General features: G+C 43.8%; 2 protein-coding genes across 16 annotated transcripts; one reads left to right on the top strand and one right to left on the bottom strand.

Moving 5' to 3' along the window:
- Positions 1-4,981: 4,981 nt before the first annotated feature.
- Positions 4,982-40,423, top strand: ap180 (Clathrin coat assembly protein AP180). Of its 15 annotated transcripts, none has more exons than XM_014144296.2 (28): positions 4,985-5,799; positions 5,894-6,168; positions 13,327-13,469; positions 13,900-13,975; positions 22,314-22,416; positions 22,617-22,710; positions 22,990-23,101; positions 23,325-23,431; positions 23,599-23,640; positions 24,198-24,259; positions 26,315-26,320; positions 26,480-26,492; positions 26,588-26,682; positions 26,852-26,928; positions 27,054-27,068; positions 27,447-27,617; positions 28,618-28,716; positions 29,458-29,631; positions 29,965-30,039; positions 30,281-30,361; positions 30,910-30,975; positions 35,965-36,084; positions 36,993-37,017; positions 37,203-37,275; positions 38,164-38,217; positions 38,346-38,426; positions 38,507-38,620; positions 38,731-40,423. In XM_014144296.2, the coding sequence occupies exons 2-27, from the start codon at positions 6,039-6,041 to the stop codon at positions 38,594-38,596; spliced, it is 2,184 nt and encodes a 727-aa protein (XP_013999771.1). In that variant the 5' UTR covers positions 4,985-5,799; positions 5,894-6,038; the 3' UTR covers positions 38,597-38,620; positions 38,731-40,423.
- A 78-nt stretch (positions 40,424-40,501) lies between these two features.
- Positions 40,502-43,693, bottom strand: LOC106571490 (serine protease 23). The gene is made up of 2 exons (XM_014144652.2): positions 43,238-43,693; positions 40,502-42,559 (listed from the first exon to the last, which is right to left on the bottom strand). The coding sequence occupies exon 2, from the start codon at positions 42,538-42,540 to the stop codon at positions 41,086-41,088; it is 1,455 nt and encodes a 484-aa protein (XP_014000127.1). The 5' UTR covers positions 42,541-42,559; positions 43,238-43,693; the 3' UTR covers positions 40,502-41,085.
- Positions 43,694-72,089: the final 28,396 nt, after the last annotated feature.

The following is a 72,089-nucleotide window of genomic DNA, read 5'->3' on the forward strand; positions in this document are numbered from 1 at the left end:
TAATTTGTCACATACACATGGTTAGCAGATGTTAATGCGAGTGTAGCGAAATGCTTGTGCTTCTAGTTCCAACCATACAGTAATATCTAACAAGTAATCTAACAATTTCACAACAACTACCTTATACACAGAAGTGTAAAGGAATGAATAAGAATATGTACATAAAAATATATGGATGAGTGATGGCCGAACGGCATAGGCAAGATGCAGTAGATGGTATAGACTACAGTATATACATATGAGATGAGTAATGTAAGGTATGTAAACATTATATAAAGTGACATTGTTTAAAGTGGCTAGTGATACATTTATTAGATTCCAATTTGTAATTATTAAAGTGGCTAGAGATTTGAGTCAGTATGTTGGCAGCAGCCACTCAATGTTAGTGATTGCTGTTTAACAGTCTGATGGCCTTGAGATAGAAGCTGCTTTTCAGTCTCTCGGTCCCAGCTTTGATGCACCTGTACTGACCTCGCCTTCTGGATGATAACGGGGTGAACAGGCAGTGGCTTGGGTGGTTGTTGTCCTTGATTATCTTTTTGGCCTTCCTGTGACATCGGGTGGTGTAGGTGTCCTGGAGGGCAGGTAGTTTGCCCCCTCTGGAGAGCCTTACGGTTGTAGGCGGAGCAGTTGCCGTACCAGGCGGTGATACAGCCCGACAGGATGCTCTCGATTGTGCACCTGTAGAAGTTTGAGTGTTTTTGGTGACAAGCCGAATTTCTTCAGCATCCTGAGGTTGAAGAGGCGCTGCTGCGCATTCTTCACCATGCTGTCTGTGTGGGTGGACCATTTCAGTTTGTCTGTGATGTGTACGCCGAGGAACATAAAACTTTCCACCTTCTCCACTACTGTCCCGTCGATGTGGATTGGGGGCTGCTCCCTCTGCTGTTTCCTGAAGTCCACGATCATCTCCATTGTTTTGTTGACATTAAGTGTGAGGTTATTTTCCTGACACCACACTCCGAGGGCCCTCACCTCCCTGTAGGCCGTCTCGTCGTTATTGGTAATCAAGCCTACCACTGTAGTGTCGTCTGCAAACTTGATGATTGAGTTGGAGGCATGCATGGCCACACAGTCATGGGTGAACAGGGAGTACAGGAGAGGGCTGAGAACTCACCCTTGTGGGGCCCCAGTGTTGAGGATCAGCGGGGTGGAGATTTGGTTTCCTACCCACACCACCTGGGGACGGCCCGTCAGGAAGTCCAGGACCCAGTTGCACAGGGCGGGGTCGAGACCCAGAGTCTCGAGCTTAATGACGAGTTTGCAGCTGTTCTGCGCATGCTCTGAGGACGTGGCTAGGGATGCCGTCTGGGCCGGCAGCCTTGCGAGTGTTAACCCGTTTAAATGTTTTACTCACGTTGGCTGCAGTGAAGGAGAGCCCGCCGGTTTTGGTAGCGGGCCGTGTCGGTGGCACTGTATTGTCCTCAAAGCGAGCAAAGAAATTGTTTAGTTTGTCTGGGAGCAAGACATCGAGGTCTGCGATGGGGCTGGTTTTCTTTTTGTAGTCTGTGATTGACTTAGACCCTGCCACATACCTCTCGTGTCTGAGCCGTGGAATTGTGATTCTACTTTGTCTCTATACTGACGCTTAGCTTGTTTGATTGCCTTGCGGAGGGAATAGCTACACTGTTTGTATTCGGTCATGTTTCCGATCGCCTTGCCCTGACTAAAAGCAGTGGTTCACGCTTTCAGCTTTGCGCGAAAGCTGCCATCAATCCACGGTTTCTGGTTCGGGAAGGTTTTAATAGTCGCTGTGGGTACAACATCACCGATGCACTTGCTAATAAACTTGCTCACCGAATCAACGTATTCATCAATGTTATTGTCCGACGCTATGCGGAACATATCCCAGTCCACGTGATCGAAGCAATCTTGAATCGTGGAATCCGATTAGTCGGACCAGCGTTGAACAGACCTGAGCACGGGTGTTTCCTGTTTTAGTTTCTGTCTATAGGCTGGGAGCAACAAAATGGAGTCATGGTCAGATTTTCTGAAAGAAGGGAGGGGCAGGGCTTTGTATGCGTCGCGGAAGTTAGAGTAACAATGATCCAGGGTTTTACCAGCCCGGGTCGCGCATTCGATATGCTGATTAAAATTTAGGGAGCCTTGTTTTCAGATTAGCCTTGTTAAAATCCCCAGCTACAATAAATGCAGCCTCAGGATATGTGGTTTCCAGTATACATAGAGTCCAATGAAGTTCTTTCAGGGCCGTCGATGTGTCTGCTTGGAGGGGATATACACGACTTTGATTATAATCGAAGAGAATTATCTTGGTAGATAATGCGGACGGCATTTGATTGTAAGGAATTCTAGGTCAGGTGAACAAAAGGACTTGAGTTCCTTATGTTAAGATCACACCACGCTTAGTGGTGTTGCAGACTCTGGGGCCTTTAAGAACGTGTGTGTGATTTTATATATATACTGCGATCATGTGACACTTAGATTGCACACAGGTGGACTTTATTTAACTAATTATGTGAATTCTGAAGGTAATTGGTTGCACCAGATCTTATTTAGGGGCTTCATAGCATAGGGGTGAATACATATGCATGCACCACTTTTCCACTTTTTAAAAAAATATTTTTTTAAACAAGTCATTTAATTCACTTCAACAATTTGGACTATTTTGTGTGTCCATTACATGAAATCCAAATAAAAATCAATTTAAATTGCAGGTTGTAATGCAACAAAATAGGAAAAATGCCAAGGGGGATCAATAATTTTGCAAGGCACTGTATAGACAGGTGTGTGCCTTTCCAAATCATGTCCAATCAATTGAATTTACCATAGGTGGACTCCAACCAGGTTGAAGAAACATCTCAAGGATGATCAACTGAAACAGGATGCACCTGATCTCAATTTTGAGTCTAATAGCGAAGGGTCTGAATACTTATGTAAATAAGGTATTTATGTTTTTTATATTTAATACATCTGCAAACATTTCTAAAAACCTGTTTTCAACTTTGTCATTATGGAGTATTGTGTGTAGATTGCTGAGGATTTTTAAATAAAGTTTTATCCAATTTAGAATAAGGCTGTAACGCAACAAAATGTGAAAAAAGTCAAGTGGTCTGAATACTTTCCAAAGGCACTGTAAAAACAGGTGTGTGCCTTTCCAAATCATGTCCAATGAATTGAATTTATCACTGATGGCATCCAATCAAGTTTTAGAAACCTCTCAAGGATGATCAATGGAAACAAGATGCACCCGAGCTCAATTTTGAGTCTCATAGCAAAGGGTCTGAATACTAAATAAGGTAATTCTGTTATTGTTAATACATTTGGGAAAAAGTCTGAAAACAGGTCTTCACTTTGTCATTATGGGATATTGTGTGTAGATTGAGGGCAAAAAAAATGTAATCCATTTTCAAATAAGGCTGTAATGTAACAAAATGTGTAAAAAGTAAAGGGGTCTGAATACTTTCTGAATGCACTGTATGTATTACATCTCCAGTGCCCCCCAGTTGCAAGAAATGACATCCCAAAAAACTAAAACAAAACAATAAAACACAAATGGCTCCTAGACTCTCACGCATGCTTTCTGTCCTCAACACTAAAACGAAATACTATAATAATACCTCAGGGGTGCGTGCTCAGTCCCCTCCTGTATTCCCTATTCACTCATGACTGCACGGCCAGGCAAGGCGCGACTCCAACACCATCATTAAGTTTGCAGATGACACAACAGTGGTAGGCCTGATCACCGGCAACGATGAGACAGCCTATAGGGAGGAGGTCAGAGATCTGACAGTGTTGTGCAAGGACAACAACCTATCCCTCAACTTGATCAAGACATAGGAGATGATTGTGGACTACAGGAAAAGGAGGACCAAGCACGCCCCCATTCTCATAGACGGGGCTGTAGTGGAGCAGGTTGAGAGCTTCAAGTTCCTTGGTGTCCACATCAACAACAAACTAACAAGGTCCAAGCACACCAAGACAGTCGCGAAGAGGGCACCACAAAACCTATTCCCCCCTCAGGAGACTGAAAAGATTTTGCATGGGTCCACAAATCCTCATAAGGTTTTACAGCTGCACCATCGATAGCAATCCTGACGGGTTGCATCACTGCCTGATATGGCAACTGCTCAGCCTTCAACTGCAAGGCACAACAGAGGGTAGTGCGTATGTCCCAGCACATCATTGGGGTCAAGCTTCCTGCTATCCAGGACCTCTATACCAGGCGGTGTCAGAGGAAGGCCCTAAAAATTGTCAAAGACTCCAGCCACCCTAGTCAGACTGTTCTCTCTGCTACCACACGGCAAGCGGTACCGGAGTGCCAAGCCTAGGTCCAAGAGGCTTCTACCCCCAAGCCATAAGACTCCTGAACATCTAATCAAATGGCTACCCAGACTATTTGCATTGCCCCCCTCCCCCCTTCTATGCTGCTTCTACTCTCTGTTATTATCTATGTCACTGTAATAACTCTACCTACGTGTACATATTACCTCGACACATTGACTTTGTACCTGGTACCCCCCTATTGTTATTTTACTGCTGCTCTTTAAATATTTGTTATTCTTATCTCTTACTTGTTTTAGGTATTTTCTTAAGTGCAATGTTGGTTAAGGGCTTGTAAGTAAGCATTTCACTAAGTTCTACACCTGTTGTATTTGGTGCATGTGACAAATACAGTTTGATTTGAAAATATAAATATTTGTATATAACTAAACTAAATAAAAACTAGCAAATCAGGTCTGAAAACGAACTGAAAATAAACTTACTTCCAAATAATACAAAAACGAATAGAAATAAAAACTAATATAAAAACACAAAACTATAATAACTTTGCTCTAGGCAATACAGTTATGCTAATTATAGGGCATAATAAAGCCTATACGTGTGTGGCAAAGTGTCAATGACCAGAGTAAACAACCGCAGGGAAGGATACTAACAGAGGTAACGGGAGAGCGAGTAGCAGCATGAGGGCACGTGCCATTTGGAAAATATACTTCCTGTGCGCAGTGGGTTCAAATCTGGCTCTTTAATATTTTGCACCATTGCAGTAGAGCTCACTCGTAAACCCTTTGACATATTAATGATATGATTGCTAGGCTATACAGTAGGCCTAGGAATATTCCCCTTTAAGAACGCGCCACGGTGAGCGTGGGATGGACGTGTGTCGGTTTGTTAATGAAGTGTCACCTGACCCTGTCCTAACACTGCACGGGGGGAGAGGATATATAGTCTAAATAAACATACATTCGAGTGAGTGGAAGACACAATTATTTCCAACATCTCCATACAGTGTAGCCTATTCAGCCTCCTTGGATTGGTGCGCCGGTCAGTGTTGGCTCTTGCCACAGGGGTTAGAGGCACATCTACTGTCGACAGGCTCGTTGCCCTTCTCTCTCTATCAGACATTCTTGATCAGAAAACGTCCGGAGCGAAGATTTTAATCAACGAGCCCACTGTGCGTCACTACAAAATCGTTATTTTGAAAGCCCCCCGGTGCATTTTACTCCTTCGGTTTGCCTTTTTTGCGTGCGTCGTGGAGAAGGTAACACTGACAGTGTATCCGATGCTCCTGCAAAACGGATAACGGAATATTCTATGTATGTTTGATGAAGGTTGGACATTTGGCCAAACCCATTCATTGTAAGGATAACAAACGCTGCGCGGTCGCAACGTTTTCAATCTCCGGATTGCTTCTTTATTATTGCTTTATTGCTGTGGGCTGAGGAAATACATTGTATTTCCAGCGTAGTGTTACGTAAGAGTGACTTTATCCAAGGTGCTGAATTGAACGGTATAGCGGGACACAGAAGGAAGAAGGCAATATTGTTCAAGTCTACCCAGGTCAGAGCACACATCAACGTGACCCAATTTTAATTTCAAATGAAATATTGATTTATTTATTTGAGCTAATATTGAAAATTGTTCGCCCATCCAGAAGGTCACAGGCCTGTACGTGGGGGATTTGGAGAGGACCGCACAGCACCGGCGTCGTTGATACCCGTATTCCTGTAGCAAGACCGCCTTTTATTTCTCTCTTTGGTTAAATCAATTCTTAAGGTGGTCGACTACACGAGGAGAAAATGTCGGGGCAGACGCTCACGGATCGTATTGCCGCTGCGCAGTACCAGTTGACGGGATCAGAGGTGTCTCGCGCCGTCTGCAAAGCCACCACTCACGAGGTGATGGCGCCCAAGAAAAAGCACCTGGAATGTAAGTGCATTCTCATCCCCACCCTTTCTCTCTCTCTCTCTCTCTCTCTCACTCACTCACTCACTCACTCACTCACACACACACTATGAAGTGAAGAATACTGCATCATGAACTGATTAGATATCTATGGAAAAAAAATGGTTGACATCCATTGTAAAAATATGCCTCTGGTGCCAAACGTTGCATGTTCGAATCCAGCAATGGAACATTGTTGAGATTTTTGTTTTAAGACTATCCCAAATCTCAACCCTTACCTTAACCATTCAGAATTAATACATAACCTTAACTACGAAATCTTAACGCCTAAACTTAACTCAAACCTTAAAAAAATCTGATTTAATGCCTAAACTTAACCTTAAACCCTTAGAAAGTTGACGTTTGGAACAACTTAGAAATGTTGTCTAATTCTGTGAGACTGTGAGAGCTTGTTGAATCATCAACCAATGCATTACATTTCTATGCTCCTGCCCTGCATGACCTGAGGCCTACCATGTATTGATGTTACCATGGAGATGACCCCAATGGTGACCCCTAGTCATCCTACATGTGTAGCTCACAGTGACTGGAGAGAAAGGTGGTCATAACTCAAAACAGACTGACTCACACAGAGGTCACAATACATTACATTTTCCCTTGTTCACTTGTCCTTGCACACTACACCTCCCAAGCTTCCCCTAAGTAATACATATGGCAGGAGTGCATGTCTTCAACGGCTGCAGTGTCTGCTACTGTAGTTGTCTTTGTTATTGATAAGCTAAAGAGCTTCCTCACTTGGTTTCACAGGTGTAGCCTATACACTATATCAAGTGTGAATTAAATGGGCAACAAATAGAAACCAGATAGATGTAGGCCTACTGTAGATAGACCTTAACGTCCGATTCTGCTTATTCACCAGTATCCAAGTTTCCCTGCATCAGCGCTGCTTCCATAAAGACTCAGGGTCCGCCTCATGACAAGACAATATGAATCGCTGGCATAGGGCCTAGCAGCCCGAGTCGGACTACAGCAGTCGTGGATGAATGGTGTTCCACCTGCCTGTGTGTGTGGTCAGGTGGCCGGCCCAGTCTCAGGCTAGCTCTAGCAAGACTCAGAACTTATATCGTGTGATACGCTCCCCACTGAATAATGCATTAATCAGCCAATGACTGGCCTCTATTATTTACACAGCCAAAGGTGACCATGCTAATGCTAAAGTAGGCAGGAGACTGCTGGGGATTAGCATAGCATTGCACAGAGAGGCAGAGAACTCAGAGTATGGCTGTCCAGAGAAGGGAGATTCTTACCCAACAAAATACACATATGTCCTGCTCTTTCCATGGCACAGACTGACCAGGTGAATGCTATGATCCCTTATTGATGTCACTTGTTAAGGGAGGAGACAGGTTAAAGAAGGATCTTTAAGCCTGGGGACAATTGAGACATGGATTGTGTATGTGTGCAAGACAAAAGATTTAAGTGCCTTTGAACAGGGTATGGTAGAAGATGCCAGTCATACCGGTTTGTGTCAAGAACTGCAACGCTGCTGGGTTTTTCCCACTCAACAGTTTCCTGTGTGTATCAAGAATGGTCCACCACCCAAAGGACATCCAGCCAACTTGACACAACTGTGGGAAGCATTGGCGTCAGAATTGACCAGCATCTCTGTGGAATGCTTTTGACACCTTTTTAGAGTCCACGCCCTGATGAATTGCGTCTCTTTTGAGGGCAAAATGGGGGAGGGGGTGCAACTCTATTAGGAAGGTGTTCCTAATGTTTGGTATACTCAGTGTATGTTTACTATAGTTTAGTTAATTTTTTACACATGTTAACCAAATACGATAAGCGTGATTAAACAAGCACAATGCAAATGGATCCTGTCTTTATCCAGGTGGAAGGATATTGTCTGTGTCTTGTCTGTGTTGTGACATTGATAGTTGAGTACCTCTAACTATGTCTCTTGCCTTGCAGTTAATCCTAGTGCATGTACAGTGTGTCAATATCATGGCCCTTCAAAACTAAATAAATATAGGGCACAATGTCTCCCTTATATTATTTTCTTGTCGCATAGTTAATGCCCTCAAGGCAACATTCAAGGCTTCAAACACCAAAACATTAAATTAGGCCAACATTTTTAGGCAAGGGCTCAGTCTAACCTAAATATATTATTGGAAACTCTAGTAGGACATATTATTTGTCATCTCCTCAGGGATAATCCAGTTCCAAACTTGCCTTGAGGCCACAGGTATGTGATGCCGTAGTCAGACGCGCTTCAAAAGCAACCACAGAACAGAGAATTCAAAGTTCTACATTTTCCAAACTAAAGGTCATTTCATAGGCTATATTCCCTAGATAATCAAAGGCAAAGCGGTCAGATTTAAACTGTAAACAAAAGGTATAGACTAGTAGTAGCTTAGTGGCGTAGCGGTCAAAAAACTGTAAGGTCCCGCCATACGTGAGGCTTAGTAGACCCATTCTGCCAAAAACCAAAATGGGTAAAGGGAAGGGGAACACATAATGGTTTTAAATACCCACCAAAAACCACGAGTTCATCAACCATGCTCTATAATTAATCATTCCATATTTATACTGATATTCAATAATAATACTTTTCTAAATGGAACAAAAACAATACATAAAGCACAAATAAAGAAGGTATGTCTTTTACCAAATAGGGCTTTCTGTATACCACCCCTACCTTGTCACAACACAACTGATTGGCTCAAACAAATTAGGAAGGAAAGAAATTCCACAAATTAACTTTTAACATGGCACACCTGTTAATTGAAATGCATTTCATGTGACTACCTCATGAAGCTGGTTGAGAGTGTGCAAAGCTGTCGTTAAGGAAAAGGGTGTCTACTTTGAAGAATCTAAAATATATTTGGTTTTGTGTAACTTTTTTGGTTACTACATGATTCCATATGTGTCATTTCATAGATTTGATGTCTTCACTATTATTCTACAATATAGGAAATCGTACCAATAAAGAAAAACCCTGGAATGAGTAGGTGTGTCAACTTTTGACTGGTACTGTATATTACATATCTCTTGGCCTTAAGTTAGATGGCATAACGCACAGATTCCACAGATAATGCCCTAGGCCTAGACATGGACATGGAATAAGAGTATTGTATATGTCAATGACCCTATACACTTTGACGCAGACATTGATGTGCCAGTGTGATGATGCATCAAACATTACCCCTCTAGTCTTTGTGTGAAGCCATTGTAAAGGAGAAGGTAGTTGTTGTTGTCCTTCATCATTGTGTCATGATTGCTGACCCTTGAGAGGCAGTCCGGTTGCCATGGAAACAGATTGTAGAGCGGGTCAAAGACTCAGGCTGACACAAAGAGGGGTTCTGGGAAGGCACAGTGGAGGGCAAACGACTCCAGAGTGCTTCAACCGACAGTCATTTTGGGCAGTAGCATGTCCTTAGAATGATATTTTCTGACTTGTTTTGGTGTTTCAGAGTGAGAAATGGGTTTCAATGTTTTTTTATTGGTTCTTACTCTGAAGGAGCGAGATGCCTGAAATATATTTCATTTTGATAGGACTCTTCTTGTTTCCTCTTGTGGTGAAACACAGTTCGTTAAATTTGACAAACCTGTTCCCTCTGAGCAATGTGATAAAAATACATTGAAGATCAGTGATGCGACAGGAATCACTGGTTTAGTGGTCAGTGTAGCCTATACCCGCATGCATGTTTTTATGCATGGACACAGCTTGTGCGCGTGTGTAGGCGTTTTCAGTCATCTGGTAAGTGAATCATTGAGCTGATACCTCTGGACAAGCTTAACAAGTGTGTGTGTGTGGTCTCAGGAGTGTCGTTAGGGTAATGGGTTGGGGCCTATACGCTGGCTTCCAGCTGATTTAATCTGGCCTATTCCTGTCACTCTAACCTCGGAGCAGTCTGGTGTGTGAGTACAACAATACACACACCCAGGCAGGCCGCAAACATATGCACGCATGCCAGGGGCGGAAATCCCGGGGGGGACGGGGGGGACACGACCCCCCCCATCCTGGGAAAAATATGATTTGTCCCCCCCAATATATCACTGAAACATAACTATGTAATTTAAATAATATTAATAATACGCAATGAAAGCAATTGTGCTGATTGTAGACACTTAATAGCGCGTTTTTAAGTTTCAAAAGATTGCGACCCCCCCCCACCCTTTTCCTCACAATGGTTTGATCCACTGGCAAGGTAACAGAGGGGTTGTAGCCACTGTCTGAAAGGCACTCAATGAACGTAACTGAAGTGAGGTTAATCCAGTCAATCGCGCACTCACACTAGCTGAATATGCAGAGCTAGCGTGCAAATATTAACTATTAAGCTAGCTAGTACCTATTCCATTTATGTGGCCTCGTCAAAGATGGAATCTTTGCTATCGTCAATTTATTCCGAGATCAGCATGCAGATGATGTAAGTTAGTGCTTCAAAGTCCCTGTGATAAGGTTAGCGATAAACTGAAGTCCAAACTGAACAGAACTACACTCTCTTCTACCATTGTCTTAAATATATTTTATGGTCTCGCTGCAAAAGCAAAATTGTCGCAAGGGAACTTTTATTTATTTAACCCGGGTAGCAAAGATTATAGCAAACACCACTGAAACTGAATTGGTGCTCGCTAGCTTTGCAAATTCAGCTATTGTTGGAAGCCAGCCAATATGAAACAAACTATTAAAATTACAAAAGGTTGCAGCATATGTTGTGTAAATGGTGAACTCATACAGCTGTCAACTCTTGTCATTTTAATCCGTTTCACATTTGCTAGCTACCTTTTAGATCGAAGCCCAAATAGAATGATAAAAGATAAGATGATAGAAGCCCATCTCCTACTGTAAATAACCTACACACTGTGTGTGTAGCCAGCCAGCCAGCCAGGTAGAAAAATGGCAGAAAAATAAAAGACGGACATCAGAGTATTTTTCAGTACACCAAAACGCAAAGTAAGAACCCTAGTAGCCTAATATCTCAAAGACTAGTTGATAAAATGTTCATAAGAAAGAAATGAAATTCTAATGGAAATGTTTCACAGTGATGTCATTAGGCAGAGCAGGCAACAGATGGCACACAGACAGCAGAGTTGGGGACAGATATGCAGGGACAGACTGGCAGAAACAGGGAGTCTCAGGTAAGTTTGTTGAGTCTTTGTTTGGCAACATTATGAAAGGTTCTCCATTTTTTTTACTTGTAAAATAGGAACATAATTGGAAAATGCCATGGATACCCCCACTCTCAACTTAAACTGGTGACTGAACTAAGATTTGTTAAAGGCAATGGTATTGCTGTTGTGATTAGTTGTGTAGTTTTGGGTACCGGTAGTTAGGAGTACGGCAAACACCTTATTTCTTTGGTTCCTCAATATACATTTACCATATTACAATGTAGGCTATGTGTTACAGCACTACTTTTGGTGTCCCCCTCAGGAATTGCTCTTGAGAAAATTTCATGTAATTGTCCCCCCCCAAAGTTGATATCAGATTTTCGCCCCTGACGCACGCACACGCACATGCACAGTCCTGTGTGCCTTGTTATAGACTCCCCTACCAGTTAATTTTTACAGCTCTCCTGTCTGCTGTGGATTACTGAGTCTTTATTTAGATCAGTCAATCATCATTAGACTTACACACACACACTGCTCTGTGGTTGTGTGTGTGTGTGTATGGACACACATGTGTTTGTGTGGCAAACAAAATAGTGGGCCACAAATATTCCACACATAAAATCCACACCACAGGGTTGCCTGTTGAGATGGAACATATGGTTGAGCTGTGGTGTAGGAAACAGAGCTGAGCAAAGCGGGGACAGACAGGAATATTAGGGCTGTCATCACCAACTGTTTTACTGAGAGGCAGATACATTTAGGAGAGAGAGAGAGAACATAAAAGGGTTCTTCGGCTATCCCTCTGTGGAAAGGGTTCTTCATGGAACCCAGAGGGGTTCTACCTGAAACCAAAAAGTGTTCTTCAAAGGTTCCTCCGGTGGGGACTGCCGAAAACCCTTTCAGGCTCTAGATAGCACCTGTTTTTTTATAAGAATGTACAGTCAGTACATCAGTCAACATTAGGCAAAAACTGGACACAAAAGCTTCTAACTGGAGACGTGTGTGTGTGTGTGTGTGTGTGTGTGTGTGTGTGTGTGTTGGGAGAGGGGTCACCACACCAGACTCCATACTGATTTATATTAATCTGTGGACAAAGCCCCTGCCCTTTGACCATGAAATGACCAACAAGGCTTCTTCAACATGCAGCCCCTCTCTCTTTTTAGTCTGGTCAGTGTTGGTCAACCATTGATAATATTGCAGCCTTCCATCCCTTGGCAGGACAAGCTTCCGCCTTTTGGAAGTACAGAAACATGGTTTGGCTATGATTTATAGCAACCTTCCCGATCCTAGGAGGGATGGTTGGTTAACATTAGTGTGATAAAATAATATACCAATAAAGGCCAGGTGACATCTCATATCCCCCTCTCTCTTCCGAGCCGCTAATCTGTCATGTACTGTATCCCAAAGAGCTGAGTTGAGGTGATTGCTCTCTGAGTCAGACCTGTCGGTCACTCTGTCTAAATGGCAGTCTGTATGTCTCTTTGTCTGTGTGTGTGTGTGTGTGTGCACTACTTCTATCTGTGTTGGATCCTTTCCAGCAGTGTTGGTGGCTGTGAGGCTTGGTATGTGTGTCCTGACTCCCAAATGGATGTCTGACTCGGCAATGCCTAGCTCCACTAGGTACACAGTGAAGTGAACAACCCCCAGAGGCTGTTTTATGGCTTACACACACACACACACACACACACACACACACACACACACACACACACACACACACACACACACAGCCCAGCACTTCTACTCCAAAAATCACAGAGCACATGAATGGAGCAAGGGAGACTGAGTCTCATTTGACCTGGGGTGAGGCTTCACTATCAGCTATGGCAGCACATTACATATTTTCTTGGCAGTCAGCATGTCTTAACACTTTGAAATTGTACTTACTCATCATGATTTTACAACTCTTTCAATACCTTGATATATCCTAACAAATCCTGCTATATTCCACTGTCTCAAAATGTCTGACCGTTTCACGGATCGACAATCAACAAGAGAACGGTTTCACTGAGCTGCACGAACAGCCTCTCCCCACAGTACTAACAAACCTATCTGTATGTGTTTCAGATCTGATATCGGCCACCAATGCGACCAACGTGAACATCCCTCAGATGGCCGACACTCTGTTTGAGAGGGCCACCAACGCCAGCTGGATTGTCGTCTTCAAGGCCCTAGTCACCACACACCACATGTGTGTCCATGGAAACGAGGTCAGAGGGTAGCATTTTAGTGCACAACCACAATAAAACCAATTAGGACTGTTTGAGCACCATGGACAGCTACACGGCTGTCTTGATTCATCCCAGGGGAGCTGTGAGTGTGGCTGTCCATGGTGCTGGAACAGTGCTATTAGTATTGCTGCAGACTAGAGCTCGTTCTGAAACATGGTTATCAATCACCGTTGTGTTTGTCTGGAGCTATATTTGCATATTGAGTTGCTGTATTGCAAAAGACATGCTTTCACACACTGTAAAGTCTCAATTTTGGACTAACATACTAGCACTCAATTTGTAGTTGACATTTTCAGTAAATATAGCTTAATTGTCTTTTTTTTCTTGGATTGTGATTTTGTTTAATCAGCCTATTTCATTGTAAGGTGTTTCAGAGTGTCAGTGCCTTATTGTCATTCTGCTTCCTCAGAGGTTCATCCAGTACCTGGCCTCCAGGACCGCTCTGTTCAACCTCAGCAACTTTATCGACAAAACAGGCTCCCACGGTAAGTGCACTTCCTGTATGTTTGTGGAGGGAAGCAGGTGGATTCCCTCCCAGTTGAGACCATAAACGGCTACAGTAGATGAGATGTGAGACTACCTGGAGGTGCAGAAGGAGAGGAAGAGGCGGAGAGAGGCGGAAAGAGGAAGAGGCGGAGAGAGGAAGAGACGGGAGGTGAGGCGGAGAGAGGAAGAGACGTGAGGTGGAGAGAGGAAGAGACGGGAGGTGAGGCGGAGAGAGGAAGAGACGTGAGGTGGAGAGAGGAAGAGACTGGAGGAGAGGCAGAGAACAGGCGGAAAGAGAGAGGCGGAAAGAGAGAGGCGGAAAGAGAGGCGGAAAGAGGAAGAGACGTGAGGTGGAGAGAGGAAGAGACTGGAGGAGAGGCAGAGAACAGGCGGAAAGAGAGAGGCGGAAAGGGAGAGGCGGAAAGAGGAAGAGACGTGAGGTGGAGAGAGGAAGAGACTGGAGGAGAGGCAGAGAACAGGCGGAAAGAGAGAGGCGGAAAGAGAGGCGGAAAGAGGAAGAGACGTGAGGTGGAGAGAGGAAGAGACTGGAGGAGAGGCAGAGAACAGGCGGAAAGGGAGAGGCGGAAAGAGAGGCGGAAAGGGAGAGGCGGAAAGAGGAAGAGACGTGAGGTGGAGAGAGGAAGAGACTGGAGGAGAGGCAGAGAACAGGCGGAAAGAGAGAGGCGGAAAGAGAGGCGGAAAGGGAGAGGCGGAAAGAGGAAGAGACGTGAGGTGAGAGAGAGGAAGAGACTGGAGGAGAGGCAGAGAACAGGCGGAAAGAGAGAGGCGGAAAGAGAGGCGGAAAGGGAGAGGCGGAAAGAGGAAGAGACGTGAGGTGGAGAGAGGAAGAGACTGGAGGAGAGGCAGAGAACAGGCGGAAAGAGAGAGGCGGAAAGAGAGGCGGAAAGGGAGAGGCGGAAAGAGGAAGAGACGTGAGGTGGAGAGAGGAAGAGACTGGAGGAGAGGCAGAGAACAGGCGGAAAGAGAGAGGCGGAAAGAGAGGCGGAAAGGGAGAGGCGGAAAGAGGAAGAGACGTGAGGTGGAGAGAGGAAGAGACTGGAGGAGAGGCAGAGAACAGGCGGAAAGAGAGAGGCGGAAAGAGAGGCGGAAAGGGAGAGGCGGAAAGAGGAAGAGACGTGAGGTGGAGAGAGGCAGAGCTGGGAGGAGAGGATGCGCTGGGAGGAGAGGATGAGCTGGGAGGAAAGGCAGAGCTGGGTGGAGAGCGGTGGAGAAAGGCGGCGAACAGGAGGAGAAGAGGCGGAGAGGGGTGGGGAGGAGAAGAGGCGGAGAGGGGTGGGGAGGAGAAGAGGCGGATAGGGGTGGGGAGGAGAAGAGGCGGATAGGGGTGGGGAGGAAAAGAGGCGGAGAGGCGGGGTGGGGAGGAGAAGAGGCGGAGAGGGGTGGGGAGGCGGAGAGGCGGGGTGGGGAGGAGAAGAGGCGGAGCGGGGTGGGAGGAGAAGAGGCGGAGCGGGGTGGGGGGAGAAGAGGCGGAGAGGGGTGGGGAGGAGAAGAGGCGGAGCGGGGTGGAAAGAGGAGAAGAGGCGGAGCGGGGTGGAAAGAGGAGAAGAGGCGGAGGCGGAAAGAGGATGAGACTGGAGGCGGGGGTGGAAAGAGGATGAGACGGGAGGCGGGGGTGGAAAGAGGATGAGACGGGAGGAGAGGCAGAGACGGGAGCAGAGCGGTGGAGAAAGGCGGAGACCAGGAGGAGAAGAGGCGGAGAGCGGAAGAGACTGGTGAGGCGGAGAAGAGGCAGAGATGCGGAAAGAGGAAGGGGCAGAGAGAGGCGGAAAGAGGAAGAGACGGGAGGTGAGACGGGTAGAGAGAGGCGGAGAGAGGCGGAAAGAGGAAGAGACGGGAGGAGAGGCGGAGAGAGGAAGAGACGTGAGGCGGAGACGGGAGGAGAGGCAGAGAGGTGGAAAGAGGAAGGAGCAGAGAGAGGTGGAGAGAGGAAGAGACGGGAGGTGAGGTGGAGAGAGGAAGAGACGTGAGGCGGAGACGGGAGGAGAGGCAGAGATGGGAGGAGAGGCAGCGACGGGAGGAGAGGCAGAGAGAGGCAGCGACGGGAGGAGAGGCGGAGACAGGCGGAGGTGGGGAGGAGGAGAGGGAGATTGGAAGAGAGCTAGGAGGGGAGGCGGAGACAGGAGGAGAGGCGGAGATAGGAGGCGGAGACAGGAGAGGCGGAGAAAGGCGGAGACAGGAGGAGAGGCGGAGAAAGGTGAGGATGAGAGGGTGAGGGAGATCGGCGGAGAGCCAGGAGGAGAGGCGGAGACAGGAGGAGAAGCAGAGAGAGGCGGAGAGAGAGGAGGGGGAGACAGGAGAGGAGGGGGAGACAGGAGGCGAGGGGGAGACAGGAGGCGAGGGGGAGACAGGAGGCGAGGCAGAATGATGCGGAGACAGGAAAAGAGGCAGAATGATGCGGAGACAGGAGGAGAGACAGGAGGAGAGGCAGAGACAGGAGGAGAGGCAGAGACAGGAGGAGAGGCAGAGAGAGGCGGAGACAGGAGGAGAGGCAGAGAGAGGAGGAGAGAGGTGAGGAGGAGAGGGAGATCGGAGGAGAAGCGGAGACAGGAGGAGAGGCCGAGGTGGGGAGGAGGAGAGGGAGCTTGGAAGAGAGCTAGTAGGGGAGGCGGAGACAGGAGGAGAGGCGGAGACAGGAGGAGAGGCGGAGATTGGCGGAGAGGCGGAGATAGGAGACAGGAGGAGAGGCGGAGATAAGAGGCGGAGACAGGAGAGGCGGAGAAAGGTGGAGACAGGAGGAGAGGCGGAGAAAGGTGAGGATGAGAGGGTGAGGGAGATCGGCGGAGAGCCAGGAGGAGAGGCGGAGCCAGGAGGAGAGGCGGAGCCAGGAGGAGAGGCAGAGAGAGGCGGAGACAGGAGGAGAGGCAGAGAGAGGAGGAGAGAGGTGAGGAGGAGAGGGAGATCGGAGGAGAAGCGGAGACAGGAGGAGAGGCCGAGGTGGGGAGGAGGAGAGGGAGCTTGGAAGAGAGCTAGTAGGGGAGGCGGAGACAGGAGGCAGAGACAGGAGGAGTGGTGGAGATTGGCGGAGACAGGAGGAGAGGCGGAGACAGGAGGAGAGGCGGAGATTGGCGGAGAGGCGGAGATAGGAGACAGGAGGAGAGGCGGAGATAGGAGGCGGAGACAGGAGAGGCGGAGAAAGGTGGAGACAGGAGGAGAGGCGGAGAAAGGTGAGGATGAGAGGGTGAGGGAGATCGGCGGAGAGCCAGGAGGAGAGGCTGAGCCAGGAGGAGAGGCGGAGCCAGGAGGAGAGGCGGAGACAGGAGGAGAAGCAGAGAGAGGCGGAGAGAGAGGAGGGGGAGACAGGAAGCGAGGGGGAGACAGGAGGCGAGGCAGAATGATGCGGAGACAGGAAAAGAGGCAGAATGATGCGGAGACAGGAGGAGAGACAGGAGGGGAGGCGGAGACAGGAGGAGAGGCAGGGAGAGGCAGAGAGAGGAGGAGAGAGGTGAGGAGGAGAGGGAGATCGGAGGAGAAGCGGAGACAGGAGGAGAGGCCGAGGTGGGGAGGAGGAGAGGGAGATTGGAAGAGAGCTAGGAGGGGAGGCGGAGACAGGAGGCGGAGACAGGAGGAGAGGTGGAGATTGGCGGAGACAGGAGAGGCCGAGAGAGACTGAGACAGGAGGAGAGGCCGAGAGAGGCGGAGACAGGAGGAGAGGCGGAGACAGGAGGAGAGGCGGAGATTGGCGGAGACAGGAGAGGCCGAGAGAGGCGGAGACAGGAGGAGAGGCTGAGAGGGTGAGGGAGATCGGCGGAGAGCCAGGAGGAGAGGCGGAGACAGGAGGAGAGGCAGAGACAGGAGGCGAGGCAGAATGATGCGGAGACAGGAGGAGAGGCAGAGACAGGAGGCGGAGATAGGAGGAGAGGCAGAGACAGGAGGAGAGGCCGAGGTGGGGAGGAGGAGAGGGAGATTGGAAGAGAGCTAGGAGGGGAGGCGGAGACAGGAGGAGAAGCGGATACAGGAGGAGAGGAAGAGAGAGGCGGAGACAGGAGGAGAGGTGGAGAGGCAGAGAGAAAGGAGGCGGAGACAGGAGGCGAGGCGGAGACAGGAGGACAGGCAGAGAGAGGCAGAGAGAGGCGGAGAAAGGCGGAGAGGCAGAGAGGGAGGAGACAGGAGGCGAGGCGGAGACAGGAGGAGAGGCGGAGAGAGGCTGAGACAGGAGGACAGGCAGAGAGAGGCGGAGACGGGAAGAGAGGCAGAATAATGGAGAGACAGGAGCAGAGGCGGAGACAGGAGGCGGAGACAGGAGGCGGAGACAGGAGGCGAGACAGAGAGAGGCGGAGACAGAGGGAGAGGCAGAGGGAGGAGGAGAGGGAGATCGGAGGAGAGGTGGAGACAGGAGGAGAAGCGGAGACAGGTGGAGAGGCGGGAGATGAGGCGGAGAGAGGAGGGATTTGAAGGAGACAGGAGGAGACGGGCCATCTGGAAAGAGAGGAAGTTGCTGGCCTTTTAATTGCATAATGAACAGTAGCAAGCATGCAATGTGCACACGCGAAACATAGTACTGTACGTGTACAGATGTGGGATCTTAATCAATCATTCAATCAAATGTATTTCTAAATCCCTTCTTACATCAGCTGATGTCACAAAGTGCTGTACAGAAACCCAGCCTAAAATCCCAAACAGCAAGCAATACAGATGTAGAAGCACGGTGGCTAGGAAAAACTCCCTTGAAAGGCCGGAACCTAGGCAGAAACCTAGAGAAGAACCAGGCTATGAGGGGTGGCCAGTCCTCTTCTGGCTTTGCCGGGTGGAGATTATAACGGAACATGGCCAAGATGTTCTAATGTTCATAAATAACCAGCTTGGTCTAATAATAATAATAATAACAATCACTATGGTTGTAGAGGGTGCAACAGGTCAGCACTTCAGGAGTAAATGTCAGTTGGCTCAGATCAGTATCTCTATCGCACCTGCTGTCTCTAGAGAGTTGAAAACAGCAGGTCTGGGATAAGGTAGCACGTCCGGTGAACAGGTCAGGGTTCCATAGCCGCAGGCAGAACAGTTGAAACTGGAGCAGCAGCACGACCAGGTGGACTGGGGACAGGAGATATACTTCAGATATAACAGACTGACCCTAGCCCCCCGACACAAACTATTGCAGCATAAATACTGGAGGCTGAGACAGGAGGGGTCGGGAGACACTGTGGCCCTGTCCGACGATACCCCCAGACAGGGCCAAACAGACAGGATATAACCCCACCCACTTTGCCAAAGCACAGCCCCCACACCACTAGAGGGATATCTTCAACCACCAACGTACTATCCCCACGGCACGAACCCAGACAGGAAGATAACATCAGTGACTCAACCCACTCAAGTGACGCACCCCTTCTAGGGACGGCATGGAAGAGCACCAGTAAGCCAGTGACTCAGCCCCTGTAATAGGGTTTGAGGCAGAGAATCCCAGTGGAGAGAGGGGAACCGGCCATGCAAAGACAGCAATGGCGGTTCGTATCTCCAGTGCCTTTCCGTTCACCTTCACACTCCTGGGCCAGACAACACTCAATCATAGGACCTACTGAAGAGATGAGTCTTCAGTAAAGACTTAAAGGTCGAGACCGAGTCTGCATCTCTCACGTGGATAGGCAGACCATTCCATGAAAATGGAGCTCTATAGGAGAAAGCCCTGCCTCCAGCTGTTTGCTTAGAAATTCTAGGGACAATAAGGAGGCCTGCATCTTGTGACCGTAGTGTACGTGTAGGTATGTACGGCAAGACCAAATCGGAAAGATAGGAGCAAGCCGTGTAATGCTTTGTAGATTAGCAGTAACACCTTGAAATCAGCCCTTGCCTTAACAGGAAGCCAGTGTAGAGAGGCTAGCACTGGAGTAATATGATAAAAATGTTTGGTTCTAGTTAAGATTCTAGCAGCCATGTTTAGCACTAACTGAAGTTTATTTTAGTGCTTTATCCGGGTAGCCGGAAAGTAGAGCATTGCAGTAGTCTAACCTAGAAGTGACAAAAGCATGGATACATTTTTCAGCATAATTTTTGGACGAAAAGTTTCTGATTTTTGCAATGTTACGTAGATGGAAAAAGGCTGTCCTTGAAACAGTCTTGATATGTTCGTCAAAAGAGAGATTAGGGTCCAGAGTAACGCCGAGGTCCTTCACTTTTATTGAGACGACTGCACAACCATCAAGATTAATTGTCAGATTCAACAGAAGATCTCTTTGTTTCTTGGGACCTAGAACTAGCATCTCTGTTTTGTCCGAGTTTAAAAGTAGAACATTTTCCGCCATCCACTTCCTTATGTCTGAAACACAGGCTTCCAGGGAGGGCAATTTTGGGACTTCACCATGTTTCATCAAAATGTACAGCTGTGTGTCGTCCACATAGCAGTGAAAGTTAACATTTCGTTTCCGAATGACATTACCAAGAGGAAAAATATATAGTGAAAAGAATAGTGGTCCTAAAACGGAGCCTTGAGGAACACTGACATTTTGTGTTGATTTGTCAGAGGACAAACCATCTACAGAGACAAACTGATATCAGATAAGATCTAAGCCAGTCCAGAACATGTCCGTGTAGACCTAATTGGGTTTCCAATCTCTCCAAAAGAATGTGGTGGTCGATGGTATCAAAGGCAGCACTAAGGTCTAGGAGCATTAGGACAGATACAGAGCCTCGGTCTGACGCCATTAAAAGGTCATTTACCACCTTCACAAGTGCAGTCTCATTGCTATGATGGGGTCTAAAACCAGACTGAAGCATTTGTATACATTGTTAGTCTTCAGGAAGGCAGTGAGTTGCTGCGCAACAGATGTTTCAACATTTTTTGAGAGGAATGGGAGTTTCGGTACAGGCCGATTCTTTGTTTTTTATATTTTCTGGGTCGAGGTTTGGCTTTTTCAAGAGAGGCTTTATTACTGACACTTTTAGTGAGTTTGGTACACATCTGGTGGATAGAGAGACGTTTATTATGTGCAATATAGGAGCGTCAAGCACAGGAAGCAGCTCTTTCAGTAGTTTAGTTGGAATAGGATCCAGTATGCAGCTTGAAGGGTTAGAGGCCATGATTATTTTCACCAATGTGTCAAGAGATATAGTATTAAAAAACTTGAGTGTCTCCCTTGATCCTAGGTCCAGGAAGTGTTGTGCAGATTCAGGACAACTGAGCTATGGAGGAATACGCAGATTTAAAGAGGAGTCCGTAATTTGCTTTCTAATGATCATGATCTTTTCCTCAAGGAAGTTCATGAATTTATCACTGCTGAAGTGAAAGCCGTTGTCTCTTGGGGAATGCTGCTTTTTAGTTAGCTTTGGGACAGTATCAAAAATACATTTTGGATTGTTCTTATTCTCCTCAATTAAGTTGGAAAAATAGGATGATCGAGCAGCAGTGAGGGCTCTTTGATACTGCACGGTACTGTCTATCCAAGCTAGTCGGAAGACTTCCAGTTTGGTGTAGCACCATTTCCATTCCAATTTTCTGGAAGCTTGCTTCAGAGCTCGGGTATTTTCTTTATACCAAGGAGATAGTTTCTTATGACAAAGGTTTTTTGTTTTTAGGGGTGCGACTGCATCCAGGGTATTATGCAAGGTTATATTAAGTTCCTCAGTTAGCTGGTTAACTGATATTTGTACTCTGACGTCCTTGGGTAGGTGGAGGGAGTCTGGAAGGGCATCTAGGAATCTTTCGGTTGTCCGAGAATTTATAGCACGGCTTTTGATGATCCTTGGTTGGGGTCTGAACAGATTATTTGTTGCGATTGCAAACGTAATAAAATGGTGGTCTGATAGTCCAGTATTATGTGGAAAAACATTAAGAACCACAACAAGATCACCCTGTTGCAGGAGAACTTTCCTGCAATGCTAGACATTTCAAACTTGTAGTGTATTTGAGGTTTAAAAAGGCTTCTGAAGTTTTTAATTTCCACTTTGAAATTTCATACTTCATTTTCCCTTACGAAAATGTATCAACCCCTACCAAAATGTCCATTAATTATATTCTACATAATAATTCACATTTCCTGTTGCTGCAGCATTATTTTCCTGCAGTAGCAAACTGGCTCAAATTGAGATCCTACATCTGTACACGCATCCATGCACTCTTGCACGCACATTCACACGCACACTAAACTGCTTCCTGCCTCTGATTGCTATTTCCTGCGCTTGTCACCAGTGTCTTGCCCTGGTCTCATTATAGATCCCCTGTGTCATCGTACTGTCTCTCATCCTACCGTAAACAAGAAAAAGAGCTACTGCAACCCTCTCCTACAATCAGATACACGACTTGCAAAACTGAAGGGCCTTTACATTTCATCAGGAGCTTTACCTTTGGTGTGACATGAATGTGGTGCTCTCTTCTTTCTCTAGGCTATGACATGTCTACGTTCATCAGACGTTACGGCCGCTACCTCAATGAGAGGGCCTTCGCCTATCGCCAGATGGCTTTCGACTTCACCAAAGTCAAGAAGGGGTCAGTCACTTCCCTGTCTCTCCTCGTCACTGAGGCCCACCTGTCGTTCGCCTCGTCACTGAGGCCCACCTCGTACTGTCGTTCGCCTCGTCACGGAGGCCCACCTCATACTGTCATTCACCTCATCACTGAGGACATTTTGTAATTTACCTCATCCATGAGGCCCTCGTTATGCTTTCCCCTGTGTGTTTCCTCCACAGTGCTGAAGGGGTGATGAGGACAATGGCTCCAGACAAGCTGTTAAAAGGCATGCCCGTCCTGCAGACCCAGATCGACACACTGCTGGAGTTTGATGTGAGTTGGACATGCTGTTTATCATTGATCTGTTTATAACTGTCTGTCTGTCTGTCTGTCTGTCTGTCTGTCTGTCTGTCTGTCTGTCTGTCTGTCTGTCTGTCTGTCTGTCTGTCTGTCTGTCTGTCTGTCTGTTGTATTGACCCTGATATTTCTGTGGGGGTGTACAATGTTTTAGTACAGCAGAATATTGCTGGAGTTTAATTCCTCTTCTGTTGAACTACATAAATAAAACGCTTTTGAAAGGTCTCTCTCTCTCTCTCTCTCTCTCTCCCCCAGGTCCACCCCAAGGAGCTGAATAACCCTATCATCAACGCAGCGTTCCTGCTGCTCTTCAAGGATCTGGTCAAGCTGTTTGCCTCCTACAACGATGGGGTCATTAATCTATTAGGTGAGCTAGACATGTCATTGTGTGCATCCCAGATGGCACCGTATTTCCTTTATAGTGCACTACTTTTGACCAGAGACCTATGGGCCCTGGTCAAAAGTAGTTTACTATTAAGGGAATAGGGTGACATTTGGGAAGCAGACCAATTAAAAGATAAGTTACTTCCTTTCACCGTGTAGCGATTTAGAAGATGCTCTTATTCATAACAACTGTTAAATGTCTGTAGAGAAATACTTTAAGATGAAGAAGAGCGACTGCAAGGAGGCCTTGGAGATCTATAAGAGGTTCCTGACCAGGGTCACCAAGATCGGAGAGTTCATGAAGCTCGCTGAGGTAAAGGAAACTTCCTAACGGGTTAGGCTGTATTCTAACTAACTTATATCCAAGTGAAACTCACACCGTGCTTGCTCACATACAGTGTCTGTCTATATTTTGAATGTAAGGTTATGATGCACGGATATGATTGTGAAGTTGTCTCTTGTGTGTGTTGTGTTCCACAGACAGTCGGTGTCGAAAAAAATGACATTCCAGACATCAACTATGTAAGTCACTGGTCTTTGTGCTTTCTCTATGGAAGGATGTTGGCATAGTTGTAACACACACACACATCCATCCTAATCTCCCCCCTGCGATCCCAGTGTCTGCACCCTCGAGTGGTGACGAACCTCATAGACTCAGACGATGAGGACTGTCCCTTTAAGCCTATCGAGGACCCGGTAACCATAGAGACATGGAGTGGCTTGGCAGAGTGCCTGTTTGGGAGGATGGGGTTTTGGCATGGGATAATTCTACAGACTGACACTTCTGACTGCAGTGCATGTCTGTGTGTATGTTTGCATGTGTGTGTGCTTCCGTGCACAAACGACTGAAGAGTTTAAGTAAAATGTTCCTTAACACTTCATTCTACAGGCCGTTGAGTTTATAGAAAAGTGGGGTAGTGGGATGAGTTAAAAATGAAGGGTCTGGAGTGGTGCTGCCATAGAAATAGAATAGGGTGCTGTGTTATTTGAGGTGTTGGCATGCAGATGAGTAAGAAAGTCAGTCACATAAACCTGTTGTTTCTGTGTCTCTGATTGGTTCTCTGTCCTCTGACCCTCAGGCTCCCAGTAGCATCCTGGAGTCTCTGGAGACACACATGAACAGCTTGGAGGGGAAGAAGGGGTAAGAGGACCCTCTCTAACCACACCATTTCAAAAAGAGCTAAAATGCGGAAATGGCTCTCTTGGTGTCTGTACACAGAGAAAATCTGAATTGAGAAATGAGAGGGTGAGAAACTAGATAGACTCATAACTTGGGCTCTATTCACCTTATTTAGCCCTGCCCACTTGACCCAGTTCCTGATCGAATGCAGCCTGGTCTCATAGACTAGATGTAACATAGTAAATGTAAATCCGGGACACTCAAATTAGTATGATTTATTACGTTTGGTATGTTTACAGTAGACAAATGGTTACTTAAGGAAAAAACGAAAGTAGGGTTGGTTGGTCAGGGTGGATGGGTGAGCGTATAATGCGAATGTTTAACAGCCCACAGTCTACAAGTTCGACTCTCATGATGGACAACTTTAGCATTTTAGCTAATGTCACGAGAATTTTCAATCCCAATGATTATAACTAACAATTATTTAAGCTTTGACCAATCCCCGAGGTTTGTAAGACCCTGGGTTGAATAATAATTAGGCAAAGACTCAGCTTCTGCAAAAGGTCCGTAAGGTTTATTCAGAGAACGTTCTAAAGTCCAAAATGCAAAGACATGTCATTTTATAACTTCCATCCCCCCACCTACTTACACAGACACACAACGAGTAGGTGGGATGTATCTTTCCCCACAGTCCACATTCCTCGTTTATCACTACCAAGCTGGCAGTTCCATACCGTTCCCTTCCTCCCGAGATTAGAAGGACCTTGACAGTGTCTCTTTCCTGTCGTAGGTTTTTCAAAGTTCCAACCAGGTCAGGTCATGTATAGTTTAATTGTCCTCTGTGTTTTCTTAGTCACACAGACATTTCTCTCCCTTACTTGTCTCAACCAAACCTTATTGGACTTAAGTTTATCACTCTAATTCATTTTACTTTACATAGTCTAATAATTACGTTAGTCTAATTATTCATTATACATGTTACATAATCTAATAATTACGTTTCAGGGTGGAATTCTTTAGTCATTACCATAAACATATAAATTCCATTATCAGCTAATTAGCAACTTTACAACTACTTACAACTTTTAAGCTGCTTTGAAATTACTTAGCATGTTAACCCTTCCCCAACCCTAACCCTTTTAGCTAACTCCTAAACTTAACCTTAACCCCTAGCCTAGCTAATGTTAGCCAGCTAGCTAACATTAGCCACCTAGCTAGAATTTGTAACATATCATACGTTTTGCAAATTCAGAACATATAAAACTAATTGTAATTGGTAACATATCTTACGTAATGAGTGATAGACATCCACAAATTAATACATACAATATGAAACTTAACTTATCATACTAAATGGGGTGTCTCGGATTTACTTACAGAAATATACGAAATGCTCTGAGACCAGGCTGGTTTTCCTCCTTCCAGCCCATTCATAAATAAGCAAAACTATCGTTAAATATGAATTACATTTGTTAAAACTATGAAATAACGAGCACAGAATTTGAAATATATGTTCATTATATGCTGAGGAATATTATTGAAAAAAATTATGCTTGTTTTCACGTAGTAAGAACACATATTAGACTGTATATAATGCTCATTATCCATACAGGCTATCCCTTTTCAATCAAAGATCAATTATTGAACTGGCAGTATTGTTAGGCACAGAATATCAATGACAAAATACAGAAACGGTGCCAAAATGTTTTATGTAGATAACATTAGGATATTTGCGATCTGAGAATGCTAATTTGGTCATTTCAGCGTTCGAGTGCTATTACTAGTCTACGTGATAACAAACATTTAAATTTTTCAATAATTTCAGTCAACATAGAATTAACATAACTTTCAAATTATGTGCACATTATTTATGTGTTTTGGGAAATGTAATTCCTATTTAACGATGGTTCGCTTGTTTGTTAATGGGTGGATAACAATCACCACAAATTGGATGAGCCCTTGTTGCCAGGCTGAATCCTATCCCAACGCCACAGTTCTGAAGACAGTTTTGTGTTATCTTTTCCTTTAATCCTTCTCCTCTCTTTGTTCCTTTCTGTTCATCATTGGGGATCAAAGTGAAGGGTGAGCATGAACGATTTCTTTAGGGTTTGACAGATGAGTTTATTGTAAAGTCATGAAAATAAGTTTAAAAGGTAATTTAAATGTAGATGACTTCAGCTCTGAAAGGTGATATCTAGCACTGATGAAATTTAAATATGAACTATTCCATCTCTCTTTCAGGTCTCCAACAAAGGTGAGTTGAAGATTACAAATTATTTTATCTTCCTTTCTATTTCTGGTTATATCTCGACACATAGATAGTAATAAGGCTCTCCCTCTCTATTCCAGGGGTCCCCCACCAATAACGTGTCCCCGACCTCCACCCCCGCCAAATCTGCAGCCGCCGTGCCCACCCTAGTGCCGCCACCCGAAGAAGCCACTGAGTGAGTGACTACTTCCTCTGCCTACCACAGTTTACCTCGTCACCTCAGGGATTTCCTCAGTTCTGGCATTCAAGCATTCTATCTGTTCCATTTATTTGGTAAAACTGTGAATAAGAGTCCATTCTTCCTTCCCCTTCCATTCTGTCTCCATCCCTCTATCTCTCTCTAGTTCTCTGTTGGATCTGGACCCTCTGTCCTCCTCTGGTCCGTCAGCAGGAGCCTCAGCAGCCCCTATGTCCTGGGGAGGTAATGTCCCACATCAAAACTTGATAGTTTAATTCTTAATTCAAACTTACTGGTAGTTCCATTATCTAATCAACATTAATATAATTGCATTTTTCTCCCATGCTGTTCTGGGGATGCTGCCACAGACCTCCTTGGATCAGGTGAGTGTTATCCCACAGTGCCCCTGGCTTTAACCTCTCTAGTGTATTAACATTAACAGAGCGTGTCATCTCTAGATCTCCCAATGTGTTTCATAGTGTTGCTCTAGTCTCAATAGTCTATTTCTCTCTTTGTTTCTCTCTGCTCTCTATCCCTCCCCCACATCCCCTGGTTTGGTTCATTCGGGGGCTTTAATTCTGGGGATGATTTTGTTTTTCGGTTGTTTCTTTGAAATTGGGTTGATTTGATACCTTCATTTGGTTCTAACGGGGCCTTTCTGGTTGCTTTGGTTCCTATGGGGTATTTTGGGGGATGATTTCTGGGGGTTGTTTTGGTACCTTGTTTTGGGTTTGGTTGGCACACCACGTGGGTACCTGCAGAAATGGGCGAGTCCATGCTTCCTGACCCCACCCTCGCTGTAGACACCGCTCCCTCTCCCGCGGGGGTAACGCCCACCCCTGTAGCCGCAGAGCCAGGAGTCACTCTGGCTCCTCCCCCTAGTGCGGCCGCCACCACCTCCCCCGGTGCGACGAATATGGATCTGCTGGGAGGTCAGTGGGCTTCTGGAGGATTCCCTACCACAGAATCTCTGCTGGACAGCTCAACCCTCCACATGCACACACAGGAGATACAGTGTTTTGTTCTCTACATGAATGTACACACACTAATGCATATGTTTAGTCTCTGCATGTACATGCACACAGTGACCCAGATACCCCAAAACAAACACATCCATTTTGGAAGAACATGTCAATCAACAAACATACTGGTATGCATTTTGTACATCTTATGCTCATTGACACAGATCTACACACAGAGACAAGCATGCTCACATTTGTAGACCCACTCAGACATGCTACCCATACATTTTCACATGCTTCTTTTTGTTTGATAGTCCAACAGCTTTTCCTTAACTTCAGAGAAAAGCCAATCTATCAAACAGAGTCATGTTCTTTATTGCCGCCTAAAAGACTCATTGCTTTGCTTCCGGTTTCATTCTGTGGCCTGCTTGTCCAGTTATGTAGCGCAACAGACCTAGTTACCGCTTTCTAGTTTAGTTGTAGCTAAAGCCCGCCTTCCATAGGCCTTGCTGTGCCTCCTGTCTGTATTCTCATTTACCCTTCACCAGTCAATCATTCATGCCACGAAGTAATGCCACAGAGTAAATGTTTTGTAACTAATCTAAACTGAATTTATTACAGTAATCAAAAGATGGCTCAGTTAAATAGTTTCTCTCTGCAATATATCTCTCTGCAATAAAATACCTCTGATTAATAAGTATATTACATATCTTATGCCTGACATTACAAGTATTTAATATAGGTACAGTATATTAAGTAAATTAAATTCCTAACAAAGTAATAGTAGTATTTCTAAACTTTGCTTAGAGGCACAGACCATCTTTTAGGTGGCTTCTTGACCTTCCTTTTCTGAAGTTACTTTTCTGACTTACTCTCTTTCTTGTCTGGCTTGTTTCTTTTCTCTGTTCTTTCTCTCCGTATCTCTCGCTGTACCTCTCTCTCTCTATCATCCGTGTGTGTTGGGTATCAGATGCGTTTTCGACCCCTGCTCCCGCCTCTGATGCCTCTGCTGCTGCCGAGGGCGGGGCTCCGGCCTCCACGCCAACCCCAGCTGCCGACGCTGCAGCCGGTGGGTTACAGGATGTGTGTCTGTGTAAATGGCTGTGTGTATATTTTTGTGGCTGTGTTTGTGTGTTTGGCTGTATTCGAGTGCTCGGTGCATCCATGCTTATGTGCTTTTGTGTATGGAGAGTGTGTTTTAACAGTTGATCCCATTGCTGTGAGTGGGTGTAGCTAGTTTCCCTAGAAAGGTGCTGCTGTTGGTTGTTTCTGGGCATGGCTGTTGCTGTTACTATGGAGATTGTTGCTGAGGTTGATTTGAGGACAGTGGTTGGCCACCATGCTAGATACCACCTGGGGTTTCCTTTCACTCTATAAATCCCAAAATGTGTCTGCAAGCTCTGTGGTTACACTCTGTAAATCTGGTCTAGTATGGGTATTTCAGAGAGTATAAAGAGAGCGTGTGAATACTACTAATACTGCTTTCTCCAATATGTTTCCCTCTTTTCACAAATCGTGTTCTTTTCTTATCATTTTTCATCAGACATGCTTATTTTCCAGATTATCTCTTGATCATACAATACTTCATAGTGTTTTACATGTACTGTATGTTTATGAAGAATATGGAGCTGTGAATTCCCTAACTAAGTTTGTATCCTCAGAATTTCAGCCGAATGCACCTATTCCTCTTCCCTATTTCACAGAATATAGCTCTTGCCATACCTCTAGGTTCATTTCACACTGCGTTATAGTGGTTGTGTAATATCTCCATCCCCCTTGTCATCCCCTCCCTGGTTCTTTCCTCCCAAAGACCCCTTTGCCCCCACTGGTAGCAGCTCAAATGCAGTAGGCCCAGGGCTGGACCTGTTTGCCATGATGCCAATGGAGAACAACTGCTTTAACTCAGTGGCGCCCCCTCCTGCCCCCTCATCCACCATCGCAGCACCCATCCCCCCTACCACCCTATCGACAGACCTCTTCAGTGGTAAATGTTTACACGTGTGTGTGTGTGTGTGTGGTACTTTTTTAAACCTTTTTCTTTTCTTCTCTTTTGTCCTTGTCCTCTACTCTGCATCGGTGTCCTATCCTCTCCTGCATTTTACCCGTCAACTGCATGGTTCCTTGATGTCCCTTTCTCTTTGTGAGGCTAACTTGCACATATCACGCTTCCTCTGCTTCCTTTCAGCTTGGATGCATTCTCCCCAGCTGCCTCTCTGCTCCTGCATTGGCTTTCAATCACAATTGTTAATCTAATGAGTCATTGTTTGTAGTCTGCTGTTCTCATTTAAATTGTGTGTGTTGTGTACTTGTCCTGTAGCTATGTTTGATTCAATGCCAGATCCAAGCTTCACCAAAGCAGACCCTGCCCCCAGTGTTGACATGTTTGGAGCAGGTACCCAAACTCACACCATCTGCCTTCTTTCTCAGCATGTGTTTGGAGTGCTGTTTTTTATATGTACATTTGTGCATTATTGTAATTCAAGGATACTTATTGTATTTTTGTTGTTTGTGTGAGTTTGTTTAGTTGGTATGGGTTTGTTTGGTTGTGTGACGTGAGTGTGAATTATACGGTGACATTTGCACATAATTCACACACTGTGTGTTCTAACCCTTCTCTACACCTCCCCTTACAGCAGATGCATTCTCCTCCCCTGCCCCCTTCCTCTCCTCAGACCCCCCAACGGACAAGGGGGCGATCATGGACATGTTTGGGGGTGGGTAAATGTACACCCTCCCCCCACCTCTCACTATCCCCCTTGCAGCTGGTCGACGGTCTTCAAATGAGTGGCCTTTTGTAAAAATGTTTCGAAGCAGGAAAACCCTAATTTTAACTGATTATTTGATAGATTATTTTTATCATGTCATTCACCTTCATCAGCATTTCTCGTTCTGTTTCTCTGTATGTTTTTGGTGACCCATAAAGTTGTTGCTGTAGTTAACTTGTTAGCTGTGGTATTCAGGATGGACTCTGACTTTTCAACGTCCTCTACAGAATTTTGAGTTTGTATTGCTTAGTAGATGTAGACTTGTCACAGCATATTGGGATCAAAGGAGTTTCTATTGGTGTGTTTGAGACTATTGGTGTATTGGTGACTACTTGTGTATGTCTACTGTCCTATCTGACAATGATAATGCTTTTCTATCTGTTTGGCGATCCTAGTGTGGAGCCGATGGCTGACTTCTTAACTCTTCTCTGCCCTCATGCTGCACTGTTAATGGCTTGGCCCACCTTGGCCTGGTATGGTTTGGTTTGACCCATTAGACTCCACCGGTGGAGAAGCCCAACCTGCTGCACCTGCAGCTGCCTCTGGTGCTGAGCTGATGGCAGGTAATGTACCTACCGATGCACGACACACCCACTAGGCATGACACAAACAACAGGCATGACCCATTCACATTGTATGCAAGACACATAACAGTAAATACACCACATATAGGGTTACAAAGGTAGGGTGTATTACTGGAAACTTTCTAAATTTACCAGTAAACGACCAGAATCTTTGGTTACTTTCAAGGTTTATTTGGATTTCTATCAGATGACATCTAGTGGCCTTTTTGGGTACTTCAGATATATAATATAATTTTATTCATATGTATATTAGATAGAGATTAGGTTATTTGATTATTAATAATTGTGAATAACAATTACAACAAATATAGTAATTCTATATGCATACATACATACATACATACATACATACATACATACCCTTCTTATATTTACATTTTAGTCATTTAGCAGACGCTCTTATCCAGAGCGACTTACAGTAGTGAATGCATACATTTCATACATTTTTTTCTCCGTACTGGTCCCCCGTGGGAATCGAACCCACAACCCTGGCATTGCAAACACCATGCTCTACCAACTGAGCTACACGGGACCCACATGGAATCATATACACATATGGAATCATGTAGTAACCAAAAAAGTGTTCAACAAATCAAAATATATTTTAGATTCTTCAAAGTAGCCACCCTTTGCCTTGATGACAGCTTTGCACACTCTTCGCATTCTCTCAACCAGCTTCATGAAGTAGTCACCAGGAATGCATTTCAATTGACAGGTGTGCCTTGTTAAAAGTTAATTTGTGGAATTTCTTTCCTTCTTAATGCATTTGAGGCAATCAGTTGTGTTGTGATAAGGTAGGGGTGGTATACAGAAGATAGCCCTATTTGGTAACAGACCAAGTCCATATTATGGCATGAACAGCTGAAATAAGCAAAGAGAAATAACAGTCCTTCATTACATTTACATTTTACATTTAAGTCATTTAGCAGACGCTCTTATCCAGAGCGACTTACAAATTGGTGCATTCACCTTATGATATCCAGTGGAACAACCACTTTACAATAGTGCATCTAAATCTTTTAAGGGGGGGGGGTTAGAAGGATTACTTTATCCTATCCTAGGTATTCCTTAAAGAGGTGGGGTTTCAGGTGTCTCCGGAAGGTGGTGATTGACTCCGCTGTCCTGGCGTCGTGAGGGAGCTTGTTCCACCATTGGGGTGCCAGAGCAGTGAACAGTTTTCACTGGGCTGAGCGGGAACTGTGCTTCCTCAGAGGTAGGGGGGCCAGCAGGCCAGAGGTGGATGAACGCAGTGCCCTTGTTTGGGTGTAGGGCCTGATCAGAGCCTGAAGGTATGGAGGTGCCGTTCCCTTCACAGCTCCGTAGGCAATCACCATGGTCTTGTAGCGGATGCGAGCTTCAACTGGAAGCCAGTGGAGAGAGCGGAGGAGCGGGGTGACGTGAGAGAACTTGGGAAGGTTGAACACCAGACGGGCTGCGGCGTTCTGGATGAGTTGTAGGGGTTTAATGGCACAGGCAGGGAGCCTAGCCAACAGCGAGTTGCAGTAATCCAGACGGGAGATGACAAGTGCCTGGATTAGGACCTGCGCCGCTTCCTGTGTGAGGCAGGGTCGTACTCTGCGAATGTTGTAGAGCATGAACCTACAGGATCGGGTCACCGCCTTGATGTTAGTGGAGAACGACAGGGTGTTGTCCAGGATCACGCCAAGGTTCTTAGCACTCTGGGAGGAGGACACAAGGGAGTTGTCAACCGTGATGGCGAGATCATGGAACGGGCAGTCCTTCATTACTTTAAGACATGAAGGTCAGTCAATACGGAAAATGTCAAGAACTTTGAAAGTTTCTTCAAGTGCAGCCGCAAAAACAATTAAGCGCTATGATGAAACTGGCTCTCATGAGGACCGCCACAGGAATGGAAGACCCAGAGTTACTTCTGCTGTGGAGGATAAGTTCATTAGAGTTATCAGCCTCAGAAATTGCAGCCCAAATAAATGCACAGATCTCAACATCAACTGTTCAGAGGAGACTCCGTGAATCAGGCCTTCATGGTCGAGTTGCTGCAAAGAAACCACTAATAAAGGACACCAATAAGAAGAAAATATTTGCTTGGGTCACGAGCAACAGACATTAGACCGGTGGAAATCTGTCCTTTGGTCTATTGAGTCCATATTTGAGATTTTTTGTTCCAACCGCCTGTCTTTGTGAGACGCAGAGTAGGTGAAAGGATGATCTCCACGTGTGTGGTTCCCACCGTGAAGCATAGAGGAGGAGGTGTGATGGTGTGGGGGTGCTTTGCTGGTGACACTGTCAATGATATATTTAAAATTCAAGGCACACTTAACCAGCATGGCTACCACAGCATTCTGCAGCAATATGCCATCCCATGTGGTTTGCGCGTAGTGGGACGATCACTTGTCTTTCAACAGGACAATAACCCAAAACACACCTCCAGGCTGTGTTCTTTGTACAGATGAACGTGGTACCTTCAGGCGTTTGGAAATTGCTCCCAAGGATGAACCAGACTTGTGGAGGTCTACAAAAAAATGTCTGAGCAAAAGAGGCACTGAGTATGAAGGTAGGCCTTGAAATACATCCACAGGTACACCTCCAATTGACTTAAATGATGTCAATTAGCCTCTCAGAAGCTTCTAAAGCCATGACATAATTTCTGGAATATTCCAAGCTGTTTAAAGGCACAGTCAACTTAGTGTATGTAAACTTCTCACCCACTGGAATTGTGATACAGTGAATTATAAGTGAAATAATCTGTCTGTAAACAATTGTTGGAAAAATTACTTGTGTCATGCACAAAGTAGATGTCCTAACCGACATGCCAAAACTATAGTTTCTTAACAAGAATTTTGTGGAGTGGTTGAAAAACAAGTTATAATGACTCCAACTTAAGTGTATGTAAACTTCTGACTTCAACTGTACATATGAGATAGGTAATGCCAGATACGTAAACATTCTTAGAGTGGCATTAATAAAGTGACTAGTGTTCCATTTATTGAAGTGGCCAATGATATCAAGTCTGTAGGTAGGCATCCGCCTCTCTGTGCTAGTGACGGCTGTTTAACAATCTGATGGCCTTGAGATTGAAAAACAGCTTCTATCTCTCTGTCCCAGCTTTGATGCACCTGTACTGACCTCGCCTTCTGGATGGAAGCGGGGTGAACAGGCAGTGGCTCAGGTGGTTGATGTCCTTGATTATATTTTTTGCCCTCCTGTGACATCGGGTGTTGTAGGTGTCCTGGAGGGCAGGTAAGGGCTATTTTGACCAAGATGGGAGAGTGATGGAGTGCTTCATCAGATGACCTGGCCTCCACAATCACCCAACCTCAACCCAATTGAGTTGGACCACAGAGTGAAGGAAAAGCAGCCAAGAAGTGCTCAGCATATGTGGGAACTCCTTCAAGACCGTTGAACATGCATTCCTCATGAAGCTGGTTGAGAGACTTCCAAGAGTGTGCAAAGCTGTCATCAAGGCAAAGTGTGGCTACTTTGACGAATTTCAAGTATAACATATATTTTGATTTGTTTAACACTTTTTTTTGGTTACTACATGATTCCATGTGTTATTTCAAAGTTTTGATGTCTTCACTATTATTCTACAATGTATAAAATAGTAAACATAAAGAAACTCTTGAATGAGTAGGTGTGTCCAAACTTTTGACTGGTACTATATATGAACATGTGTCTGTCTGAATGAATACACCCTGAGTGTATGTAACTTGTGAACATACCTTGGTTTTATGGCCATTCCACATGTACATGCTGTTGTGTATGGTAATTCTCATTCTAGATTCTTCCTTAGTTGTCTCTCTCTCTGTTGGTGTGTGCATTGGTTGACTTTTTCACATTTTACCGTGGCAACATTCCCTGTGCTTACCAGGTTTATGATCAAGGCTGTCACTGCCCTGCATGTTATGTAAATGACGACCTGCAAGTACTACTGCTTAAGCCTTAACTCTCTCTCTCTCTCTCTCTCTCTCTCTCTCTCTCTCTCTCCTTCATCTCTCTTTCTCTTGCAACATTTGTCATCTCTAACTCACTCCATTATTTTCCCTCCACTACTGTCCTTCTGTCCCTTTCTTCTTACCCTTACATCCTCTCCCTCTCTTTCCCTCCCTCCTTCTGTTCTCTCTCTTTCCCTCTGCACTTTATCTCACTCACTCGTGCGCTCTCTCTCACACTCTTTGTCCTCTCTCACTTTCTATTACTCTCTCTTTCTCTCTCGTCCCTCTATCGCTCCTCTCTCTCTCCATCTGGCTCTGGGGCTGGCTCATTGCTTGCTTCCTGCTCTCTGATTGGGTGAGTGTTCTGGCTCATTGATGCGCTGTTTCCCACAGTGCATTGCTGCATTGCAGTAAGAGAGAAACTGCTGCTGTTATTTTCCCTCTGCTCTGACAGATGCCTAATAAATATGGTGTGTGAGATGCTCACATCACAATGCCCATTTAGCTTGGTACTGCTTTCTCCCTGTAGAGTAGTGGCTGCATCCTTACTGTCACCAATATACAAAGGATGATGCCCCATCTCAAACAAGCTAGCTAATAGGATAGTAATACTATTTAGTAGAGTTGAGTAGACAGCATATTTATGCTGTTGATTTATATTACATGGAGAGTATCACTTAAACTGTGTGTGTGTGTGTGTGTGTGTGTGTGTGTGTGTGTGTGTGTGTGTGTGTGTGTGTGTGTGTGTGTGTGTGTGTGTGTGTGTGTGTGTGTGTGTGTGTGTGTGTTGAGGCACAGTATAAGCCCTCAGTCATACTGAGTATCAGTATGAGGGCTTGCCTCTTGTTAACATTCCAATGTTGTGCTCCTCTCTGATCACTGTTGTCATGGAGACCCTCTCGATGGGTTGTCATGGTAATCCCACTCGTAAGGAGGACCCCTCTGTTATGATCAGAGAGGATTATTGTGGCTGTTTCTCACCTCTCTCTCTCTCTCTCCCTTTCCCCCCTCCACTCCATTCCTATCTCTCCCCCCTCCTACGTGTCTCCTGTAGCGTTTGATGGTCTAGGGGATGTGTTGATGCCTGCTATGACGCCCCAGACTGGGGCCGCCTCGTCTCCAGTTAAACATATGGGAGGGGACCTCGACGCCACCATGGCTAGCATGGCTAGCAGTAAGTCTCTGAACAGAGTCTCTGAGCAGACACAGGACAGGGCTTCTCAATTTGGCCGGAATAATTTCAGCATCATGGTGCTGTCCATCTATGCATAGACATGTTCCTATAACCAATCTCACCTTATTGTAACGTTACTTACACTCAGTGTGCAGTTTATTAGGTATACCCATCTAGTACTGTGTCAGACCCCCCTTTGCCTCTAGAACAGCCTGAATTATTTGGGGCACCGTTGACACCAGGCAGGATGGGGCCATGGACTCGTGCTGCTTATGCCAAATCCTGACTCTGCCATCAGCATGGCGCAACACGAACCGGGATTCGTCGGACCAGGCAGTGGTCCACTCCTCAATTGTCCAGTGTTGGTCATCATGTACCCACTGGAGCCGCTTTGTTTTTAGCTGATCGGAGTGGAACCCTGTGTGGCCGTCTGCAGCAATAGCTCATCTGTGACGAGGACTGACGGGTTGTGCGTTCTGAGATGTCGTTCTGCACACCACAGTTGTACTGCGCCGTTATTTGCCTGTTTGTAGCCCACCTGTTAGCTTGCACCGACGATCATAGCAAGCTCAAAGTCGCTTAGGTCACTTGTTTTGCCCAATCTAACACTCAGTCGAACAGTAACTGAATGCTTCGATGCCTGTCTGCCTACTTTATATGGCAAGCCATGGCCACGTGACTCACTGTCTGTAGGAGCGAACCTTTTCCATGAACGGCTACTGAGTGTACATGGTAGTTACATAGCCAGATACAGTGTAATTACAGTAGAGGTACAACATGTTACATAGCCAGATACAGTGTAATTACAGTAGAGGTACAACATGTTACATAGTACTTGCAACTGTTATAAGATATTTAATGTACATTATTCTGTCTGACTGGGAAATGTCTTATTTTCTCTCTTTCAGATCTGGGAATGGGGAGCCAAAAAACGTACGTTTTTCCTGTTTTGAGTATGTGTCACTTTGTGTTTCGACATGTCATTTAATGTCATGGATTACAATCACGTAGCATTTTCCAAGCGCTCAATGAGCTTTACATTTTAAGAGGTTGGGGGCCTCTGTCTTTTCTTGCTCTCTTTCTATTTGCTTACGGACTGATTGACATCTCTTCCGCAGGGGGGAGAACACGATGGGAAGTGGAGGCTGGTCAACTCCTCAGGTAGCTCCTCCCAGTTGGGGCGCTCCCATGGTAAATCTGGTCTTTGTCATATAGCATGGAGTGCAGCCACGTGGCAGTGAAAGGCATGGCATGGAGCCAATCACACGCACATCTCCTCTCTGACTCTCCAGGGTGGTCCAATCACATTTGGAATATGAACATTTGGAATTTGGTGTTTGGTTTAAAGGGGTGAATATTTTGTGGGAAAACTAAAGGGTTGGACTGGGAATACTGGAGAGCTCTGAGCGGGCTGAGGTTTATCCCAAACCAAGGAGCTGCTGGGAAACCCACTTCCCTCCTTTTCTTCCCTTATAGTTCTGACCTCGAACAAGCCACCTGACCCTTAGCTGACCCCAACATGCGCCATTCATCTGCATATTTCCTTATTTCAACCCCCATTTTTTTGAGCAACAGCTCCTCTTCCCAGTGTACAAACGAAACACAATACAAATTTTGATCGCTTTATCTTCATAATTTAATTGCTGCACTAACCATTATCCAAAAAAGGTTTTGCTATAGGGTCTGTAGTTACTGTATTAAACCATGGCTTCAGCTGTTCATTTAGCCAAAGCCTCACCACTGACATGAATATCAGATAATCAGTTGCTGATTTAAACTGGCTTGCCTGATCATGTATTCTTATGATTGACCCTGTGGTCTTCAAATGCATGAGCAAATCACCTGAACCTGATTTTAGAGGTTAGGTTAGAGTGTCTTTATGTGCTGTGCTTTGCTGTTCTCTCTCTGTGTGCGTGCGTGCACTTAAAAAAATGTTTATGATGTCTTTGTCTATGTTTTCTATGTGTGCGTGTCAGTGATATGTCTGTGTGTTTGTTGTTGCAGTGTTGTCTTTACTGTGCCTGTGTTGAATGTAGTGTGGTAATGTCCCACCTCCTCTCCCCCACTCCACACCCCTAGAACGTTCCAATGGGATCCCCTTCTTTTATGGGGTCTTACCAAGGATTCAGCATGGTAAGACCACCCCGCCCTCAACCTAGGACCATTAGGAGCACCTAAGACGGCCAATGACCCCTTTAGGTGGCCCATGTACGCATCTCTAAAATGGCTGCCATAGTGTCTGACTGTTTCCTCTCTCTCAGGGTGGGGCGGCCGGCGCTGGAGCTCCCATGATGCCCATGGTTAGGCCAGGCTTTGGAGCCCCTGCAGCCCCAGGAGCACCGGTAAGACACACACACACAGACACACACACACACACACACACACACATATATATTTCATGAAACACTGTTCCCTGTGACAGATGGGATCGCCAGGGATGGCCGGGAGCCCGAGGAGGCCTCCGCCCCCCAAGAATGCCCTGGATGACCTCAACATCAAGGACTTCATGTAAACCCCTCTAACCCATCCCTCTGAGGTAGGGTTCTCTCACAGTGGCACCAAACGACATGCACACAATGCAATGAAAAGAGCCAGTTACATAATAACATTGTGGTAATCATCCCTCTCTCTGTCTCTTCTCTCCAGAGGTTGTTGTTATGTCTGGAGCTGTGGATGTGGATGTGTGCACCCCCCCCCCGTCTCCCTCCTGTCACGCCCCAGCCCCTTCAGCCAATCAACCATTAGCACTACGACCCCTGTCCTCTGACTTCCCCGTAACCTCTCTGTCTGCTGTTGTAGCAAAAACCGTGGCTGTGAATCATAGATACAGAAAACTAAACGGTGTATGTATGTGTGTGTGAGTGAGTGTGCGTGTACTTCAATGTTATCCTTTACCTAAACTAAGAAAAAAAAATGACCATAAAAAATTCTAGTGTATTTAGATTTGTTCTGGAACTCCCACGTGTCAGCTGACTTGGAATGGTGGCTCTGTGTTGATTTTCTTGCGCGTTTCCCAGACGAGGATTGTGTTGTTAACCGTGGACTGTGTTCGGTGTGTGTAAACCTCACTGGCCAATCCCTGCCCTATCCTCTCCCTCGCTATCCAATCAAATTCTGTATATTGCTGTCTTTCTAACATCATTCAACACTTAGTTGTACTCCTCTCCATTAATTTATCCACCCAGCCTCTTTGAGAACAGATCCAGTTACATTGGTGTATATTGATGAATACTGAAATATGTACAACTGTCACCACAAATCTGGGTTTACCAGATGACAAATCATACGACAAAATATTTTGTTTTTATTTTGTCTGTTTTTTTGATTGTGTGTTACATGCAACATTTGTGGACTATGTTCAAAGTGACATATGCATTTTAGAATATTTTTAAGTATAGATTATACATATATTTCTTTAATCTTTATTTTGAGAGAAAATGTATCATATATTTTAGTTATGTCTATGAATTCTAAGGTTCTAAAAATTCAAGCAGTTTGGAAAAATATCTCTCATCTGTATTTGGAGGCAGTACTGAATGCAAACTCAGCCCCCAGTGTTTACTGTGGCTCTCCCTGTTGGTGTGGAGTGTTACTGCATATGACCGTGTCAAGTGAAGTTGATCTAGGCTGCATCCAAATACTTAAAAAAATCCTCATTTACTTCTCTCCTTTACTTAATGGCCAATTATCTGAATTGAATTGATAGGTGAAAGGCAATTGGTGAAAACCAACCAGTGGTCATGAAATGAAGGAGACAAGGAAAGGAGGTTTGTAAATATTGTTGGGACACAGCCCATATCAACCTAATGCTTAGGTGGCAAACTCATTCCACGGAGGACTGAGTGTCTGCAGGTTTTCGCTCCTACTTTGTACTTGATTGATGAATTAAGGTCACTAATTAGTAAGGAACTCCCCACACCTGGTTGTCTAGGGCTTAATTGAAAGGAAAAACAAAAAGAAACAGCAGACACTATACCCTTCATGGAATGAGTTTGACAACCCTGACCTAAGGTCATTGTGGAGCAGTGATCAGTAGAGTTGTTGTATTGTCTCCCGAAGCAACACTCCAGAGGTGTTGGGAACTCGTTAGCTGTAAACCGCTCCGATATACACTGGATGGTCCATGTGTTGTTTTTCTTCCAAAGTGACTATCTTAATTTGTTGTGGGAAAAAAAAGAATTGAGAAAGAAAAAGAGGAATAAAATAAAAAATGTGGGTAACAATATTTGCTATATATTTGGTTGAAGGCAGTGTTTGGTTCTTGGATGGCATCATTCCTCTTCTCTCCCCCACTTGCATGTTGAGTCCCTTGAGATGCAATAAAATACAAATACACTGATGGAAAGACTTCAGGCCTCATCACTAATGTCTCCACTGTTGTCATTCATGCTTGAACATGTTCAGTCCATCACAAGTGTTTTGGTATTCAATGGTAGGTTTTAATATAAAGACATTTTATTTTTTACATTATTGTTGATCCAATTTTTTTCCCAAGCAAAATGTATGTTTAGGACATGCTCAACAAAATACACATATACACTCAAAATATAGACCCTGAAAAAAAATATTCGGATAACTATTATAACCCTTATTTGCACCCAAAAAGAGCATTGGCTAGATAACTGAATCATGTAGAGACAGTAAAAACTAAGATTTACCCAAGAAAAATCATCCCCAACGGAAGTCATCTTAGCACCCATATTATGTGCACGATGGGTATTTCTTGGAAACAAAACATCAAAAAGCACGTGACAAAGAAACCTGTTTTTAGCGCACCATAGAATTTTGAGACCTCAGTCTGGATAGGGATCTGTTTGATTGACCAGAGCAACGGAAATCATCCCATATTTTAAAGTTCTATTCCATCTGATCTGTCTGTGCTGGCCATTGGTTAGTTTGTCCACCGCCACCTCAGCGCTTTGAGGTCTCAGTGAAAGGCACTACATGAATGCATATCTTCTTTTTTTCTTACTCTGATCAGTCTGACAGATCCCTGGTGTCTCAGGCCTCCCTACACATGCTGGGATCCCCATGGATCCAGTGGCAGATCTGAGCGTATTTAGGCGGAGTGATCCTCACCGCCACATTATAGTCCCTCTGTTCACCCCCGTCCCCGTCCACCCAGCGGTGCCCTGAGAACACCCCGATAACCTTCCGCTGCCACTTCCCCTTATTGGACCCCACCACTTCCTGTCTGAGGCGGATGTATACACCAGCGCCTGACGCCCCCTGCTGGGCATCGCAATGCTGATACAACAGGTCGTCTGACTCCTCCGTCACTGAACAGAAGCGATAGACCACCTTTTCCCTCTCTCCCTCCTTTTGTCCTCCCTCTGGCTCGTTGTCGAACCCTGAAAAGTGGATGCGACCCAAGGGGAGGGGCTTTGTAGCGGCCACTACACCCAGTTTCATGTGCTTCTGTTTAATTGGCTGTTTGAGCTCCAGGAGGGCGTAGTCATAGTTGTGGGATATGGCGTTGGTTCTATCTCCTGTGTGTATCCAACCTTTGGGGATGTGGGTTTGTTTTACGCGTGTCCAGTGGAAGGAGGGCTGAGTTTTGGGTTCGGTGCTGCGTTGTACACGGCTGCTTCTGCTACCTTTCTTTCTCTGCCTACCCTCTCCTTGTCCCCTCTCCTTCTCCATGTTCCCTCCTTCAACTCCCTCTGCTCCAGTCTCATCAACCCTTTCTCCCTTCCTCCTTCTCTGCATCCCTCCTCTCCGTCTCTGCTCCTGTCTCGGTTCTTCTCCATCTATCCCATTCCCTTTCTCCTCTTCTCCTACCACTTCCTCTCCTTGCCCCTTTCCTCTTCCTCTCCTCCCCCCTCTCCTCCTCCCACCCCTCCTACCTCGTTTAGATTTGACCTGTAGGACCCCCACTTTCAGCCTGCGGACCCCCTGCAGGTAGTCCTTCCCATCGTGGACACAGTGGGCCGCCGTCAGTATGTGTTTTTCAGACACTTGGACCCCGGAGCAGCCCGTGGACAGGCGGACCGCCGTGGAGAACGGGTAGCTGGTGGTGAAGTGGCTGTCCGAGATGACAAAGCGTCCGTCCTCGCCGTACACCTGACGTTTCCTGCGAGTGTGTGAGGGGGTGTGTAAGGGCGTGTGTGAGGTTGTGTCATTCAGGCCCTGCAGCGTGACGTCACTGTGCGTGCGCGTGCCGTTCTCGTACACCGTCTCGTATCCCAGCATGCTCTCCAGTGTGGCCCAGTCGGGAGGGGGGAGGGCGCTCTGACACTTTATCCCACACCCCCCCTGCTCATCCTCACCTGCCCCCTCAACCTTCCCACCAAACGTGGGGCTCCGCAGATGCACTGTGTGGCTGTCCAGAATCAACGGGACCCGCTGCATGGACCAGCCATACTCTTCATCAACACCATCACCGTGGCCCCCCCAGACAGGAACCCACAGGGGCAGGGCACAGAGCAGCAGCAGACACAGGGGAATGAGAGTCATCACACTGCTCCACCAGGGCCTAAAAGACAGAGAGAGGGAGGGAGGAAGATTGCGCAAAAAGAAACAGGTGACTGGTGTATAAGATGAGGCCAGCAGAGGGCGCTCAATCCCCCACAGTCATCACCAACTGCTTGAGCGTCATTGAAGTATTCTCTCTACAAAGCGTTGTCACCAGCAGATGGCGCTGGTAGTGAAGTCCATTTCGTTGGTGGCACAGGGTGGGAAATTGTTACATTTAATTGGCTCCAACAATAGCCTAAATTCCTCTGATGATAACGTTTTACAACTATTCTCTACACAAGGAAAATATGATCATACCAAGCTTAAATTCAAATAAATTATTTGTTAGAATGCAGCACAAATTCAAAAGCTTGATAAAAAAAATCTCCATCAGTGGTATGAAAGTGACCAGGAATATGATTTGTTTAATACGTCAACGAATTATGATTAGAGGAAATACTGGATATATCAGAATTAGCCTATTAGTCTAATGGTGATGGTGATAAAACTCTGAGACTTTCTCACATTGGTCATAGTAGCCTAATCACACAAAGCAAAGTAAATTATGAAACTGTAAGAGTGGAAATTGGATTTGATAATCATTGATTAGTAATGCCTGATGTGTCTATACAATCCCGTCTGTCACGTGAATGTATTGAAATTGTAGTTGCTTCAAGAGTTAACAAAACAATCATACCTGCAAGCATTCGAAAATAAAAGTTGGAGAAGTCAGCAAAATTCCTCTTTAAAAAAAAAAAGGTATTTTATCCAGTCGGGTACCAGTCAGTGCGTGAAAGACCGCGTCCCATTATCGTCCGCGCATCAAACAACCCGAACGCAACGAAAAGCCGTGAGCGAGATCTTCACTGAGATTTGTCCATGATGAAGAAAACATTTGATGGAAAAAGGTGCCGCTTGTTCATGTTACAAGACGAGACCGGGGGAGGTACTCCCTGGTGATGAGGAAAGCGATGAGAAAGAGGACTGAACTTTAATTCAGTTATTGAGCCCGTGAGCTGTGGAATTCCTGTACAAAAGCAGGAAAATCATATAAAACGTGTTATTGGTTGTTTTCAGCTCCCTTAAACGTATTTTCATTCCCCACCTCACATATCTAGTCGAGTTGCTTTGAATTAAGCTAAATATCCTGCATTCCTGCCTTGTTGCTGACTGAATAACTTTGAAGGATACGCTATAATTAACCATATCAGACATCAACCTGAACAGCAGCTTTGATTTGTTTTATGACAAAATAACTAATTGAATGGCAGCCTTTGAGTTTGTGTGGCATATCTTTGTGTGTTTTGAATGTCAGTAGGCAAAACTGTAAATTCAGATGTGTCAGCCAGGTAACCTTTGATGGCTTGTGGCTTCACACACTGTCAGAGGCAGATGATCTCTCACACACACACACACACACACACACACACACACACACACACACACACACACACACAATAAAAGTCAACAGAAAATTGGTATTGATTCAGTCCTGGACCTCCATAGATCTAAGGTAACAACCTGCATTTCAACTCCAGAAGATTTATTATGACAACTGGTTGGCCTCCTGAATGCACAGGCACTCAACTCATTCACCAAATGAACTCTCTTCCTCCCCACTCCCCTTCCTCCTGCTTTCCCTTTTAATACAGTATAGCAGTGACCAGTGTTCACAATCAAAGATCCTTTAAGTCATTCACAGAGATCTTTGGCTGGTTAATGTTACCACATACTTCTGCCCTAACATGTAACTTCTTGTGGATGTGTGAATTGACATTTTAGTCATTTAGCAGACGCTCTTATCCAGAATGACTTACAGTTAGTGTGTTCATCTTAAGAAAGGTAGGTGGGACAATCACATATCACAAGTATAGTAAGTTAACTTTTTCTCAATAAAGTGTGTGTGTGGGGGGTGGGGGGGGGGGGGGGGTCACGTGCAATGGTCGAGGTGAGGTGGGGGATTATTTAAGATACTCTTTGAAGAGGTAGGGTTTCAGGACTCTGCTGTCCTAGCTTCAGTGGGAAGCTGGTTCCACCATTGGGGAAAAGCTTGAACTAGGCTGAGCGGGAGCTACCCTCCCGTAGGGGTGGGTGAGCCAAGAGACCAGAGGTGGCAGAACGGAGTGCTCAGGTTGGGGTGTAGGATTTGAGCATCGACTGAAGGTAGGAAGGGGCAGTTTCTCTTGCTGCTACGTAGGCAAGCACCATGGTCTTGTAATGGATGTGAGCTTAGACTGGAAGCCAGTGGAGTGTGCGGAGCAGTGTGGTGACATGGGAGAACTTGTTCTTATGCTGTGTTTGTTTCTCTAGGGGTCCCATAGAGCCAGTGCAACAAACCTGAACCAATCATGGCATTATAAGGCTTTTAAGGATCTAAAAACTGTTTGCCTTTTCCCATCTGTGTAGCAATACCCCATGTCTTGGCCTAAACACACAGACCACATTGGAGGCTAGTTGTAGGAGTTAAAGGAGGGTGGTGTAACAACTGTCTTCAAAAATGGACCAAGGCGCAGCGGGTATGTGGATACTCATATTTTAATTCCAAAAAGGAGTAAAGCATCCACCGGAAAACAACAATAAACAAGACAGGAACAGTCTTGCAGGCATACAAACGCAATGCAAGAACAACTACCCAAAACCCCAAAGAAAAACACACACTACTATATAGGACTCCCAGTCAAAGGCAACTCAACACACCTGCCTTCAATTGGGAGTCCAATCACCAACACAACACTTAACACACACAAAAACCCTGCCACATCCTGACCAAAACTGACACAATTATGTCCTCTGCTGGTCAGGACATGACAGATGGGCTCATTGTAATGGCTGGAATGGAATTAATGGAACGGTATCAAAGATATGGAAAACATATGTTTGATTCCGTTCCATTAATTCCATTCCAGCCATTACAATGAGCCCAAACTCCTTTAACTCCTCCCACCGGCCTCCACACACATACACACACACACATACAGTGAAGGAAAAAAGTATTTGATCCCCTGCTGATTTTGTACGTTTGCCCACTGACAAAGAAATGATCAGTCTATAATTTTTATAGTAGGTGTATTTGAATAACAGAATAACAACAAAAAAATCCAGAAAAACGCATGTCAAAAATGTTAGAAATTGATTTGCATTATAATGAGGGAAATAAGTATTTGACCCCCTCTCAATCAGAAAGATTTCTGGCTCCCTGATGTCTTTTATACAGGTAACGAGCTGAGATTAGGAGCACACTCTTAACTTCTATGGGCTACGTGGGACGCTACCGTCCCACCTGCGGGACACAGCCAGTGAAATATCAGGGCGGAAAATTCAAAAACAACAATATGTCATAATTCAACTTTCTCAAACATACAACTATTTTACACCATTTTAAAGATAAACTTCTCGTTAATCTAACCACATTGTCCGATTTCAAAAAGGCTTTACAGTGAAAGCAAAACATTAGATTATGTTGGAGAGTACATAGACAAAAATAATCACACAGACATCTTCCAAGCAAGGACATGTGTCAATAAAACCCAAAACACAGCTAAATGAAGCACTAACCTTTGACGATCTTCATCAGATGACACTCCTAGGACATTATGTTACACAATACATGTATGTTTTGTTCGATAAAGTTCATATTTATATCCAAAAACAGCATTTTACATTGGCGCGTGATGTTCAGAAAATGTATTCCCACCAAAACGTCCGGTGAATGTGCACATCAATTTACAAATATACTCATCATAAACGTTGACAAAATATATAACAATTATTTTAAGAATTATAGATAGACTACCCCTGGATACAACCGCTGTGTCAGATTATAAAATAGCTTTACGGAAAAAGCAAATTTTTCAATATTCTGAGTACATAGCTCAGCCATCACGGTGAGCTATTCAGACACCAGCCACGTTCGGGGCAACCTAAACTCAGAATTAGTATTAGAAATATTCTCTTACCTTTGCTGATCTTCGTCAGAATGCACTCCCAGGACTGCTACTTCCGCAAGAAATGTTGTTTTTGTTCGAAATAATCCATATTTATGTCGAAATACCTCCGTTTTGTTCGTGCGTACAGATCACTTATCCAAAGGCATAACGCGTGAGTGTGGAACGAGAGACGAAAAGTCCAAATGTTCCATTACCGTACTTAGAAGCATGTCAAACGCTGTTTAAAATCAATCTTTATGGTATTTTTAACGTAAAATTGTGATAATATTCCAACCGGACAATAGCATATTCATTGAAGAAGAAAAAGAAGGAGGGGCGCGCTCGTGGGACCGAGCATATCCAATCCCTTTGTTGCCAGGCAGACCACTCAGTAACTGAGCTCCTATTATCTGCCCAGTGACAGGAAAATGCTCAAACCACTTTCTGAAGGCTTTAGACAGCCAATAGAAGCCTTAGGAAGTGCAACGTCACCCCACAGACACTGTAGCTTCGATAGAGAATCAAAAGAAGAACTACAATTCTCAGACTTTCCACTTCCTGCTTGAATTCTTCTCAGGTTTTTGCCTGCCATATGAGTTCTGTTATACTCACAGACACCATTCAAACAGTTTTAGAAACTTCAGAGTGTTTTCTATCCAAATCTACTAATAAGATGCATATTATAGTTTCTGGGCCAGAGTAGTAACCTGTTTAAATTGGGTACGTTTTTCATCCGGCCGTGAAAATACTGCCCCCTAGCCAAGACAGGTTAAAGGGAATGCTCTTAATCTCAGCTTGTTACCTGTATAAAAGACACCTGTCCACAGAAGCAATCAATCAGATTCCAAACTCTCCACCATGGCCAAGACCAAAGAGCTCTCCAAGGATGTCAGGGACAAGATTGTAGACCTACACAAGGCTGGAATGGGCTACAACACCATCGCCAAGCAGCTTGGTGAGAAGATGACAACAGTTGGTGCGATTATTCGCAAATGGAAGAAACACAAAAGAACTTTCAATATCCCTCGGCCTGGGGCTCCATGCAAGATCTCACCTCGTGGAGTTGCAATGATCATGAGAATGGTGAGGAATCAGCCCAGAACTACACGGGAGGATCTTGTCAATGATCTCAAGGCAGCTGGGACCATAGTCACCAAGAAAACAATTGGTAACACACTACGCCGTGAAGGACTGAAATCCTGCAGCGCCTGCAAGGTCCACCTGCTCAAGAAAGCACATATACATGCCCATCTGAAGTTTGCCAATGAACATCTGAATGATTCTGAGGACAACTGGGTGAAAGTGTTGTGGTCAGATGAGACCAAAATGGAGCTCTTTGGATCAACTCAACTCGCCGTGTTTGGAGGAGGAGGAATGCTGCCTATGACCCCAAGAACACCATCCCCACCGTCAAACATGGAGGTGGAAACATTATGCTTTGGGGATGTTTTTCTGCTAAGGGGACAGGACAACTTCACCGCATCAAAGGGACAATGGACGGGGCCATGTACCGTCAAATCTTGGGTGAGAACCTCCTTCCCTCAGCCAGGGCATTGAAAATGGGTATTGGATGGGTATTCCAGCATGACAATGACCCAAAACACACGGCCAAGGCAACAAAGGAGTGGCTCAAGAAGAAGCACATTAAGGTCCTGGAGTGGCCTAGCCAGTCTCCAGACCTTAATCCCATAGAAAATCTTTGGAGGGAGCTGAAGGTTCGAGTTGCCAAACGTCAGCCTCGAAACCTTAATGACTTGGAGAAGATCTGCAAAGAGGAGTGGGACAAAATCCCTCCTGAGATGTGTGCAAACCCGGTGGCCAACTACAAGAAAAACGTCTGACCTCTGTGATTGCCAACAAGTGTTTTGCGACCAAGTACTAAGTCATGTTTTGCAGAGGGGTCAAATACTTATTTCCCTCATTAAAATGCAAATCAATTTATAACATTTTTGACATGCATTTTTCTGGATTTTTTTGTTGTTATTCTGTCTCTCACTGTTCAAATAAACCTACTGTTTTAATTATAGACTGATCATTTCTTTGTCAGTGGGCAAACGTACAAAATCAGCAGGGGATCAAATACTTTTTTCCCTCACTGTATCCTCTTTATGGGTGGAGCTATTAGAGGTCATAGTTCAGTTATGGGCTGCCTGGTAGATTTCTGCCATTGGTTGATGAGAACAGAGGTCAATGAAAGGGCCAAAGATGATCGCTGTTATTCATCATCATGACAGGATGAAATGGTTTGTTACCCAGCGGTGAAAGGTGATTTCATTTTTTCCCAGATCAGCTTGCACACATGATCTCTGTGGGGCTCGTTGTAAAGATTTGTCATTTAACTTTTATAATGGATTATCTTTTATTGTGGTGTAATCACAACCAGTCATATTTTTCTGAATGTCAAACAATAATTTCAAAGGGCTCCTTTACTAGGCTACCTGCACATGTTCATCTACTCACAACTTACTGTAGTTCCAGCCCTCAACAGTGGTGAATGGAAAGAGACATCTTTTACACAAAACACCAAAAAGTGTAATGACATTAAGGCTAATGTCATTAGGCCCGAATTTATGCGTCCACTGCTGTCCACATGCGTCTCTGTGTCGGCCAGGCATCTCTGCCTTGGCAAAATATCAGTGTTCTCATCGGAAAAACATAGCATTTTGGCATGTAGGCTATCCTATTTCAAGACCTTTTGCAAAAGTTTCATGCCTCTGACATGCAGTAATGACAAATCATGGTGAAATACCCTATAGTTTTCTTCACATTTTGTTTTAACTATTGTGATGTTTTACCGGTACGGATCTTCCCCACTATTTATTTTGCCAGGATGCCGTACTGGACGGTACCACCTTACTTTCACTTGTTACCAAAACTCTTTAACGATAAATGTCATACTGATAGTGAGAGCTAAAACGATGTACAGCAGAGTAGAGAGAACACATTGTGTGTACGTGCGTGTCCATTCTATTTCCCTTCTATTTCCTCCCTCCCAAGTGAAATGTGAAATGTGCCAGATTGTCTCTGAGATTACACACACTCCAGTGTGGGTTTGAAACATAATGTGTAACAAATATATATTGAAACAAATATATATGTTCAACACTTTTCCCTTGACTGAACTTCACAGAAGGGAAAGGGAAGGATAATCGGGATACCTAGTCAGTTGTAGACCATTCTAGAGGTGGAACACTGAATATGTGGGCTCCACATGCACCAAGCACGCACACATTAGCGCCCACACACACACACAGTCACACTCCCAAATTCTTTCCATAGGACCCTATCAAATGTTTTAGAGGTGAACTGTATACTGTTAATCTAAATGTCCAATGCTGTAACCAATGCTGACCATATACAGTTGAAGTCGGAAGTTTACATACACTTAGGTTGAAGTCATAAAAACTCGTTTTTCAACCACCCGACAAATTTCTTGTTAACAAACTATAGTTTTGGAAAGTCAGTTAGGACATCTACTTACTGCATGACACAAGTAAATTTTCCAACAATTGTTTACAGACAGATTATTTCTATTATAATTCACTGTATCACAATTCCAGTAGGTCAGAAGTTTACATATATTAAGTTGACTGTGCCTTTAATTAAACAGCTTGGAAAATTCCAGAAAATTATGTCATGGCTTTAGAAGTTTCTGAGAGGCTAATTGACATCATTTGAGTCAATTGTAGTTGTACCTGTGGATGTATTTCAAGGCCTACCTTCAAACTCAGTGCCTCTTTGCTTGACATAATGGGAAAATGAAAAGAAATCAGCCAAGACCTCAGAAAAAAAATTGTAGACCTCCACGAGTCTGGTTCATCCTTGGGAGCAATTTCCAAACGCCTGAAGGTACCACGTTCATATGTACAAACAATAGTACGCTAGTATAACACCATGGGACCACACAGCCGTCATACCGCTCAGGAAGGAGACGCGTTCTGTCTCCTAGAAATGAACATACTTTGGTGCAAATCAATCCCAGAACAACAGCAAAGGACCATTTGAAGATGCTGAAGGAAACAGGTACAGAAGTATCTATATCTACAGTAAAACGAGTCCTATATCGACATAACCTGAAAGGCCGCTGAGCAAGGAAGAAACCACTGATCCAAAACCGCCATAAAAAAAGCCAGAATACGGTTTGCATCTGCACATGGGGACAAAGATCATACTTTTTGGAGAAATGTCCTCTGGTCTGATAAAAAAAATAGAACTGTTTGGCCATAATGACCATTGTTGTCTTTGGAGGAAAAAGGGGGATGCTTGCAAGCCGAATAACATTATCCCAACCGTGAAGCATGGGGGTGGCAGCATCATGTTGTGGGGGTGCTTTGCTGCAGGAGGGACTGGTGCACTTCACAAAATAGATGGCATCTTGAGGAAGGAAAATAATGTGGATATATTGAAGGAACGTCTCAAGACATCAGTCAGGAAGTTAAAGCTTAGTCGCAAATGGGTTTTCCAAGTGGACAATGACACCAAGCATACTTCAAATGTTGTGGCAAAATGGCTTAAGGACAACAAAGTCAAGGTATTGGAGTGGCCATCACAAAACCCTGACCTCAATCTTATAGAAAATTTGTGGCCAGAACTGAAAAACCGTGTGCGAGCAAAGAGGCCTACAAACCTGACTCAGTTACACCAGCTCTGTCAGGTGGAATGGGCCGAAATTCACCCAAAGTATTGTGGGAAGCTTGTGGAAGGCTACCTGAAACGTTTGACCCAAGTTAAACAGTTTAAAGGCAATGCTACCAAATACTAATTGAGTGTATGTAAACTTCTGACCCACTGGGAATGTGATGAAAGAAATAAAAGCTGAAATAAATCATTCTCCCTACTATTATTCTGAAATTTCACATTCTTAAAATAGAGTGGTGATCCTAACTGACCTAAGACAGGGAATTTTTACTAGGATTAAACGTCAGGAATTGTGAAAAACTGAGTTTAAATGTATTTGGCTAAGGTGTATGTAAACTTCTGACTTCAACTGTAACTGAGCCTATCTCTGAGATGGTCCCAAACATCTGTAAGTCATTCCTGCTGTACAGAAGTTGATGTTGATTGCATTCTGGCCCATGGATGTGAGTAAATGTTATTGGTTAGTTTGCTTGAGGGAAATTACCCATTCTAATTGGGGCAATTAAGCAAAGTGCCTCCACTTTGACAGTGAAGATAACAAATGGTGTAAGGAGAATAACATACAGAAGAATTCTTCAGGGAATAAGAAATTGGGGATTTCTGAGTGAGAGTTTTGTGTAGAGGTTTGAATGAACGTAAGTCACCTAATGTATGTCCCTCTAACTTCCCTGAAAGCCTCTGTCGATCCTACAGCTATTTTATACAGTAATCATGTGCCTATGAACCAGAGTTATACTGTTAGCACTAAGGCAGTGTGCCCTAGTAGGAAGTTCACCCTGCACTCTCAGCTCAAACATAAATAACATTGTCATGTCTACTTCTGATAAGCTTCCCAGTAAAGCAATAAAAACAATCAAGCATCCAAGAAAAGTGCTAGAAATGGCCCACATGAACATATGTAGCCTAAGAAAAGAGGTTCATGAAGTCAATAACTTGCTAGTAACAGATGACATTCATATTCTGACTATATCTGAAACTCACTTAGATAATACCTTTGATGATACAGTGGTAGCAATACATGGTTATAATATCTACAGAAAATACAGAAACGCTAAAGATGGAAATGTGGCTGTTTATATTCAGAACCACATTCCTATAAAGCTTAGAGAGGATCTCATGTTAAATACTGTTTAAGTAATATGGCTACAGGTTAATCTGCCTCACCTAAAGCCCATTCTTATGGGAAGCTGCTATAGACCACCAAGTGCTAACAACCAGTATCTGGATAATATGTGTGAAATGCTTGATAATGTATGTGATATCAACAGAGAGGTATATTTTCTGAGTGACCTAAATATTAACTGGGTTTCATCAAGCTGCCCACTCAAGAAAAAGCTTCTAACTGTAACCAGTGTCTACAACCTGGTTCAGGCTATCAGTCAACCTACCGGGGTATTTACAAACAGCACAGGAATTAAATCATCAACATGTATTGATCACAGCTTTACTAATGCTGCAGAAATCTGCTTTAAAGCAGATTCCAAATCCAATGAATGTAGTGATCACAATTTAGTAGCCATATCTATGAAAAACAAAGTCCCAAAGGCTGGGCCTAATATAGTGTATAAGAGGTCATATAATATTAATATTTGCTGGTCTGTGGTGTGTAATGAGGAGCAACCAGATGCTGCACTTGACACATTTATGACATTTCTTATTCCAGTTACTAATAAGCACCTTATGGAACAGCGAGGACTGTGAAGAGATACAGACACACACACATGCATTGTAAAACTCAGCAGAAAAAGAAATGTCTTCTCACTGTCAACTGGGTTGATTTTCAGCAAACTTAGAAATATTTGTATGAACATAACAAGATTCAACAACTGAGACAGAAACTGAACAAGTTCCACAGACATGTGACTAACAGAAATTGAATAATGTGTCCCTGAACAAAGGGGGGGGTCAAAATCAAAAGTAAGTCAGTATCTGGTGTGGCCACCAGCTGCATTAAGTTCTGCAGTGCATCTTCTCCTCATGGACTGCACCAGATTTGCCAGTTCTTGCTGTGAGATGTAACCCCACTCTTCCACCAAGGCACCTGCAAGTTCCCAGACATTTCTGGGGGGATTGGCCCTAGCCCTCACCCTCCGATCCAACATTTGATTTGATTTGATTGAGATCCGGGTTCTTCGCTGGCCATGGCAGAACACTGACATTCCTGTCTTGCAGGAAATCACACACAGAACGAGCAGTATAGCTGGTGGCATTGTCATGCTGGAGGGTCATGTCAGGATGAGCCTGCAGGAAGGGTACCACATGAGGGAGGAGGATGTCTACCCTGTAACGCACAGCGTTGAGATTGCCTGCAATGACAACAAGCTCAGTCAGATGATGCTGTGACACACCGCCCCAGACCATGACGGACGCTCCACCTCCAAATTGATCCCACTCCAGAGTACAGGCCTCTGTGTAACGCTCATTCCTTCGACGATAAACGCGGATCTGACCATTACTCCTGGTGAGACAAAACCGCGACTCGTTAGTGAAGAGCACTTTTTACCAGTCCTGTCTGGTCCAGCGACGGTGGGTTTGTGCTCATAGGCAACGTTGTTGCTGGTGATGTCTGGTGAGGACCTGCCTTGTAACAGGCCTACAAACCCTCAGTCCAACCTCTCTCAGCCTACTGTGGACAGTCTGAGCACTGATGGAGGGATTGTGCGTTCCTGGTGTAACTCGGCCAGTTGTTGTTGCCATCCTGTACCTGTCCCGCAGGTGTGATGTTCATTTGTACCGATCCTGTGCAGGTGTTGTTACACGTGGTCTGCCACTGCGAGGACGATCAGCTGTCCATCCTGTCTCCCTGTAGCGCTGTCTTAGGCGTCTCACACTACCGACATTGCAATTTATATCCCTGGCCACATATGCAGTCCTCATGCCTCCTTGCAGCATGCCTAAGGCACATTCATGCAGATGAGCAGGGACCCTGGGCATCTTTCTTTTGGTGTTTTTCAGAGTCAGTAGTGTCATGACGTTGCCCTCTTTGAGTACAGGGAGCACAGTTGACCCCCTCCCCCTTGCACCACCCCCCTACTTCTGCACCATCTCCCTCTGTCTCCTACACCCAGGCTGCTGTGGTCAGAAGGCGGTCGTAAATTCCAAAGGGAATGTCCTGCCTCGTGGCCACAGTGTTGAGACAGAGTGGTTTCATAGAGAGACAAAGGAATTCTTCCACCTCACAGGACAGGGGAACCGAACGACATTTATGTTCTGGAGAAGGTATAAAAGATCGGTGAAGAATCCAGCTACGAACTGGTCCGTTTGGTACAATGTTGTGAAACTCATGAGAGACAATACGGCCATATTACCATAATAATGTTTATATAATAGCCTCAGCTATGGGACTTACATCTAAATGGTTGTATCAACTGAATGAATAAGGATAAAGCTATTTGGAATATGTTGAGATGCTATGTACTGATGTTAATGTGAGAGAATTGTATTTCTGTTCAAAGTCTTAACTAAGTCATCGGCACACCCCCAGGGACACAGACAGGACCTGGCGTCATGTGACAGACTTTTCTACGTTCAGTATATAAACCCCCACCCAGGGTTTCTTTCTTTAGACCAGCTTACCTCGAGAAGAGAAGGCCAAGGTTTGACCATGCATTCCTCTACTGAACTTTAACCATACCACGTGGTTAAACTATCGATACAGAATAATAACCAGTCTGATATTAATTACTAGTCTGCAGCTAGGAATTCGGTATCATTGAACACGAAGACCGACGAAACATCCATTCTATAACGACATGAACGAATGTCACTTTGAAAGATCCATTCTAACCAAGAGAGAGAGAGAGAGAGAGAGAGAGAGAGACGAAACTCTCCAACAAAGATCACAACGACACACCGAGCGTAAATATATATATTGATTGCAATTGTTTCCGAATGAGTGAGCTTTCATGTGCAAAGGATTAGCATATCAATTGTTATAATTATCAACTTTTGTTTAACAAGCCGCCATGCCGGTTTAGCCCACTAGGGCACATTCCTCTACCATTTCTTTGTAACGATACCTACTGTTTTGTATGCTTTCTGTGAATTACTTAGTTTAGTAAATAAATGATTTTAAGACAATTGATGTATGGATGACTTAGTGAAGACTGGGTTCGTGCAGATAACAACAATTTACGACATTTGGAATGAGACTGACGCGAGGTAAATAATAAGTCATTAAATCAGAAGACTCATAGATCAGATATTATGATATCTGGAAAGTTATATTAGGAAAATTAGAACTTTGTAATCTGAATATTTTCCTTGGTGCCCCGACCTTCTAGTTAATTACAGTTACACGATTAATCAGTTTAATCGCGTAATAATAATTACAGAGAGTTATTTGATAAAAATAAGTCTTCGGTTTTAATGATGCCCAAAGACACGACAGTAGAAAGGCCTCTTTAGTGTCCTAAGTTTGACCATAATTGTGACCATAATTGCCTTTAATTTATTTTTTTGCTGAGTTTAGATTTGTGGTAGTAGAGTAGTGCCTGAGGGCACACACTTCATGTTTTGTGAAAAGTATTATGAAATGTAATGTCATGTAAAAATGCCTTAATGTTGCTGGACCCCAGGAGGTTTAGGGAGATGTATGAGAGAGATACAGTGCCCTCAGAAAGTATTCATACCCTTTGACTTATTCAACATTTTATTTTGTTCACCCATCTACACACAATACCCCATAATGACAAAGTGAAAATATTTACATAGGTATTCACACCCCTGAGTTGTAGAAGCACCTTTGGCAACGATTACATCACTGAGCCTTTCTGGGTAAGTCTCTAAGAGCTTTCCACAGCAGGATTGTGCGCCATTATTCTTTCCCAAGTTCTTCAAGCTCTGTCAAGTTAGTTGTTGATCATTGCTAGACAACCATTTTTAGGTCTTGCCATAGATTTTTAAGTAGATTTAAGTCCAAATTGTAATTTGGCCACTCAGTCTTCTTGGTAAGAGTTCCAGTGTAGATTTTGTAGATTTGGCCTTGTGTTTTAGGTTATTGTCCTGCTGAAAGGTGAATTAATCTCCCAGTGTCTGGTGGAAAGCAGACTGAACCAGGTTTTCCTCTAGGATTTTGCCTGTGCTTAGCTCCATTACGTTTATTTTTTAATCCTGAAAAAACTCCCCAGTCTATAACGATGACAAGCATACCCATAACATGATGCAGCAATCACTATGTTTGAAAATATGGAGTGGTACTCAGTAATGTGTTGTATTGTATTTGCCTCAAACATAACACTTTGTAATGTAAAATGTAAATGTATGATGTTTGTATTCAGGACAAAAAGTTAATTGCTTTGCCACATTTTTTGCAGTACAACATTAATGCTTTGTTGCAAACAGGATCCATGTTTTGGAATATCTTTTCCTTCTGTCAATTAGGTTAGTATTGTGGAGTAACTGCAATGTTGATGATTCATCCTCAGTTTTCTCCTATCACAGCCATTCAACTCTGTAACTGTTTTAAAGTCCCCATTGGCCTCGTGGTGAAATCCCTGTGCAGTTCCGTTCCTCTCCGGCAGCACAGGTAGGAAGGACACCTGTATTGTACTTATTGAATCAAGACATTTCAGCTTTTAATTTTTTTATGAATTTGTAAAAATATATAAAAACATAATTCCACTTTGACATTATGAGGTATTGTGTGTAGGTCAGTGCCATTTTTTTTACCCTTTAATGAAAGTGTGCACCAGCAACGTACTGTTGATTAGCAGTGTTTCTCTAGCGCTCATGTGATTGCAGAGTTTACAAAACAAATGGCCACTGGAATTATGCAAATAATAATGATATCGTTCTCCCGGGTAGGCATAGGCTACTTTGTAGTAAACATTTAATTGAGAAGGTTTTTGGGAAAGCCTTTAGATCTCTACCAGAAGAAGGTTACCATTAGCATCATCGCTAATGGCTACACAAAGTGAAAACATACACACCGCACGCACACACAGACATGGGCATTCCGGTGCAGTTTCAGAAAGCAGCAGGAAAATAAGAATCACTGATTCATTTTGTTCGTCTTATGATTAACTTGGGCAAATGAATACATGTTCTAATAAGTTCAATACATTTAGTTGATTTCCTATTAAGTTCATAGCATTTTTTGAATATTGTTGAATTACATTTTAATATCTGCTTCCCGTGATTCCATCCGCGTTCTCCGCAATGTGGATTTTATAGGCCCTTATACATCCCCCTGTAGTCCCTGAGCGAAGCCCAAAGGTAGGGCTGTGACATCTTGGTTATTGATCAGCCAAATGACACATTTTTATTTATACATGTTATTATATGCAAATGTTCTCCTCTCCTGACTGTCTGTGCTGCTGCTGCAAGAAGGGGGGCATTGCCTAGGCAACCGAAGACTTGTTCACTACAACACCTTCCTTGTTTCATCACGTGGTAGAGTCCTTGATACAGCAGAAATTGACTCAACCGCACGAATGTCAAACCATCCCATCTTCAGTCAGCTGTTCTTTTCACAAACCAAAAAAACCCTGGTTATTTTATTTTCATGACAGTCTTCATCCATAACTGTTGGTTACACAGTTATACAGTAATTGTGCAAGCCCTACACAAAGGGTGGTCTAAACATGAGCACCTCCTTTAGACTACTCAGGTCAATGAAAATATTCAGTCATAAAATCCACCTTGAAATCATAGACCCACCCATGTGGTCAGACTCAGGTTCTGATTTATTTTCTCAAAGAATCCGTGCTGAAAGGCCAGCTTGTTTGTAACGTTAATGCTGTTTTGGCTACATGGTTTGGAAGGCTCTCTTTCACTCTTTTTTTCTGTAACTTCTGGGCAATTCCATGGTAACGGAATTGTTCAAAGTAGTCATTGTGCATTGAGTTGTATGGTTTGTTAAACTTTGAAATACATGGTTTTTGTTTGGCATACATTTTAAAGTGAAAGATCGGAGTCTCGGCGTGAATCTGTTTCCGTGGAATTGCCCTTCTCCAACCCACAGTTTAAAACCCAAGGAGGGTTATAGTGGATTCCAATGTCTGTATTATGCATTGCCGGATCCATCCAGGATTTGAACCATACAAAATCAGCACTTCATACTAGGGCTGACACGGTATTTGTATAACCCTGTAACTGACAATTAAGGATGATACCATGAATAAAATGAAATAACCATCTTAACTGTTCTAATACATTCATTTTATATCCAATATACCCAATAACAGTAGTGTAAATTAACGATTAACCTATTATACAATTGTTTTTAACCGTTCACCGTCTAGTTTTCCAATTGGTTGAGTTGTCAACTAACGTGAATTCAACAAAACATTTCACCATGTCATTGGATTTAGGTTAAAAGATAGGAGAAAAAAATATGAAATTCCCTTATTTTCATAACTTTTTTGCAATCCAATCAGTTTTCCACGTTGATTCAATGTCATCACATTGAATTTGTTGGATGAAATTATGTGGAAACAACATTGATTCAACCAGTTTCCACCCAATGCAACTGCGTGACCACTGTGTGATAGACTTGTTTACTGTGATTGCTAAGCAATGGAAAGCAATGTGCTACCACAAATAGAACAAGGAGCTAGCAAGGGTTAGTAAAAAAATGAATATTTGGTGCTACTGCAGCTGCTGGAAGTAGTGCAGCAGACAGAGATGAGGAGAAAATAGCATGCCTTCATTTTGCAATTGGAACGTTTATAAGGTGACAATGGACATTTGCCTGACAAAAAAACTTAACCCACAATTCCATAACCTTCACAGCCCTACTTCATACTCTAGTTCTCCCACTACACCAACAACTAATCATTTATTTGTGTGGCTATTACTAACAGCTGGTTGTAGGCTTGAGGTGAGGCAGCTGTGGTAATGCACACCAGTGATAACTTCTCTATATGAAGCCTCAACGCTCTTAAGTCAGATTTGGGTTGTAACCATAACTAACACATTGAGAGAGGGAATGTTCTGAGTGGGGTTTGATTGATTTGTGGTGTAATGTTCTTCATGTTGGAGGTTTAGGAATTTGGAATTGACCTTGCTGATTGCGATTGGCTTTCTGCCTCTCAAGCAAAACAGGGAAAATGCAGTAAATTCAAAACACACCCATATCACACAATTCCACTTGTATAATTTCTGTGTTTTGGTGATAGAGAATGATAAATATATTTTTTAAAAGCCTTCTGACTACGTAATCATGTCTCTGCATTTATTGTAAACATACTGTATGTCCGGAAGTGAGAAAAGTTTACATGTTCAAAGGGTCAATGGGACTGTACGAGGACATGGAGATGAGATGGAGATAGAGCTAGACCGAATAACTAATTTGTTAGCAATGTTAAGAATGTTTGTTTTGGAGTCATTCCAGTGGGAGGAATGCATTCTGAATGTACCACTAATGAATAGGAACTTAGCATAAACCTTTACAGCTCTCGTTACGATCTACAGTGAAACGAGTGGAAATGATTATTGTTCCACTAATTCATTGTCTCATAAATACAACACAGTCTTTTAAGCTTTCTTTTGAACTCTCTTCAACGCCACCTACAAGTCAATCTGTTTTAAAGCTATGAGGTAGTAAGTGACTAACTGTGTATTAAAAACATAAAACATGTTCCTCTTTTAAAATGATTATTATTATTATTCTGTACTCCGGGGTATTATTCATGTTCTATAGAATTACTGCTGTTTTCCAGCATATTTCCTCTAAGGAATCCCTGATTTTCAGAGGAAAGTCCCTCTCTCCTCTCATATCGCTCCAAAGACAACTCTCTCTCTCTTTCTCAGAAAAATAGGGAGTGCTGCTTTGCCTGACATATACTGGACAAAAATATAAATGCAACATGCAACATTTTCCATGATTTTACTGAGTTAAAGTTCATATAAGGAAATCAGTCAATTGAAATGAATTCATTAGGTCCTAATCTATGGATTTAACATGACTGGGGATACAGATATGCATCTGTTGACCTCCATTTGGCTCATGCAGCATGACACATCTCCTTCGCATAGAGTTGATCAGGCTGTTGATTGTGGCATGTGGAATGTTGTCCCACTCCTCTTAAATGGCTGTGTGAAGTTACTGGATATTGTTGGGACCTGGAACACGCTGTCGTACACATCGACCCAGAGCATTCCTAATCGGTGACATGTCTGGTGAGTTTGTTGGCCATGGAAGAACTGGAACACTTTCAGCTTCCAGGAATTGTGAAAAGATCCTTGCGACATGGGCCTGTGCATTATCATGCTGAAACATGAGGTGATGGTGGCGGATGAACGGCACGACAATGGGTCTCAGGATCTCATCACAGTATCTCTGTGCATTGCCATTTAATAACATGCCATCGATAAAATGGAATTGTGTTTCTTGTCGGTAGCTTATGCCTGCCCGTACAGTAACCCCACTGCCACCATGGGGCACTCTGTTCACAAAGTTTCCCACACGACACCATAGACGTGGTCTGTGTTTTTTTGGCCGGTTGGACATACTGCCAAATTCTCTAAAACTACGTTGGAGGCGGCTTATGCTAGAGAAATACACATAAAATTCTCTGGCAAGAGCTCTGGTGGACATTGCTGCAGTCAGAATGTCAATTGAACGCTCCCTCAAAACTTGAGAGATACAGTACCAGTCAAAGGTTTGGACACACCTACTCATTCAAGAGTTTTTCTTTATTTTTACAATTTTCTACTTGGTAGAATAATAGTGAAGACATCAAAACTATGAAATAACACAAATGAAATCAAAGTAACCAAATAAAGTGTTAAACAAATCAAAATATATTTTAGATTCTTCAAAGTATCCACCCTTTGCCTTGATGACAGCTTTGCACACTCTTGGCATTCTCTCAACCAGCTTCACCTGGAATGCTTTTCCAATAGTCTTGAAGGAGTTTCCACATATGCTGAGCACTTGTTGGCTGCTTTTTCATCACTCTGCAGTCCAACTCATTGGGGCTCCCGAGTGGCGCAGCGGTCTAAGGCACTGCATCTCAGTGCTTGAGGCGTCACTACAGACACCCTGGTTCGATTCCAGGCTGTATCACAACCGGCCGTGATTGGGACTCCCATAGAGCAGTGCACAATTGGCCCAGCGTCATCTGAGTTTGGCCGGTGTAGGCTGTCTGTAACGCCCTGATCTGTTTCACCTGTCCTTGTGATTGTCTCCAAACCTTCCAGGTGTCGCTTATTTTCCCCAGTGTATTTATCCCGGTTTCCTGTCTCTCTGTGCCAGTTCGTCTTGTATGTTCAAGTCAACCAGCATTATTCCCGTGCTCCTGCTTTTCTATTCTCTTTTACTAGTCCTCCCGGTTTTGACCTTTGCCTGTTTTTCTGGACTCCATTCCCGCCTGCCTGACCATTCTGCCTGCCTGACCTCGAGCCTGCCTGCCATTCTGTACCTCTGGAACTCTGAACTGGTTTTGACCTTTTGCCAGTCCATGACCATTCTCTTGCATACCCCTTTTGGATTGTTAATAAATTGTTAATCTTGGACTCTAACCATCTGCCTCCTGTGTCTGCATCTGGGTCTCGCCTTGTGCCCTTATACCGTCATTGTAAATAAGAATTTGTTCTTAACTGACTTGCTTAGTTAAATAAAAGTAAAAAAAAATTAATAAAAATAAGAAACATCTCAATTGGGTTGAGGTCGGATGATTGTGGAGGCCAGGTCATCTGATGCAGCACTCCATCACTCTCCTTGGTCAAATAGCCCTTACACAGCCTGGAGGTGTGTTGGGTCATTGTCCTGTTGAAAAACAAATGATAGTCCCACTAAGAGCAAACCAGATGGGATGGTGTATCGCTGCGGATCCTGTGGTAGCCATGCTGGTTAAGTGTGCCTTGAATTCCAAATTCAGTGTCACCAGCAAAGCACCCCCACCATACCATCACACCTCCTCCATGCTTCATGGTGGGAACCACACATGTGGAGATCATCCGTTCACATACTCTGCGTCTCCCAAATACGCGGCGGGTAGAACCAAACATCTCAAATTTGGACTAATCAGACCAAAGGACAGATTTCCACCGGTCTAATGTCCATTGCTCGTGTTTCTTGGCCCAAGCAAGTCTCTTCTTATTATTGGTTTCCCTTAGTAGTGGTTTCTTTGCAGCAGCTTGACCATGAAGGCCTGATTCACACAGTCTCCTCTGAACCGTTGACGTTGAAATGTGTCTGTTACTTGAACTCCGTGAAGCATTTATTTGGGCTGCAATTTCTGACTCTGCAGTTAACTCTAATGAACTTATCCTCTGCAGCAGAGGTAACTCTGGGTCTTCCATTACTATGGCGGGCCTCATGAGAGCCAGTTTCATCATAGCCCTTGATGGTTTTTGCGACTGCACTTGAAGAAACTTTCTAAGTTCTTAAAGTAATGATGGACTGTCACTTCTCTTTGCTTATTTGAGCTGTTCTTGCCATAATATGGACTTGGTCTTTTACCAAATAGGGCCATATTCTGTAGACCACCCTTACCTTGTCACAACACAACTGATTGGCTCAAATGCATTAAGAAGGACAGAAATTCCACAAATTAACTTTTAACAAGGCTCACCTGTTAATTGAAATGCATTCCAGGTAACTACCTTATGAAGCTGGTTGAGGGAATGCCAAGGGTGTGCAAAGCTGTCATCAATGCAAAGGCTAGCTACTTTTGAAGAATATATTTTGATTTGTTTAACACTTTTTTGTTGTTGGTTACTGCATGATTCCATACAGTATGTGTCATTTTATAGTTTTTATGTCTTCACTAATATTCTACAATGTAGAACATTTAAAAAATGTAAGAAAAACCCTGGAATGAGTAGGTGTGTCCAAACTTTTGACTGGTACTGTAAGTGGCATTGTGATATGTGACAAAACTGCACATTTTCGAGTGGCCTTTGCTGTTTAATCAGCTTTTTAATATGCCACACCTTTCAAGGACTACATTGGCAAAGGAGAAATACTCACTGACATAGATGTAAACAAAGTAGATTCAAGTTCATAAATCAATCATGAGACGGTCACAGAATGGCTTCGGTTGGATCTTGAATTAAAAATAAATGTTTCTCTCATGGCTAACTACCAGGAAGTTTGAAAAGACATGCTGAGTGGGTGGGGATCTTATATTCATGAGCTCGCCTTGACTGACCGCTCTATGAAATGCCTATGTCAAGCAACGTGGATGCAGTGAGCGGTGTTGCAGTAAAATCATCTCAAGCAAATTTGGTGATACACAAAGCAACTCAAACAACATTGAAAATGCGTCAATGTTATATATATTTTTTATGCATCTCCCGTTTGGCATGTCTTGTGATGCGGTTCACAGCATCACTGACGGATGTGTTGACTTGACAACTGCGTCTGAGTTTTGAACAACCTTTCCCCCCCTTTTGTTCCATAATGGCTAAAGATCTAGCTAGCCAGTAACTAGCGAACACCAGACACCGATGAAAGGGGAAACATATACAGTGCATTCGGAAAGTATTCAGACCCCGTGACCTTTTCTCCATTTAGTTACATTACAGCCTTATTTTAAAATGGATTAAATCGTTTTTTTACCTTATCAATCTACACACAATAACCCATAATGACAAAGCAAAAACAGGTTTTTAGAAATGTTTGCAAATTGGGTGTAGGTTGATGATGAATATTTTTTATTTAATCAATTTTAGAATAAGACTGTAACATAACAAAATGTGGAAAAAGGGAAGGGGTCTGAATACTTTCCGAATGCACTGTAAGTGTCTTTGCCATAGATGAATAGCATTGTTAGGTTCTAAATAAACAGAGTAAAATACTCACGGACGCTTAGTAAAGCACAAACCAAGTTTATTCACCCACTGGGTCATACAGGTACATAAGACAAAGACATGGTTCCACCAGTGGTAGTATACATTATATATCCCCAATTTGGGAGGCGCATCCTCCTTCCCGCTAAACATTACATCTTTATTGCCAGGCAGGAAGTTAAGTGAAGTGGGCAATAAAGTGTTCCTTCTCCCTTAATGTGACTTGACCTCGGCCCCCATTCCTCACTAAACCACATCTCTCCACCCTTATCAGTGCCTGCAACCATGTGATTGCTTTCCTTTACTCAGTACATTCCAAGATTAATTGCCTCCACATTCCTCCTACAGATAACCATTAACTTCTGGTGTAGAAACCAGGCTATGGCACTCCTCATTTCAAGTTTAAGAGTCAGATCCCATCAGCGTAAACGTTTAATTATATTTGCTGACACCCTACAGTCAAAATGTGTCTTCAGTAGATTAGCTATCTAGCTATATAAACCACACTCCTCTACAAACATGCCTTCTCCGATGTTGGATACAAGGCATTACTTATTCAATTAGGTAAGAGAATATCATGTTATCATTGGTGTATTAAAATGAGAGTTAAGGTGATCTCACCTTAATAATTAATCCATGTGTTTGACATGGGGGAGGGGACCAGTAACTTTATGAACAAACTTTATCAGTGTAGAAGCAACAGATATTTTTCATACTTTGGTCACCATACTTTGACCTGGTTTCCTTCAAATATTATTCAATTTAATAAAAAACATGATTTTGACTGTTCATGACCTTTAAGTACAACATGCAACATTAACTATTTTTCTCCTGGAATTACGAAGCATATATTGGGTATGTTAAAACAGACGCATACCCGCAAATATGCCTTTATCAGTATGTACTTCATCATACATTATGAAGGCATGTACAGTGCATTCGGAAAGTATTCAGACCCCTCGACGTTTTCCACATTTTGTTACGTTACAGCCTTATTCTAACATTCATTAAATCATTTTTTCCCCTCACCAATCTACACACAATACCCCATAATGACAATGCAAAAACAGGTTTTTAGAATTTATTTGCAAATGTATTACAAATAAAAATGTATATCACATTTACATAAGTATTCAGACCCTTTACTCAGTACTTTGTTGAAGCACCTTTGGCAGTGTTTACAGCCTCGAGTCTTCTTGGGTATGATGCTACAAGCTTGGCACACCTGTATTTGAGAGGTTTCTCCTGTTCTTCTCCGCAGATCCTCTCAAGTTCTGTCAGGTTGGATGGGGAGCGTCGCTGCACAGCTATTTTCCGGTCTCTCTAGAGATGTTCGATGGGGTTCAAGTCTGGGCTCTGGCTGGGCCACTCAAGGACATTCAGAGACTTGTCCTGAAGCCACTCCTGTGTTGTCTTGGCTGTGTGCTTAGGGTCGTTGTCCTGTTGGAAGGTGAACCTTTGCCCCACTCTGAGGTCCTGAGCGCTCTGGAGCAGGTTTTCATCAAGGATCTCTCTGTACTTTGCTCCATTCCTCTTTCCCTTGATCCTGACTAGTCTCCCAGTCCCTGCCACTGAAAAAGATCCCCACAGCATGATGCCACCACCATGCTTCACCGTAGGGATGGTGCCAGGTTTCCTGCAGACATGACGCTTGGCATTCAGGCCAAAGAGTTCAATCTTGGTTTCATCAGACCAGAGAATCTTGTTTCTCATGGTCTGAGAGTCTTTAGGTACCTTCTGGCAAACTCCAAGTGGGCTGACATGTGCCTTTTACTGATGAGTGGCTTTTGTCTGGCCACTCTACCATAAAGGCCTGATTAGTGGAGTGCTGCTGTGACAATCGTCGTAAGGAGTGGACCAAGGTGCAGCGTGTTGAATGCTCATGATAAATATTTATTATTATACTCAGAACACTATACAAAACAATAAACAAAGAAACATGAACGTCACGTTCTGCAGGCTTCACTGAGCAATCCAAAAACAAGATCCCACAACCCAGGTGGAAAAAAACCCTACTTAAGTATGATCTCCAATTAGAGACAACGAGGACCAGCTGCCTCTAATTGGAGATCATCCCAAACAAACCCAACATAGAAATGCAAAACTAGAACCTGAACATAGAAATACGAAACATAGAAAAACACCCCCTGTCACCCCCTGACCTACTCTACCATAGAAAATAACATCTTACTATGGTTAGGACGTGACAGCTGCAGAGATGGTTGTACTTCTGCCAGGTTCTCCTATCTCCACAGAGGAACACTGGAGCTCTGTCAGAGTGACCATTCGGTTCTTGGTGACCTCCCTGACCAAGGCCCTTCTCCCCCGATTGCTCAGTTTGGCCGGGCGGCCAGCTCGAGTCTCATAGCAAAGAGTCTGAATACTTAAAACAAAAATGTTTTAATCAATTTTAGAATAAGGCTGTAATGTAACAAAATGTGAAAAAAGTCAAAGGGTCTGAATACTTTCCGAATGCACTGTATGTAAGCTCACAGTCACACATGGTAAGAACTATGTCTATCTGAGTGTCCATGCTTCATTGGTCTCACATGAACTCCCATCCTGGACCTTCTCCCAAGTGAAAATCTCACAGGACCTTTAATCCTGGTATTTCTCCAGAGGCAACATCTCACAGGATCCTCTGTCCTGGACCTTCTCCCAGGGCAACATCTTCACAGGCCAAACATCCTTCCACCACTCACTCTATCATTTCAAACCCTGAGAATAAATAATGTTTTAATTTCCCCCGGGGTGAGTTGAGGTTACAAATGACGTGACACATCATAAAACAGAAATATTCTTATAAAAGTAACACAATAAAATAGACATAAAATGAATGTGTGAGCATGTTATACATGTGCCCATGCCAATTGCCTAGAGCCAATAGGATTCCAGTTGGCATTTAAATATGATGGTATAATTGTACCCTCCAACCTGTCCTGTTAAGTATCTTGCACACCCTATGACTTGAGCAACATCATTTGGAAAGTAAACACCTTCCCCCCTCCCCCCACACACACCTCACCTCTATAATGTATGTTAGTTAATCCCAGATGTGTGTATAGTCTCAAAGTGTGAATAGTCCTCCCTATTTAGAGAGGTGAGTGATGTTAACATGTTTATGTATGCTTGTGTTGAGCTGTGAAAAGTTAATCAAGACCACATATAGACTATTAAATCTAAAAATGGCCCTGTGTTAGCATTTGCCAGCTGGTCATCAACAGCTCAAGGCTACATCAGAAATCTGACTACTAAAACACTGAGCAGGTTGATTAGATTATCACTCCAAGGGAACTTTCCATTTAGCTCCGCATAACAATAAAGGGGGGATTAAAAGTGGACAGGAAACTGTAAAGCTCTCTGTTACACGGCACAGGGAGATGTATAGAGCCAAGACAAACCCATCCTCTCCTCCTCCTCTCGTCGGCACTTGGCCTAAGCGAGATCTCTCTCCTAAAGCTACTCCACTTTATGTTCTTCTGCCCCTCTGCCAGCTGGCCTGCGAGAGACCTGGTGAAGTGGGGAAAAGAAACAATGAGAGGGACAAAGGGATAAAGACAGAGGTAGACAGAGTAAGATGGAGGAGAGAAGAATGAATGAATGATTGAATGAATGAAAAAAGAAAAAGTCGCAATGTAGATCCATGATAGTACGATCGAAAGGGAGGAAAGTAGAGCAGTAGAGTGAGAACAGAGAGAGGTAGATGAAAAGAGAAAAAAGGGCCCATAGAGATGAGAAGAGGGTCAGCAGCACAACAAATAAGTGTGAGAGAGTGAGAAGAGGGGCATGACAGGTCCTGTTGATGACTCATCTCATAGACACAGGAAATATAGTGCTATTACAGTGGGGGGAAAAGTATTTGATCCCCTGCTGATTTTGTACGTTTGCCCACTGACAAAGAAAGGATCAGTCTATAATTTTAATGGTAGGTTTATTTGAACAGTGAGAGACAGAATAACAACAAAAATATCCAGAAAAACGCATGTCAAAAATGTTATACATTGATTTGCATTTTAATGAGGGAAATAAGTATTTGACCCCCTCTCAATCAGAAAGATTTCTGGCTCCCAGGTGTCTTTTATACAGGTAACGAGCTGAGATTAGGAGCACACTCTTAAAGGGAGTGCTCCTAACCGCAGCTTGTAACCTGTAAAAAAGACACCTGTCCACAGAAGTAATCAATCAATCAGATTCCAAACTCTCCACCATGGCCAAGACCAAAGACCTCTCCAAGTATGTCAGGGACAAGATTGTAGACCTACACAAGGCTGGAATGGGCTACAAGACCATCGCCAAGCAGCTTGGTGAGAAGGTGACAACATTTGGTGCGATTATTCGCAAATGGAAGAAACACAAAAGAACTTTCAATATCCCTCGGCCTGGGGCTCCATGCAAGATCTCACCTCGTGGAGTTGCAATGATCATGAGAACGGTGAGGAATCAGTCCAGAACTACACGGGAGGATCTTGTCAATGATCTCAAGGCAGCTGGGACCATAGTCACCAAGATAACAATTGGTAACACCCTACGCCATGAAGGACTGAAATCCTGCAGCGCCCGCAAGGTCCCCCTGCTCAAGAATACATATACATGCCCGTCGGAAGTTTGCCAATGAACATCTGAATGACTCAGAGGACAACTGGTGAAAGTGTTGTGGTCAGATGAGACCAAAATGGAGCTCTTTGACATCAACTCAACTCGCCGTGTTTGGAGGAGGAGGAATGCTGCCTATGACCCCAAGAACACCATCTCCACCGTCAAACATGGAGGTGGAAATATTATGCTTTGGGGGTGTTTTTCTGCTAAGGGGACAGGAAAACTTCACCGCATCAAAGGGACGATGGACGGGGCCATGTACCGTCAAATCTTGGGTGAGAACCTCCTTCCCTCAGCCAGGGCATTGAAAATGGGTCGTGGATGGGTATTCCAGCATGACAATGACCCAAAACACACGGCCAATGCAACAAAGGAGTGGCTCAAGAAGAAGCACATTAAGGTCCTGGAGTGGCCTAGCCAGTCTCCAGACCTTAATTCCATAGAAAATCTGTGGAGGAGCTGAAGGTTCGAGTTGCCAAATGTCAGCCTCGAAACCTTAATGACTTGGAGAAAATCTACAAAGAGGAGTGGGACAAAATCCCTCCTGAGATGTGTGCAAACCTGGTGGCCAACTACCAGAAACGTCTGACCTCTGTGATTGCCAACAAGGGTTTGCCACCAAGTACTAAGTCATGTTTTGCAGAGGGGTCAAATACTTATTTCCCTCATTAAAATGCAAATCATTTTATAATGTTTTTGACATGCGTTTTTCTGGATTTTTGTTGTTGTTATTCTGTCCCTCACTGTTCAAATAAACCTACTATTAAAATTATAGACTGACCATTTCTTTGTCAGTGGGCAAACGTACAAAATCAGCAGGGGATCAAATACAATCTCATTATCAGCCTGGATCCCACCACACACACCCTGTCCAATTCCACTAACCCCAACATACAAGGGTCTAACATAATAAACACTGTCTTGATGACTTCAATACAAACATTCTACATTTTCACTGTAGACTAACTAGTGATTTGGAGTGTAAACCCTTCATGTCAAACAGAAGATGACAGTAAGAAGTACAGTAAGAAGACATCTACCGTGTGTACCTTTGTTTAAGGGGAAACCTACAGCATGTGTTTATACATAAACCCTTGCTACTTCATTGTCTGAAACCATTCATATTAATTCCATCTTTGTCATGTTTAACCCACAGTAGTACATTCTCATCACTGTGCTTGCATAATCAACTAGGTCTTACCGCCATCATTAAAGTAATTATGATTGCTAAAACCATGATTGACACAACAGTCATGTCAATAAACATTACCACTTTGGACATACAGTAAGTGGTGAAATCAAAACATGTGATGCTATTCCAGAACAACAAATTATTTATCAGTAATTAACACAAAAATGTATGCAAATATCAATTAAATGGTTCTTAAAATATACTGACTACCTTGCCAATGTTGGTTCTGTGTTAAATGTCTTTGAAACTTCTGGGTTGTGTGTATTGGTACAGTATATGAAACAGCTGGGTTAGTGTGTATTGGTACAGTATATGAAACAGCTGGGTTAGTGTGTATTGGTACAGTATATGAAACAGCTGGGTTAGTGTGTATTGGTACAGTATATGAAACAGCAGGGTTGGTGTGTAATGGTACAGTATATGAAACAGCTGGGTTAGTGTGTATTGGTACAGTATATGAAACAGCTGGGTTAGTGTGTATTGGTACAGTATATGAAACAGCTGGGTTAGTGTGTATTGGTACAGTATATGAAACAGCTGGGTTAGTGTGTATTGGTACAGTATATGAAACAGCTGGGTTAGTGTGTATTGGTACAGTATATGAAACAGCTGGGTTAGTGTGTATTGGTACAGTATATGAAACAGCTGGGTTAGTGTGTATTGGTACAGTATATGAAACAGCTGGGTTAGTGTGTATTGGTACAGTATATGAAACAGCTGGGTTAGTGTGTATTGGTACAGTATATGAAACAGCTGGGTTAGTGTGTATTGGTACAGTATATGAAACAGCTGGGTTAGTGTGTATTGGTACAGTATATGAAACAGCTGGGTTGGTGTGTATTGGTACAGTATATGCAACAGCTGGGTTAGTGTGTATTGGTACAGTATATGAAACAGGTGGGTTAGTGTGTATTAGTACAGTATATGAAACAGCTGGGTTGGTGTGTATTGGTACAGTATATGATCAGAAAGGAAAATAAACTGAGTGATTCGTAAATTGTTAAACGGATCAGTGAGTAAATCCATGTGGTTGCTACAATAGACAAGTGCTTACTGATGTTATGTAGGATCCTAGAGCTGTTTACTGTCCAGGGAAAACACAACCCACTCCAAATGCAAATCTATTTATTTACCAGAATAAAGGAGTGAGGAGAGAAATCTTTATATTTGTTCACAGGCTTACAATTCCTGACTTACAAAAACAAATGTTAGCAGAAACATAAAAGAAATATAAAAGTAAATAAATAAAATACACAAAAATGTTTGCTTCCAAGCATATTGGCTGTATTACAGACTGCAAATAGAGGGGAAGTCATGCTTGTAGGAATGAGATTGAGCCATTGGAAATACAGGCATAGCGTAGGAACATCTGGGGAGAAAACACACAACCTCTCATACACACACACACAGTATTTTTCATTGTGGCCCTTATTGTATCAGTTGTGTTAATAGTGGCATGTGTGTCTAGAGAGAGAGCACAGGGTTATGAGAGAGAGAGAGAGAGAGAGAGAGAGAGAGAGAGAGAGAGAGAGAGAGAGAGAGAGAGAGAGAGAGAGAGAGAGAGAGAGAGACTTTGTTTTGGTAGATTAGATTTGATGTGTATGTGTTGTAGAGATGAAAGAGAACAATAGTACAGAGCATGGGTCTGTTGAGTACGTACACATACACACACATGTCATTTTCCTCTATGAAATACTACTCTGGAGCTGCAGTGAATTTCTTGTGAATTCCTATTTCCAATAATAAATGTTATGCATAATCACCTCTTGAACTATTGGAAACTAGTCAACAGCCAGAAGAAACTGGACTTCATCCAACAGCCATTTTCTTGATCGTGTACACATTGAGTATAGAAAATAGAATGTTTGTTTGCAGTGTTACTCTATAAGCTAAAATAGTAAAAGCAGGTGTCTGGTGGTTCATATCAGTGTCTGACTGTTTAAATAGACATCTCAGGTCAACATCGTACATTCTTATGGACAACCAGTTGTTACTGCTCTGGAGTCTAGTTGAAAAGCTCAAACGGTAGCTAGTTGTGAAATCCTAACAGGTGCCTGCCCTCTAAAACTTGGAATAACAACTATGAGGCATCTTGCAAGGAGCTGATACTCTGTGTGTTAGCATTGACTATAGATCGTTTTTTAATTAATCAGAACCACACTGACAACCCACACCTCTTATTCAGAATGAAACACCTTCAGAGGAGATATACAAAGATAAATGATATACAGAGAGAGAGGGAGGGAGGGAGACAGAGACAGCATATACCTTTACCAAAGCCAATGAGACGGATCTTGTTCAAGCATTGCCACAAAACCCCACTGAACAGTCAAACTTTATAATGACCACCCATTTAGTGTGTCCAACTACACTGAAATATTACTACCTGCCATGTTGTTTTCTTCAGATTATAGTACTATTCAGCAGTTCTGGCAGCATTTGTATAAACACAGCTT

The sequence above is a fragment of the Salmo salar genome, chromosome ssa15 (assembly GCF_905237065.1).
Source record: "Salmo salar chromosome ssa15, Ssal_v3.1, whole genome shotgun sequence".
Classification (NCBI taxonomy): domain Eukaryota; kingdom Metazoa; phylum Chordata; class Actinopteri; order Salmoniformes; family Salmonidae; genus Salmo; species Salmo salar.

Bases quoted from the DNA above. Each gene is read 5' to 3' on its own strand.
- LOC106571490 (XM_014144652.2), bottom strand. From the start codon at position 42,540: ATGACTCTCATTCCCCTGTGTCTGCTGCTGCTCTGTGCCCTGCCCCTG.
- ap180 (XM_014144296.2), top strand. From the start codon at position 6,039: ATGTCGGGGCAGACGCTCACGGATCGTATTGCCGCTGCGCAGTACCAG. The intron at 23,102-23,324 runs GTGAGCTAGACA...AAATGTCTGTAG, and splicing joins TGGGGTCATTAATCTATTAG to AGAAATACTTTAAGATGAAG. The intron at 29,632-29,964 runs GTAAATGTTTAC...CTTGTCCTGTAG, and splicing joins ATCGACAGACCTCTTCAGTG to CTATGTTTGATTCAATGCCA.